At 43.3% G+C, this 59,774-nt stretch overlaps 1 protein-coding gene and 2 pseudogenes across 1 annotated transcript; 1 reads left to right on the plus strand and 2 right to left on the minus strand.

Annotated features, from left to right (window-relative positions):
* Window positions 1-19,895: 19,895 nt before the first annotated feature.
* On the minus strand, window positions 19,896-21,223 carry LOC123860085 (heterogeneous nuclear ribonucleoprotein A1-like; annotated as a pseudogene).
* Window positions 21,224-46,947: 25,724 nt separating this feature from the next.
* On the minus strand, window positions 46,948-48,497 carry LOC123842610 (mitochondrial import receptor subunit TOM40 homolog). Its single transcript, XM_045871876.3, is given in 2 exon segments — window positions 46,948-48,177; window positions 48,180-48,497. Coding segments are annotated over 2 exon segments (1,059 nt in total). The 5' UTR covers window positions 48,451-48,497; the 3' UTR covers window positions 46,948-47,389.
* A 6,169-nt stretch (window positions 48,498-54,666) lies between these two features.
* Window positions 54,667-58,185, plus strand: LOC123841506 (tax1-binding protein 1-like; annotated as a pseudogene).
* The last annotated feature ends 1,589 nt before the right edge of the window (window positions 58,186-59,774 follow it).

Genomic DNA, 59,774 nt, shown 5'->3' on the forward strand with positions numbered 1-59,774 from the left:
AGACCAGTGGGAGGCTATTAGTAATGTAGATGAAATCATGGTGGCAAATGGGATTAGAGAATTGGATGGAATCCAGAAATAGGATCAACATTGGCTGGAAAGCATGTCATGGGTACTAAATACATGTTGGATGTATTCATGGTGAGAGAAAAGAACACTCAAGAATGGCTCCTAGATTTCTGGCTTGAATGGATTGTTGGAACAATTTTACCAAAATGGAGAATATAAGTGGAGGAAATGGGGAGGGAAGAGATCATTTTAAGGAGACAACTAAATGCAGATGATGTCAACAAGTCGTTTTATATATGGACCTGTATAGCATTTAGGGGAGAGAGCTAGTATTAGGGATTTGGAAAGTTTTAGCATAAAGTGGGTATCGAAGCCTTGGAAACAGATTTTTTTTTCATCCATCCTAATGCAAAATTAATTGATTAATTAATTTAGATTTTAATCCCAATATAGTTAACACAGTGTTATATTAGTTTCAGGTGTACCATATAGTGATTCAGTAATTCCATACATCAGCCAGTGCTCATGATGAAAAGTACACTCCTTAATCCCCATCATCTATTTCACCCATCCCCCCACCCACCTTCTCTTTGGTAACCATCAGTTTGTTTTCTATAGTTAAGAATCTTTTTCTTGGTTTGTCTCTTTTTTCCTTTGCTTATTAAATTCCACATATGAGTGAAATTATATGGTATTTGTCTTTCTCTGACAGACTTATTTCACTTAGCGTTATACTCTCAAGCTCTATCCATGTCCTTGCAAATGACAAGATTTCATTTTTTTAAATGGCTGAATAATAGGCCATTGTATATACATATACCACTTCTTTATCCATTTATCTATTGATGGACACTTGGGTTACTTCCATAATTTGGCTATTGTAAATAATGCTGCTATAAACATAGGGGTGCATATATCCCTTTGAATTAGTGTTTTTGTATTCTTTGGGTAAATACCCAATGGTGTGATTCCTGAATTGTAGCATAGTTCTATTTTTAACTTTTTGAGGAACCTCTGTAGTGTTTTTCAGAGTGCCTGCACCAGTTTGCATTTCTACCAACAGTGCAAGAGGGTTCCTTTTTCTCCACACTCTCGCCAACACCTGTTTCTTGTGTTTTTGATTTTAGCCATTCTGACAGATGTTAGGTGATATCTCTATGTGGTTTTAATTAGCACTTCCCTGATAATGGCTGATATTGAACATCTTTTCATGTGTCTGTTGGCCATCTATGTAGAAATGTCTGGAGAACTGTCCATGTCTTGTGCCCATTTTTCAATTGGATTATTTGGATTTTTTGGTGTTGAGTTGTATGAAGTTCTTTCTATGGATACTAACTCTATTGAGTATGTTATTTACAAATATCTTCTCTATTCAGTAAATTTCCTTTTAGTTTTTTTGTTTCCTTCGCTGTGCAGAAGCTTTTTATTTTGATGTAGTCCCAATAGCTAATTTTTGCTTTTTCTTCCCTTGCCGCAGGAGACATATCTAGATAAATGTTGCTATAGCCACTGTGTGTCTCTAAAGCTAAGGTGAGTCTCTGGTACTGCCTATGCTCTCTTCTAGGATTTTTATGGTTTCAGGTCTCACAGTTAGGTCTTTCATCCATTTTGAGTCTATTTTTGTGTAAGGTGTGAAAAAGTAGTCCAGTTTTATTCTTTTACATGTTTCTGACCAGTTTTCCCAACACCAATTGTGGAAAAGACTGTCTTTTTCCCATTGGATATTCTTCCCTGCTTTGTCGAGATTGATTGACCATATAATTGGGTTTTCTATTTTGTTCTATTGAACTATATGTCTATTTTTGTGCCAGTACCATACTATTTTGATTATTACAGCTTTGTAATATAACTTGAAGTCTGGAATCGTGATGCCTCCAACTTCCCTTTTCAAAATTCCTTGGGTCTTTTGTGGTTCCACATAAACTTGAGGATTGTTTGTTCTAGTTCTGTGAGAAATGCTGTTGGTATTTTGACAGGGATTGCATTAAATCTGTAGATTGCTTTGGGTAGTATAGGCATTTAAACAATATTTGTTCTCCCAATTAATACTTGAGCACGGTATGTTTTTCCATTTATTTGTGTTGTCTTCAATTTCTTTCATCAGTGTTTTATAGTTTTCAGGATACAGGTTGTTTACCTCTTTAATAGGTTTATTCCAAGGTATCTTATTATTTTTGGTACAATTGTAAATGGGATTGTTTTCTTAATCTCTCTGCTGCTTCATTATTAGTGTATAGAAATGCAACAGATTTCTGCCCATTGATTTTGTATCCTGCAACTTTACTGAATTCATTTATCAGTTCTAGTATTTTTTTGGTGGAGTCTTTTGGTTTTTCTATATAGAGTATCATGTCATCTGCAAATAGTGATGGTTTTACTTCTTCCTTACTGATTTGGATTCCTTTTATTTCTTTTTGTTGTCTGATTGCTCTGGCTAGGACTTCCAGTACTATGTTGAATAAAAGTGGTGAAAGTGGACATCCTTATCTTGTCCCTGACCTTAGGGGAAAAACTCTCAGTTTTTCCCCCTTTGAGTATGATATTTGCTGTGGGTTTTTCATAGATGGCCTTTATTATGTTGAGGTATGTTCTCCCTCTAAACCTACTTTGTTGAAGGCATTTATCATGAATGGGTATTGTTTTTTGCTGAATGCTTCTTCTGTATCAAAATGATCATATGGTTTTTATCCTTTTTCTATTGATGTGATGTATTATGTTGATTAGTTTGCAAATATTAAACCACGCTTGCAACCTGGAAATAAATCCCACTTGATCATGGTAAATGATATTTTAAAATGTATTGTTGGATTCAGTTTGCTAGTATTTTGGTGAGGATTTTTACATCTATGTTCATCAGAGAAATTAGCCTGTAGTTTTCTTTGTGTATCTTTATCTGGTTTTGGTTATCAGGATGATACTGGCCTCATAAAATGAATTTGGAAGTTTTCATTCTGTTTTTTGGAACAGTTTGAGAATAGGTATTAACTCTTTTTTAAATGTTTGGTAGAATTCGCCTGTGAAGCCATCTGGTCCTGGACTTTTGTTTGTTGGGAGTGTTTTGATTACTAATCCAATCTTCCTTGCTAGTTATCAGTATGTTCAAATTTTCTATTTCTTCCTGCCTCAGTTTTGGTAGTTTATAAGTTTCTAGGAATTGATCCATTTCTTCTAGGTTGTCCAGTTTGTTGGCATATAGGTTTTCATAATATTCTCTTACACTTGTTTGTATTTCTGTGGTGTTGGTTGTTATTTCTCCTCTTTTATTTGTGATTTTGTTTATTTGAGCCCTCCCCCCTCCCCCCCTTTCAATGAGTCTGGCTAGAAGTTTATCAGTTTTGCTGATCTTTTCAAAGAACGAGCTCCTGGTTTCTTTGATCTGGTCTATTGTTTTTTTTAGTTTCTATATCATTTATTTCTGCTCTAATCTTTATTATTTCCTTCCTTCTGCTGGTTTTGGGTTTTGTTTGTTGTTCTTTTCCTAGCTCCTTTAGGTGTAAGGTTAGGTTGTTTGAGATTTTTCTTGCTTCTTGAAGTAGGCCTGTATGCTATATACTTCCCTCTTAGAACCGCTTTCACTGCATCCCAGAGGTTTGGGACCATTGTGTTTTCATTTTCATTTGTTTCCATGTACTTTTTTATTTCTGGTTGACCCATTCATTGTTCAGTAGCATGTTATTTAACCTCCATGTATTTGTGGTCTTTCCAGATTTTTTCTTGTGGTTGATCCTTAGTTTCATAGTGTTGTGGTCAGAAAAAAATGCATGGTATGACTTTGATCTTTTTCAATCTGTTGAGACTTGTTTTGTGGCCTAATACGTGATCTTTTCTGGAGAATGTTCCATGTGCGCTTGAACAGAATGTGTATTTTGCTGTTTTAGAATCAAATGCTCCGAATATCTTTTAAATCCATCTGGTCCAGTGCATCATTCAAAGCCACTGTTTCCTTGTTGGTTTTCTGTTTGGATGATCTGTCCATTGATGAAATTGGGGTGTTAAAATCCCCTACTATTATTGTATTACTATCAATTAGTTCTTTTATGTTTGTTATTAACTGTTTTATGTTGGGTGCTCCCATTTTGGGTGAATAAATATTTACAATTGTTATATTTTCTTGTTGGATTGTCACCTTTATTATTATACAGTGTCCTTCTTTGTCTCTTTTTACAGTCTTTGTTTTAAAATCTATTTTGTCTCATAGAAGTATTGCTACTCTGGCCTATCTTTTGCATGATAAATGTTTCTCCATCCCCTCAATCTACAGGTGTCTTTAGGTTTGAAATGAGTCTCTTGTAGGCAGCATACAGATAGGTCTTGTTTTTTTATCCACTTTGTCATCCTATGTGTTTTGATTGGAACATTTAGTCCATTTACATTCAAAGTAATTACTGATATATATTTATTGCTATTCTGTTACTTGTTTTTGTAGTTTTTCTCTGATCCTTTCTTCTCTTTCTTTCATGGTTTGCTGGTTTTCTTTAGTGATAAATGTTGATTCCTTTCTCTTTATTCTTTGTATATCTATTAGGAGTTTTTCGATTTGTGGTTACCATTAGGTTTGTATATAACATCTGCATATGGCAGTCTATATTAAGTTGATGGTCACTTAAGTTTGACACATTCTTTACTCCTCTCCCCCCAACATTTTAGGTATTTGTCATATTCTCACCCTTTTGTGAATCCTTGACTGATATTTTACAGAAATACGTATTTTTACTGCTTTTGTGTTTCCTTCTTCTCATACTCTCACTCATCTTTCCTTTCCACTCACAGAGTCCCCTTTCGTATTTCTTGTAGGGCTGGTTTAGTGGTCATCTGACTCCTTTAGTTTTTGTTTGTCTGAGAAACTCTTTCTCCTATTCTGAATGATAGCCTTGCTGGATGGAGTATTATTGGCTGTAGATTTTTCCCTTTCAGCACTTAGAATATATCATGCCACTTCCTTTCATGGGCACATCCTCCTCGGGTGGTCAAGAGACACAGTTTGCAGGGGTCTTCTGGGGGAGGGGCTCCACAGCACCAGGACTGAGGCGGGTCTGGCTTGGGGGGAAGGGGGGGGCGGAGGGTGCAGTGTAAGCAAGTTCGGTAGTGAGTGCCAGCACTGTGCTGGTTCCTGCAGGTGGCTCTGTTTATGATGAGGGGTGAGGGAGGGAAATTCCTTTATTCCTAGAGAAGTCCCTGCTCAGTCAGTAGAACATGCAACTCTTGATCTCAGGGTCATGAGTTCAAGCCCCATGCTGCGCATAGAGCCTACTTAAAAAAAAATAACAAAAAATAAACGAACTCTGAGATTAGTAATTAACTCTTCCTCCCATAAACCTCAGGTCCCTTTCAAACTGCTGCTTCTCCACAGGCTGTTTGCTGTGCTGTTTCTTTAAGGGCAGGGTCTCAGCTTCCTATTGCCCTCTGCATTCTCTCAGAGCCAAGCCCTACTGATTTTTAAAGTTCCAGGGTTTGAGTCCCACTTGTTGTAAGCACTCATGAAATTTGGCCCCTCTAATTTTCAAAGCCAAATGCTATGGGGATTTCTTTTCCCTTTGTAGATTTCCCAATATGCTAGTCTGTTTCTTACCTGCCTCAATGCCTGAGGTTCCCTCCCTCCAGTGATCAGACCCACAGGGTTTAGGTTACCACAAAGTCCTGGCCCTTCCTAACCTCTTCGATGTGGCTTCTTCTCTACATTTAGGTGTGGAGTTTGTTCAGCCAATCTTTGGGACCTTTTCTGTGTTGTTTGCTCTGGTGCAAGTGTTATCTAGTTGTATCCATGGGACAAGATGAATTTAAGGTCCTCCTACTCTGCCATCCTCTTTAGAAGTCCCCAGATGAGATTGTTTAAGGAGAATCTGCAAGGATGATAGACAACAGCTTATAGTTTGAATTGGACTACTGGTGTTTTAACATTATCATCATTATTCCCACACTGATTTTTAAGATGAAGAAATTGCACATAGAAATAGGCTTTTTGGAAATTCCAGTATATAGGACTACTTTCCGATACAACAACAATTGGGTTAGGCCAAAGGGAGACTGCCCTCTCTGTATGAAATTTGAGCTATCTAGTTCATAGTTTTCATCACTTTCTAATGTCTTAGATCTGAATCACATCATTCATTTTTACTTGCTTTGTTTCTAAACCATTTGAGTTTGGACTCTTGGTGCACAGCATCAGGATAGAAGAGAGCGTAGAACTTTATCCCTGAGAAGTATCAGTGTTTATGGGTTGAGTACAAGGGAAGAACCTGAAAGGACAGCATGGCTGCTGGAGAAAGGAGGAAAACCAGATGAGTATGACATCGAGGAGGTCAACGTTTTAAAAGAGAGGTTATGATCAGCAGTGCCATATGCTGCCAAGTGGACAAGCTAAATAAAGATTAGGAATGATTGGTCCATTAGATTTGGCATCATGGATGTCTTTGGTAGAAGACCTTAGCAAGAACAGTTTTTAGTTAAGTTCTGTGGAAGGTAGTGGTGGTGGTGAGAAGTCTATATCCAAGTAGGTTAAGGAATAATTAGGAAAATAAAATGAGATAATAATGATAGAACTTGCATTAAAAAATGAGGGAGGAGAGAAAGGAGTACCTATAGAGGGTGATATGGCAAGCCAGTTTTAAGTTTTGTATTTTGGGATGGGAGATACTTAAGCAATTTAAATGCTGTTGGGGAAGGATCCAGTAGAGAAAGATGATAAAAATACAGGAGGAAAAGGGGGGCTAATTGTATAAGAGAGGAAGAGACTAGAAAAAAATGAAGTTCAGAAGATATGTGAATGAATCAGCCTTAGATGGAAGGACATCTCTTCTATTATCACTGGAAGGATTAATAGATTAGATGCTCTTAGGAGTATAGATTTGCTACCAAAAGTTGATATTCCTACATAACTGAAAACCTCTATTTTCTCCATGAAATAGGTGGCCAGTTTATCCACTAAAAGCCAAAATTAGGAGAAGTTGTGTGTGTGTGTGTGTGTGTGTGTGTGTGTTGGGGAGGAGAAGTTTGAGATTGGAAGCTGTATTAGTTATTTAAGGCTGTGTAACAAATTGCCCCCAAATGTTGTGGCTTAAAACAATATTATTATTTCACGGTTTCTGTGAGTCAAGAGTGTGGATGTTACTTAGCTGGGTTTTCAGGGTGTCTCACAGGGTTCTAATCAAGAAGTCAGCTGGGGCTGCTATGATCTCAGGGGTTGGCTGGGGGAAGATCTGCTTCCAAGGTCACTTGGGGCAGATGGTTGTTGACAGAATTAGTTCCTCCTGGGCTATTAGACTGAAGACTTCAGTTTTCTTTGCAAGGCCTCCCTCCATGTGGGGCTCACCATAGGTTACTGACAGATTCCATCAGAGAGAGCAAGAGAAAGTGAGCAAGACAGAAGCCAAAGTCATTTTGTAACCTAATCTCAGAAGTGACATTCCACAACTGTTGCTGTCTCTTGTTTGTTAGAAGCAAGTCACCAGGTGTAGCCCACAGCCAGAAGAAAGTACATGCTGGGAGGAATGATCACTGGGAGCAATCTTAGAAGCTGCCTATCACAGAACAAAATGGAAAAGATTTGAAATGGATCTTGGACATAGTAACATCAGAGTAGCATCGACAGGATTAATAGAAGTTGGTGACCAGGGGCACCTGGGTGGCTCAGTCCACTGAGTGTCTGACTCTTGATTTGGGCTCAGGTCTGATCTCTGGGTCATAAGATCCAGCCCTGTGTTGGGCTCCGTGCTCAGTGGAGCTCTCTCTCCTTCTCCCTCTGCTCCTCCCCTGGCTCATGCACTCATGTGCTCTCCCTCCCTCCCTCTATCTCTCTTTCTCTCTCCCTCATAAATAAATCTTAAAAAAAAAAAAAAAAAAGTTGGTGACCAGAACTCAGCACTGCAATTTAGGATCTGTTTCTGATCTAACCATTATTGTTGTGGTTGCCATTGGTTTTTCTTGAAAGATTTGTACATAGGGCTTAAGAAAGAACCCTATTGGGGCGCCTGGGTGGCTCAGTTGTTAAGCGTCTGCCTTTGGCTCAGGTCCTGATCCCAGGGTCCTGGGATTGAGCCCCGCATCGGCTCCCTGTTCAGCATGGAGACTGCTTCTCCCTCTTCTGCTGCTGCTCCCCCTGCTTGTGCTCTCTCACTCTCTCCGTCAAATAAATAAATCTTAAAAAAAAAAAAAAAGAGGGGCGCCTGGGTGGCTCAGTTGGTTAAGCAACTGCCTTCGGCTCGGGTCATGATCCCGGAGTCCTGGGATCGAGTCCCACATCGGGCTCCTGGCTCAGCGGGGAGCCTGCTTCTCCCTCTGACCCTCTCCCTTCTCATGCTGTTTCTCTCTCCCTCCCTCTCTAATAAATAAATAAAATCTTTAAAAAAAAAAAAAAGAACCCTATTTGTGCATAGGGTTCACATACTACTGAAATGGTCTATTAATATGTCTCTCTCTCCCTGAGATTGGAATTTTCTTGAGGATTGATAATATGCCTTACCTGTGGTCTCTCAGAAATCAACAGGGCATGGCCACTTTCATTTTTAGAGGTTCCTGGTATGTTAAAAAAATCAAGAAATCCCAAAACAAGTTTCTAAAAATTTAAAATTTCTAAAATTTAAAATATTTAATAAATTTCTGCTTTTTCACAAATTAAAATAGAATGCAATAGTTATGCTTTTCAAAAGATAAATGACAGGACTTTTTGTAAAGAATATATTAAGGGACACCTGGGTGGCTCAGTTGGTTAAGTGTTTCTCTCTTGATTTTGGCTCAGGTCATGATCTCAGGGTTGTGAGATCGAGCCCCGCATTAGGCTCTGCATTGGGCATGGAGCCTGCTTAAGATTCTCTCTCTCCCTCTCCTTCTGCCCCTCTTCCCACCTCTCTCCCTCTCAAAGAAAAAAAAAAAGGGACGCCTGGGTGGCTCAGTTAGTTAAATGTCTGCCTTCGGCTCAGGTCGTGATCCCAGGGTCCTGGGATTGAGTCCGGCATCGGGCTCCCTGCTCAATGGGGGGAGCCTGCTTCTTCCTCTGCCTCTTACCCCTGCTTGTGCTCTCTCTCTGACAAATAAAAAAAATCTTTAAAAAAAAACCCCAAAAAATTAAAAATGAAAAGAAAAAAAGAAGATATTAATTTATAGTGCAAGAAGGGACAAAAATGTAAAGTTGTAGAATTACCATCTTCCCTTCCTGTCACTGCAGCTCTATGGGTGAGACCTCTCAGGTATAGGAAGCTTTGCTTCAGAAGGGCCTCCCGCCTCCTCTGGCACCAATTCTAGAGCCTAGGACAGTAGTTGGTTCAGAGCAGTCAACAAATGTATGTTGACATTTGTTTTTAAACTAAACTCTTTTGAGAATGATTCACTTGGCTTCTGAAAGTCAAGGTACCAGAATATGAGTTTTGTATTATGACTCTTAAAGTTCCATTCTACACATAATTTTGAGACTTTGCAGTGCTTTCACTAAACTGCCAGTGCATGACTCTCCCTCAGGCTTTCCTAGCATGATTAAAAATTCTCATATGGAAAAATCTAAGCTGAATTCAAGGAATGTGCATATAACGAGGAAGGGAGTGGGGAACAAATAAACGGGAAATCCATGCCTCAGCTTTTGACTCCGTGAACCCATTTTATTAGGGATAAACCCAAGGGATGACCCAATCAGAGAATTATAAAGCCATCTTAGGTGCATGCTAAAGCAGGTGAAAACTCTGGAACATCCTAGATCCATCTTAGCCATCTCAGGCTCCCCTAGACTGGGAAGACCCAGACCAAGTCTTTGGGATAGTGGGAATTCCCTGGAACTCAGCTTCTATCCTCTTCTTATTCCACACACTTGAGGTAGGTGATCTCACTCTTGGTCTTTCTTTTTTTTTTTTTTTCAAGGTTTATTATTGATAGCAAAGTAATAGTACAAAGCTCCAGAGGAGGGAGGGGACCCGAAAGGGTTGCCCTCTTGGTCTTTCTTAATACACAATCCACACCTGTATCTCCAGCTTAGGCATTGATATTCAGCTCCAGGCTGGTGTCTCTGTTGGGATGCTCCTAGGGTACCTCAAAACCACATCTGTACATTGGTTTTATTCCCTTCACTGAAATTATAATCTTGGTTATTGATACCTACATCTACCCATTAGTAGAACAACTCATAAACCTGAAGCACTTTTTCCCCCACTTTTCTCTCTCACACACACACACAAATCTAACTGATATATTACCAAGTCCTGTTGATTTTTTTTTAAAAAGATTTTCTTTTTAATCTCTACATCCAACGTGGGGCTCGAACCTACAACCCCAAGAGCAAGAGTCATATGCTGTACTGACTGAGCCAGCCAAGTGCCCCCCAAGTCCTGTTGATTTTAAAGTCTAATAACTTTCAGACAACTGACTAACAGTATTTCTGGAAAGATGTTTGGCCATTTTTATAAAGAAAGTTTGACAGTTCATATCCTTTCACAAGTTGTATAGTATTATGTAGGTCAGGGGTACAATGAAATCTCCAATTTTTAAATTACATAGATGTGTGAGTATAGGAATAACAAAAGTGAGCAAAAAGAAAATGCAACAAAATATCAACTCTGGCTGTCTTTTGATGGTGGAGTGAGAGAATATTTTTCTTTTCTTCCTTACAAGGTTCAGTATTTTCTAAATGTTTTACACTAAGCATGTGTTATCATTAAATGTGAGCTCCATGGAGACATACATTTTTTTGTTTACTTATGTATTTGAAGTTCCCAGAACAGTGTCTTAAGTATAGTAAGTGCTTAATAAATACTTGTTTGTTGAATGAATGAATCTTTATCATGTAAAAAATCATATGAAAAGGATTAAATTATTAAAATTCCATTTCTTCCTCTTCCTGGGTTTATCTTATTTTAATATATTATTCATCCTTTCCTTTAGATCACCTGTGGCTGAAATGGTCATCAGTGGCCATGCCTTCAGAAGTTGTTTCTGGCTCTTGATTTTTTTCCCCCCGACATTACAAAGATTTGCCCTCTACTCTTTCCTTTTACCTTCTCCAGCAGACACTGTTAGGCAGACTGGTCCAAAATGAATTTTCAGAGAAGTGACATCAGCATCATGGTGGAATAAGATTTTCCCACATTTTTGTCTGCCCCCTCAACGACGTTAATTTAACAGCCATCCACAGGCAAAAGTGCCTTGTGGGAGCTGTGGGATGCAGCACCATACGCTAAGGGACCCAGGAGAAGTCTTGCTCACCTTTGTGTCACGTAATAGGCATATATATTCCTGCGTCCTGACTGTGGACCCTGCAATGGTCCATGAGCCAGCCTCTCAGCTGTGGTCCTGGAGCCCCTGGAAAACACTGTCTTAGATAATCCCCAACAGACAAAAAGAGCCTTTGTGGAAGTCCAGGTTTCTGAAGAAGTTCTAGCACAACGTTGGAGGAAAACAAACAAATTTGGATGCACTAGAGAGAGCAAGAAAACAGCTTGACTTTACCTTCACCATCCCTCCCCTAGGAGAGCACAGCTTGGGGCCCAGATCTTGGCATGTGATTTCTCTGGAGTGGGAGTGGGGAGCGAGAGTGACGTAGTTAGCACTCCCCAGCTGTGCAGGATGCCAACAAGGAGGCTCTCTCCCTACTGGGGAGCAAGAACAAGCTTTGGCAGATGGCTAATGAGCATACACAGAAAGCCAGCTCGAATCTGCAAGCCAGAAACCATAAACTTGAGCTTTAGTGCCACCTTTTGGGAAAACAAAGGAGAAGCCGTCAGGGCTAGGCCAGGTTCACTGCAGGATCCAGAGAAAGCATACAAACTTAGGACTTCTGCCACAAGAGGGAGCAAGAAGCATGAAGCAGGTGTACCCTTAGAAGTTTGAGAGAGCTTCAGAATCTCTAGCAGAGCTAACAAGGCATTTCTCTCCCAAGAGCAGCTAGTAAAGACTGGAGAAAAGTGACTCATTTCAGATGAGAAGATAGCAATGCAAAACTGTAAAGAACATGAAAAATCAAGAAAACATGATACCACCAAAGGAGTACAATAATCTTTCAGTAACTAACCCCATAGAGAGATCTGTGATTTACCTGATTAAGAATTCAAAACAGCTATTTCAAGGAAGCTCAGTGAGCTACAAGAAAACACAGAAAGATAATTCAAGGAAATCAGAAAAACAATGTGTGACCAAATGAGAAGTGTAATAAAGAGAGAGAAAACATAAAACAGGACCAAACAGAAATTCTTGAGATAAAGAATGCAGTGAATAAAATGAAAAAGGCAACAGAGAGCACCAACAGCAGAATGAATCAAGCAGGAAAAAAGAAAGGAGAATTTCAGAGGAGGACAAAGGCAGAAGAATAAAAGTGTGAAGAAAGCTTTCTCTTGATAGAAGAGAAGCAATCTGCAAATTATTGGAGAACCAGAGGGGCCAGAAAGTTTATTTAAAGAAATAGTGGCTGAGAACTCCCAAATCTGGTGGAGGGATCTGTCAATCCAAGTTCAGGAAGCTCATAGGACCCCAAACAAATTCAACCTAAAAAGATGTTCTCCAAGATGCATTAGAATAAAGGTGTCAAAAATCAAAGAGAGAGAATCTTAAAAGCAGTAAGAGAAAAAGAAACCTCACTTACAAGAGAACCCACATAGACTATCAGCAGAACCATTATAGGTTAGGAGAGAGCGGGATGATATGTTCAAAGTTCTGAAAGAAAAAGCTGCCAATCAAGAATACTCCATCTGGTAAAGTTATCCTTCAGAAATGAGAGATAAAGGTATTCCCAGATAAGCAAAAGCTGAGAGAGAGCATCGCCACTTGACCTGCCTTGCCAGAAATGCTGAAAGGAGTTCTTCAAGCTCAAATGAAAGGGCACTAATGAGTAGCATGAAAACATATGAAAATACACACACACATACATGGTCAAATTCAGAATACTCTAATATGATGGTGTGCTAATCTCTTAACTCTAGTATAAAGGTTGAACATATTAAAAATAACAATAGCTACAATACAGGCATGCCTCAGAGATGTTGCAGGTTCAGGTCCAGACCAAGGCAATAAAGCAAATATTACAAGAAAGTGAGTCAAATGAATTTTTTGGTTTCCCAGTGCATATAAAGGTTATGTCTATACTGTAGTCTATTAAGTGTGCAATAGCATTGTATCTAAAAAAAATGTACATAGGGCGCCTGGGTGGCTCAGTTGGTTAGGCGACTGCCTTCGGCTCAGGTCATGATCCTGGAGTCCTGGAATCGAATCCCGCATCAGGCTCCCTGCTCAGCAGGGAGTCTGCTTCTCCCTCTGACCCTCCCCCCTCTCATGCTCTCTCTATCTCATTCTCTCTCTCACATTAAAAAAAAGAAAAAATCTTTAAAAAAACTAATGATGTACGGTGATTAACATAACATAATAAAAGAAAAGAAAATTAAAATAAAAAAATAAAAAATGTACATAACTTAAAAATATTGCTAAAAATGCTGACCATTATCTGAGCTTTTAGCAAGATCATAGATCACCATAAAAATATAATAATAATGAGAAAGCTTGAGATACTGTGAAGATCACCAAAATATGACACAGAGATGTGAAGTGGGCAAAGGCTGTTGGAAAAATGGCACCAATAGACTTGCTCAAGGTAGGGTTGCCACAAATCTTCAATTTGTAGAAAACACAGTATCTGTGAAGCACAATAAAGTGGAGTGCAACAAAATGAGGTATGGCTGTAATCTGTTAATGAATACACTGCATAAAAGGAGGTCAATTGTGACATCAAAAACATAAAATGGGGAGTAAATGGGTAGAGTTTCTGTATGTGAATAAAACTTGTTATCAGCATAAAATGTGGTCATAGGTAAAAGATATTTACAAAAGCCTCATGGTAACCAGAAAGCAAAAATCTATAGTAGATTCGCAAAAGATAAAGAGAAGGGAGTCAAAGCATACCACTACAGAAAATCATCAATTCACAGAGGAAGGCAGTAAGAGAGAAAGATGGGAACAAGGGAAGTATAAAAAAGCCAGAAAACAGTTAAGATTGCATTAGTAAGTCCTTACCTATCAATAATTACTCATGTAAATGAATTAAATTCTCCAATCAAAAGGTATAGAGAGGTTGGATAGATTAAAAAAACAAGGCCCAACTATATGCTACCTACCAGAGACTCACATCAGCTTTAAAGACACACATAAGCTCAAAGTGAAGGATGGAAAAAGATATTCTGTGCAAGTGGAAATCAAAAGAGAGAAGGACTAGCTATACTTACATCAGACAAAATAGATTTTAAGCTAAATGGTAACGAGACAAAGAGGGGCAGTATATAATCATAAAGGGATCAATTCATCATGAAGATATAACAATTATATATATCATATCAAACATCAAACACCTAAATATATTAATCAAATACTAACAGATCTGAAGATAGAAACAGACAACAATTCAGTGATAGTAGGGGACTTTAATACTCCACTTTCAACAATGGACAGATCATCCAGACAGAAAATGACTAAGGAAACATTAGACTTGAACTATATTTTAGACCAAATGAACCTTATAGAGATATATAGAACATTCTATCCAACACATTCTTCTCAAGCACATGTGGCATGTTTTTCAGGATAGATCATATGATACATCACAAAACAAGTCTTAGCAAATTTAAGAAGATTGAAATCATACTAAATATCTTTCCCAACCACAATGGTATGAAACTGGGCGCCTGGGTGGCTCAGTCGTTAAGCATCTGCCTTCGGCTCAGGTCATGATCCCGGGGTCCTGGGATTGAGTCCCACATCGGGCTCCCTGCTTTGCAGGAAGCCTGCTTCTCCCTCTCCCACTCCCCCTGCTTGTGTTCCTGCTCTCGCTCTCTCTCTCTGTCAAATAAATAAAATCTTTAAAAAAAAAAAACAAAAACAATGGTATGAAACTAGAAATCAATAACAGGATGAAAGCTGGAAAATTAACAAATATGTGGAAATTAAACATTACACAACTGAACAACCAATGGATCAAAGAAAAAACGGAAATTTAAAAAAAATTAAAATTCAAAGGGAAATTTAAAAAAATTCTTGAAACAAAGAAAAATGAAACACAGCATATCAAAACTTGTAGGGTGCAGCAAAAACAGTTTATAGTGAAAAATGCCTATGTTAAGGCGTTCACACCTTAAGGAACTAGAAGAAGAACAAACTAGGCTCACGCTAGGCAAAGGAAGGAAATAACAAAGAGCAGAAGGAATGAAATAGAGACCAGGAAAATAACAAACAGGATCAATGAAATTGAGAGCTGATTTTATTTTATTTTTATTTTATTTTATTATCATTATTATTGTTGATGTAGTGTTCCATGATTGTTTGAGTATAACACCCAGTGCTCCATGCAATACGTGCCCTCCTTAATACCTGTCACTGGGCTAAGCCATCCCTCCACCCCCCTTCCCTTTAAAACCCTCAGTTTGTTTCTCAGAGTCCACAGTCTCTAGTAGTTTGTCTCCCCCTCCGATTTCCCCTCTTCAGTTTTCCCTTCCTACTATCTTTTTTTTTTTTAACATATAATGTATTATTTGTTTCAGAGGTACAGGTCTGTGATTCATCAGTCTTGCGCAATTCACAAACCATAAGAGACTCTTAATCTCAGGAAACAAACAGGATTGCTAGAGTGGTGGGGGGTGGCGGGGGCTGGGTGATGGACAGTGGGGAGGGTGTATGCTGAGTGCTGTGAATTGTGTAAGACTGAGAGCTGATTTTATTTTTAAAAATATGAAACTACCAAAGACCCCAAATAACCAAAGCAATCCTGAGGAAAAAAAAAAAAAAAGTTAGAGGTATCACACTTCCTGGTTCCAAACTATACTACAAAGATAAAGTAACCAAAACATTATGGCACTGGCACAAAAATGGACCAGTGGAACAGAACTGAGAGCCCAGAAATAAACTCAAGCATATACAGCCAACTACTATTTGACAAAGCTGTCAAGAATTCTTAATGGGGAAAGGATAGTCTCTTTCATAAATGGTGTTGGGGAAACTAGATAACCACATTCAGAAGAATGGAATTGGATCTCCCTCTTAAGCCACTCACAAAAATTAACTCAAAGTGGATGAAAGACTAAACAAAAGACCTGAAACCTTAAAACTCCTGGAAAAGATAGGAAAAGATATAGGGGAAAAGCTCCTTAACATTGGTCTTGCCAGTGATTTTTTTGGATACGACACCAAAAGGACAAGTAACAAAAGCAAAAACTAACAAGTAGGACTATATAAAATATAGTTTCCTTCTGCATAGCAAAGGAAACAACAAAATGAAAGGTAACCTACAGAATATAAGAGAATATTCACAAATTATACGTCTTATACACACACTATGTCTTCTTTATCCACTCATCTGTTGATGGACACTTCGGTTGTTTCTATTTCCTTTGTTTATACACCCAGAAGTGAGATTGATAATATCCAAATACATAAAGAACTCATACAACACAGTAAAAAAAAAAATCCCTTTAAAAAATGGTCAGAGGAACCGAATAGATATTTTTCTAAAGAAGACATACAAATGGCCAATAGGTACATGAAAAGATACTCCACTACTAATCATCAGGGAAATGCAAACCAAAACCACAATGAGATATCACCTCACACCTGTTAGAATTGCTATCATCAAACAACAAGAGGTTAAGTGTTGGTGAGGATTTGGATGTGCACTCTTGGTGGGAATATAAATTGGTACAGCCACAACAGAAAACGGGATGGAGATTCCTCAAAAAATTAAACCTAGAACTATCATATTTTATCAATCTCACTTCTGAGTATATAACCAAAGGACATGAAATCAGGACCTCAAAGAGATATCTGCACTCCCATGTTCAATGCAGCATTATTCACAATAGCCAACATATAGAAATAACCGAAGTGTCCATCAACAGATGAGTGGATAAAGAAGATAGGGTGTGTGTATTATGTATGACTACTATTCAGTCATGAAAGAGAAGGAAATCCTGCCATTTGTAACAACACGGATGGAACTTGAGGGAATTATATTAGATGAAATAAGTCAGGGGGAGAAAGATAAATAGTGTATGCTCATACATGTAGAATCTAAAAAAGAAACAGAGTAGAATGATGTTTGCCAGGGCTGGGGGGCCTGGGAGAAATACAGAGATGTCAGTCAAAAGGCACAAACTTCCAGTTAGAAACAAAAAAGTTCTGGGGATCTAATGTACAGCATGGTGACTATAGTTAAAAATACTGTATTGTATACTGAAAGTTGCCAAGAGAGTAAATTTTAAAAGTTCTCACCACAAAAAAGAAATGGTAATTATATGAGGTAATGGGAGTGTTAACTAAAGCTATGGTAGTAATCATTTTGCAATAAATAAATCAAATCAGTACCTTGTACACCTAAAACTCACGCAATGTTATGTATCAATTACAGCTCAATAAAGCTGGAAAAAAACAAGAACAAAAGGAGTTTTCAAATTTCACTTTTTGGGGGAAGGCAGCATCGCCTCCTAGTGGCTGTATCTAGAATGGCAACGTTGATCAATCCTCCGGACGGTGTGCCGCATTAGGCCCCTTCAAGTTCCAGGATCGCCTATGAAACCGCAAGGTCCTGCGGAAGCCCGGCGTGCCGCTGCCCCCTAGTGGTGAGTGAGCAAGCACAGGCCTCACAGCTTTTCTCCCAGCCTGAGGGGGTCCAAAACTTCCAGCAGGAGGTTATCAAACGCTGAAATTGGCTGGGCTATTGAAACCAGCCACAGTCCATCGACCTCCCTTCAAGCCTCCGGAAATAATGGAGGAGGCAGGAAGAATCATCAGGCCCTGCACTGGGAGGGCGGGCTGAGATGTGGTCCCTCAGCTGAGGTGCAGGATTTGAGCACTTTCCTAGTCAATGCCATTCCCCCGCTTGTGGATGCACAATGAACACGACGGGAAGAGAGGACAGAGTGGATCTTTCCCCAGCGACCCAGGGCCAAATTGTCTTTTTTTTTTTTTTTTTAATTTATGCATTTGAGAGAGAGAGGGAGAGCACAAGCGGGGTGAGGGGCAGAGAGAGAAGCAGATTGCCAGCTGAGCAGGGAGCCCCAATCGGGGCTCAATCCCAGGACTCCGGGATCATGATCTGAGCCGAAAGCAGACGCTTAACTGACTAAGCCACCCAGGTGCCTCCCCCCTTTTTAAAATGAATTTAGGTGACCCTTGGTTTGCAGGGGGGACGGGTGTCTCTAGTGGACAAAAGGTGACATGTCCATCACAGTTTAATTCGTCTCTCAATTCTACAGGTGTTTTTGTTGTTTTAGTTTTGGGTGTTTTGTTTTCTGTTTTTTGCCTCCCAACCCAAGGTTTTGAAAGAGGATTTCCTCTACCCCATTTTGACCTCAGTCTGTACTTTCTAATTGATTAAGTTCTTCTTTCCAGCTTATCTCTTAACTCAGGCAAAAGACTCTGTGGGCAAAGCATCCTGTGATGGGAACAGGTTACCCCCTTCCCCAAGCAATAAGGACTGCCCTGAGCCAGCAGGACCCTAGGTGATTGACCCCAAGACAATGATCGGCCTGACCTTTACTGCCTGCCGACCTTTGTCTCACATTTTCTTTATATAAACCTAGAAATATTTTCAGCACTTTGGACAGTCTTTGTGATATTATCAATGTCCACAGTCTTCCCAGCGTTGGCCTCACTGAAATAACATTCCTTTCTTGTTTACCACTGCTGGTCTCTCTGCCTTGGATTTTGTCAGCGGAGAGTGGCCACACCTCGTCTGGGACCCCCAGAGCCAGGTACTCTTCCATCCCTGTGCCCTGGTCAGTTTCCTTCTCTCTCTTTCCTTTCTTTCACCTTATTTTTCTCCCTGGATTCACCTGCTCTGATAGCTCTAAGCCTCTGTGCCATCATCTTTTCCAAGTCTAGAACCAAGACTCATGCAGCCTTAAAGGATTGTGGCATAAATACAGGTGTATTTAAAATGAGCCCATATTCTCCCTTGTTCTCTTCATTCCTCTCTGCCTCTCACAGATACACCTGAGTCCGTTGTCATGGAAATGGATAGATTCAGTATTGTAAATGGAGAGGGATGACCAATAGACCAATGGAACACAATACTGAGCCTAAAAACAACGCTGCACGATATGGAAGCCACAGTGTCTCAGAGACTATAAACACCACTATTTGTGAGACATATCCTGATTCTCAGTATGCCCAGTCTTCATGGCATTCCCAGTCTCTCCCAGCCCAGTGGACTTCACACCCTATTGTTCTCCATGAATGGATGTTCTTTTCATAACACTTGGGCCCAGAACCTTGCCCAGTGGGCAGGTAGCCTGTAAGACAGCCCCCAGTGATCTAGTATTCACGTCTCTCTTGTAATCTGTTGAGTGTGGGCTGGACCTGATGACTTCCTTCCAAATAAAGCTGGGTGTACTCAAAAGCTGAGTCAGGCTTTCCTGAAGCTGAGAGCTGGAGGTTGTCCGATAACTAGGCTCCCCATAGCTGGGCATCAAGTCCTTTTATTCAACGGGGAACTGAACAGTTAGTACCAAACAAACCAAATATACCAAAAAACCAAGTGTTCATACTGATACTTAAAACTAACAAAACCTTTAATAATCAGCATTGGATGTTGCTAGGGCATACCTTTTCTCTGCAAACCGATAAAGGGCAAGAATTAAACATTTATTCAGTCATTGCCATATGAATTGCACTGTAGTCTAAGAAAATAATTACTGAAAGTACATATTTATAGTAGACATCCAATAATAAATGAAGATGAATGGTAGGATGAAGTAATCATCATTTTGCAACCCCCATGATATAATGAATCCAGGTAATAATCATTAACAAATGCTAATGCCATTAATTAACACATTAATGGGAGCATCTGTAAGAGGGATCAAACCTATATCACCTAAATCCAGTTACAATTCTTTTTTTTTTTTTTTTTTAAAGACACATTTATTCAGCGTCATGATCAGACTATTACATTTAGCAATCAACAGCATGGGTGCAAAAAAAAAAAAATCTACATTAAAACCCTTTGTTGGAATGCTTTACACTTTCCACAGAACAGAAACTAAAATAACCTGTTATACAATTAGTCACAAATACAGTCCTCGAGTTTTTTGCCCATACACATGAGTATTGTCTAAAACATGTCTTCTTTGTAGCAGCGAGGCCCTGCCACCACTGTGCTTGGCTGAGTTCACAAATCTGCTGTAACCTGTAGCTTCCCTGTCACTTCTCTGGCTCTCCTCTCCTGCTAAGCTTTGTTTCCTGGCAGTAATTAAAACCTTCTGCCACTGCCATAGCTACTGCTGCTGCTGGAACCACCACAGCCACCTTGGTTTCGTGGTTTGGCAAAGTATTGGCCTCCACCACCATAGGGGCCAGAGCTTCTGCCTCCAAAATTTCCTCCTTTCATGGGTCCAAAATTTGAGGATTGATTGTTGTAATTGCCAAAATCATTATAGCTTCCGCCACCTCCAAAGTTGCTTCCATCATTACCAAATCCGTTATAGCCATCCCCACTGCCACCATATCCACCACCACCTCGACTGCCACCAAAGCCACCTCGACCACTGAAGTTCCCTCCACGACCAAAGTTGTCATTCCCACCAAAACCACCTCCACGACCACCACCAAAGTTTCCAGAACCACTTCGACCTCTTTGGCTGGATGAGGCACTAGCCATCTCTTGCTTAGATAGGGCTTTCCTTACTTCACAGTTGTGGCCATTCACAGTATGGGATTTTTGAAGGACAATCTTGTCTACAGAGTCATGGTCATCAAATGTTACAAAAGCAAAACCTCTCTTTTTGCCACTGCCCCGGTCGGTCATGATCTCGATCACTTCAATCTTCCCATACTGTTCAAAATAATCTCTTAGATGATGTTCTTCAGTGTCTTCTTTAATGCCACCAACAAAAATCTTTTTCACAGTTAAGTGGGCACCAGGTCTTTGAGAATCTTCTCTTGAGACAGCCCTCTTTGGTTCCACAACTCTCCCATCCACCTTGTGTGGCCTTGCGTTCATGGCTGCATCCACCTCCTCCACAGTGGCATACGTGACAAAGCCAAAGCCTCTGGAGCGCTTGGTGTTTGGATCTCTCATTACCACACAGTCCGTAAGCGTTCCTCATTGCTCAAAATGGCTCCTCAAACTCTCATCGGTTGTTTCAAAGCTCAAACCTCCGATGAAGAGCTTCCGCAGCTGTTCAGGCTCTTTGGGAGACTCTGACTTAGACATGACGGCGGTGGGAGGGGAGACTTTAACGATGCTTACTCGGCGGCGTCCACGGGCAGAAAGGACTCCAGTTACAATTCTTAATCTCACTATATTATGTGCTTTTTAATTGACAGGGAGACACAGCATCACTTATGAAGTATTTTTGTCTATAAAATCCAAACTAAATCTAACAAACATCAAGATCTTATGTTCACAAAGCTATGAGTAATAAAACAAACAGCACACAGGAAGCGATCAGTCAAACCCAATGACTGCAAGAAAAAGGGCCTTGGTAAATTGCTACAAATAAAAAAACTATGAGGCAAATCAACCATATGTAATGTGTGGATCTTCTCTGAATCCTGGTTTAAAGAAATCAACTGGCGGCTCCTGGTGGCCTCACCCTTTTAACAACCCAGGCAGGGCTCTTCTATTTGCGTATCTTATTCCAATCTTCAACTCAGCTGTGAGAATCCAAAATTGCTCCCATGAACCTTTCAACTAGCTAGAGCTTTCAATCATCTGCCATCTTTACTATTGTTCAATTTTCCTATTTTGTTATTTCTCATTTATTACTTCTGCTGTAGTCTATTTTTCCCCCTGCAGTTAAGCAAACAATAAAAATCTGGCTTTGAAGGGAGGTATCATGTTTAGAATATTTCTTTCTGGTCATTAAATCATCTCTGGCAATGCTCACAATATTGGCTGTGTTCTGAATGGTCTCTTGACTGTGTCTTTCCTCTCTCCCTAGGATGTAAGGTCTGAAAGCTATAGGCAGTTTTTTTTTTAAAGATTTTATTTATCTATTTGACAGAGAGAGACACAGCGAGAGAGGGAACACAAGCAGGGGGAGTGGGAGAGGGAGAAGCAGGCTTCCCACAGAGCGGGGAGCCCGATGTGGGGCTCGATGTGGGGCTCGATGTGGGGCTCGATGTGGGGCTCGATCCCAGGACCCCGAGATCATGACCTGAGCCAAAGGCAGACGCTCAATGACTGAGCCACCCAGGCGCCCCTATAGGCAGTTTCTTCATCTTTGTGTTGTGTGGGCTGCCGGTACAGCACCTGGAACATGGGAAGATATCAAAATGTGCTTCCTAAGTATTGGGGATAACTAGATGAATATCTAGCTGAGGAAATTCATAAGGTATCCATGGATGCTTTTGTCAATAGGTTGTTTGACATAGACGAAGACAGATGTATTACTATGCAAGACACCATAGATAATGATATACTAAGGGGGAAAAAATTCATTTAGAGAAAGGAAACTCCCACAAAGGGCAGTATTTAACATTTGTTCTCATTAAGATTATAATTCTACCCATGAGAATATTGAGAATGATAAATCACAATAATAATGCAGCAAATTAAATTCATGAATGCTACCTTGTAATGAGAGGTGATTTGCTCCCCATTTCAGAGATGACAAAGGGAGACCCAGAGAGGTGAGATTATCTGCTGAGGGTCACTCATCTAGAAAGGGGTGGAACTTCCCCTTCACCCAAGCAGTCCCTTTCTGGAGCTTCTGGGGGGGTAACACTGGTCCAAATACAGTCTGAAGTCTTTTGGGTTGAGCAATTATCAGGAGAATGCAACACTGGGAAAGTCAAAGTCCATTTTAAGAATTGGGTCACCACCCTTGTAACCTCTTTCACATCACAAATGATCTTTTGTCACTCCTCCCATTCATTGTTCTGCTTGGAGACCTGGGTTTCTGTTTCCGGTCCAACACTGCAACCCAGTGTCCCCAGTTTTCTTCTCTGAGGTGCGTTAGTACCTTTTATTTTCAATTCAATCTACCATAAAAGAGAATTTGACCTTGGATAATTTCACCCAAGATGATTGGTTTTTATTTGAGTATCATCAGGTCTTCTGATCGGGTGTGAGCGGGACGCGGCGCGATCTTGCAGCCCTTTTCCCGGCTATCAGCAGGGGGCCTGGGATTCCGCAGCCGGGGCTCCAGGGCCCCAGGTGCCCCCAGCCCCGGCTCCGCAGCCTCTGAGTCCTGGCCTCTCCCCTTCTCTCCCGCCCTGGGCGGTCTCTCTTGGGACCGCCAAGACGTCAACTGGGAAATGCTTTCCAGTCGCTGCGGGCTTCTGCGCTGGCGCGACTCGAGCATCCGAGAAACCGACACCTGTAGAGCGCGGAAGACCTGCCGCCGGGCGGAGAGCCCGCTGCCGGGACCGGCCGGCCGGCCCCCACCAGGGAACCCACGGGGAACCAGAGGCGCCCCCAGGCCGGCCGGACGCCACTGAGGAGCCGCGCCGCCCGCCCCGCAGCCTCCGGGGGGCGCGGTCGCCTCCCTCCAGGGCCCACGAGAGGAGCCCGAGGCCACTGACGGCGGGGACTCTTCGGACGGTCGCCCCGTTCCTGCCCCCGGGAGCCACCACCGCACGTCCCAAGGCACTGGATCCGAAGCGCTGTGGCCCAGACGACCCTGGCCACCGAGGAGCCCTGAGATTCGCCGAGGCCCTTCTGGGCACACCAGCCTCCGCAAACAAAAGATGTTACAGTAACACCTCTGCGTTTGCACGATATCCACGCAAGCAGTTTTGTCTTCAGAGTCCTTAGATAATTTTCATTCCGCTACTCGGGCCAAGAACAATGCCAAAGTCCTTTATGTCTCCCCTGTGTCCCTGGTTTGTCTGCTGGGGAAGGACGGGGTGCAGGGGTGCAGGGGACGCTGCGGGTTCCCATGCGGGACCCTCGGTCGCCTGGCCTCCCGGGGCGCGGGGAAGGCGGTGGGGTCTGCGGTGCATTGGGGCGCGGTGGGGGCCGCCAGGGGTCCAGCGTGGCCCTTCGTCTAAGCTGCCGACTATCGCGGAGCCTTCCGGAACGGCAGCCAGGCAGCAGGCCGCCGCCTAGCCCGGGAAGCGCCCCGCCGCGTGGCCCCCGCCCTTCTTGGCTGCGAGTCCATCTCAGGGGCCGCCCGGGCCTCCGCCTCCTTCCCCCACCCCCTCTCCAAATTCACCCAGAAGTTCAGGGTTCCTGACCAAATCCCAGCCAGTGTCCCTCACCCCCCCGACTCTCTTAAAACCTTTTTGCCCAGCGCCAGGCTCCGCCGAGCTGTCCCGCCGCACGTTCTCTAAAGCGCAAAGCGGAGGCGGGCGTGACCTGCACACGCGACCTGGGAAACCAGCCACCCCGCGGAGAGGGTGATCCTGGGTCCCGGAGTGGGCGTGCTCGCTTGCAATCCCGAGGTGCCTTAACTCCCAATACCAAAGGGACTGGAATTAGAGTATCTACTCCAACCTGGACGTGAGAGGGAGCTCTCCCTTGAAAACAATGCCTAACAAGATGGTAATAGTATCAGGCTCAGCATGTGCGACCACTTTGGAATTCCCGAACTAGATGAATCCCAACACAATGTTAGAATGTTTCTGAGAAGCTATTGAGAACCTGTCAATTTTCTAGTTATAATATATATGCATATAAATATGTAACACAGAAATGGAATAATATATATACCCTTATGTAGCTATCTTTTTCATTCCATTTCTTGTAGCTACAAAATGAACTTTTATTTTTTTTTAAATTTTATTTGACAGAGAGAGAGAGCACAAGCAGGGGGAGTCGCAGGCAGAGGAAGAGGGAGAAGTAGGCTCCCCATCAAGCAGGGAGCCCCATGCTAGGCTGGATCCCAGGGTCCTGGAATCATGATCTGAGCTGAAGGCAGATGCTGAACCGACTGAGCCATTCAGGTGCCCCCAAAATGAACTTTCTTAATCTCATTTACCCACTAGATACATTTCTTTTGGGGTTTAAAATGATTTATTTCAAATTTCCTATTGTTACATTCTTCCCAGTTCTTAGTTTTGACTATAAGCATGCTGAACTTGTGGGCATACCGTGTGTGTATGTATGTGGGGGGGGGGGAGAAATATGTGTGCTCGTTTGTGTGCTGTGTGTAACAGGCTGCCATTTAAGTTTTGTTTTTGGAGGATATGTGCTTTGTAAACTTCATTACCTCTTTATCTCACTGTACTACTCTACCAAATACAGCCCCACTTGCAGTATATGAAATATGTATTACCTTACAATGTAAAGATCATTGGTACTATAGATGTACAATATCTTTTCAATTTGGTAGGTGAAAGATACATGCTGTGGTTTCAATTTCTGTTTTTTTATTTTTTATTTTTAGGAGTTTGAACCGTGTTTAATAAACTTAAAAAAAAAATTTATGTGACATGAATGGTATTTTGCTTCCAACAAAACCGGGTAGCTAAATTTTACTAGTTTGAGATTAAGTTTAAATTCCCCGGCTAGGGTGCCTGGGTGGCTCAGATGGTTAAGTGACTGCCTTCAGCTCAGGTCATGATCCCAGGGTCCTGGGATCAAGTCCCACGTCGGGCTTCCTGCTCAGTGCAGAGCCTGCTTCTCCCTCTCCCTCTGCCATTCCCTCTGCTTGTGCTCTTCTGTCTATCTCTCTGTCAAATAAATAAATAAAATCTTTTTAAAAAAATAAAAAAATAAATTCCCTGGCTGATGTTGGCTGGGAGCTGCCCTGAGTTCCTTGCCAAGTGGGCTTCTGCAGGGGTCAGCTAGCCAGAAGGCATCCTGCTTCAGCAAAGCAAGCATGAGAGGAGTCTGAGAGAGGGAGTATGAGTAGGCTGAGGCAGGAATCAGGTTAAGCATGAAGTCTTTCTCTTAGATAATTTGCTTGGTCTAGCTAAGGAGCTATACTTTGGTCTTTCGTTTCAGGGTCCTCTCAACCCTCCACCCTCACTACCAGTACCAGTGTCAGCCCCTAAACACATCAGACTCTGGATGCCCCAGTCTCTGGACTACTTCGTGCCCATGGGGATTGGAGAGGCTCCTTGTTCCTATCCCAGGACCCCTGTGTTAAGAAAATTAACACATACAGAAGATATCAAATTATTTATTAAAATGGTTTATTTAATTGATGGGAGGATGTGTAAGAAGGGAAAGATGTAAAATTTCAAGATGGAATATTGAGAGAAATTTTTCTTCTTTTAAATTTATGGTCTCATCTAAAAATCATGATTAATATAAAACAAACATTCTTAAAATATCCTAAAAACAGAAAGAAAAACTTTAATATTTACACATTATTAAGGAAATCTGGATTCATTCTTCTGATTGTTAAAAGAAAAAGATTGTAATAAGCAAATATAATGTTGAATGTGGTATCACTGTTGTATTTCTTTTAAAGATTTATTTATTATTTTAGAGGGGGGAGAGGCAGTGGGAGAGGGAGAGAGAGAATCTCAAGTAGACTCCCAGCTGAGTGGGGAGTTCTGGAACCCAACTCATGGAGCTCAATCTCCCAACCCTGAGATCATGACCTGAGCTGAAATCAAGAGTCAAATGCTTGGGGTGCCTGGGTGGCTCAGTCGTTAAGTGTTAAGCGTCTGCCTTGGCTCAGGTCATGATCCTGGGGTCCTGGGATTGAGCCCCATATCAGGTCCCATATCAGGCCCCATATCAAGCCCCATATCAAGGCCCACATTGAGCCCCGCATCGGGCTCCTCCCTCTCCCACTCCCCCTGCTTGTGTTCCCTCTCTCGCTGTGTCTCTCTCTGTCAAATAAATAAATAAAATCTTAAAAAAAAGTCAAATGCTTAACGACTGAGCTACTCAGGTGCCCCTGTTGTATTTCTTTTTATGCTTTTTAGGAATAGAAATGAAATATGCTCAAATAGTTTAAGCATGAAATAATTTATTAGGGGATAAATTTTTTTAATTTCATGGAATAATGAGGACACAGATTTTTGCCTGAACATCAGGAATGGCTTTCAGAACCACACAGCAAAGTGGCTCCCAAAGAGAAATCAGAAAACACTGAATCATAGCTACCACCACTGCTGATCTGTTCAGAATCACCAAGTCCCTGGCAGATGTTAGAATATTGGGTCATTCCAAATATTTGTGGGGAATGTGTGCATTGAGCAATCCTCATGCGTTACCGTTGGAGGGTAAATGTTGAATGTATCCTGAAGAACAATATGGCATTACTCAACAAATTTAGGTTTTTGTACTTTTTTATATGGCATAATTCTATTCATGGGTATATATAATCTTAGAGAAATTCTCTTACAAGGAGACTATCATATGTGGTGAAGGTGGGTAATTACATTCTGAACGTCCACTGTGGGCAGCAGATAGGTAAAATGTGGCAGGGTTCATCAGATGTTAATATGTCAGCCTTGGAGGGGAGCCTGGGTGGCTCAGTAGTTAAATGTCTGCCTTCGGCTCTGTCATCCAGCGTCCTGGGATGGAGTCCCACATGGGGCTCCCTGCTCAGCAGGAAGCCTGCTTCTCCCTCGCCCACTCCCCCTGCTCGTGTTCCTGCTCTCCCCCTGCTCGTGTTCCTGCTCTCCCCTTGCTTGTGTTCCTGCTCTCGCTATCTCTGTCTCTGTCAAATAAATAAATAAATAAATAAATAAAATCTTTAAAAAAAAATATGTCAGCATTGGAAACAACAGATGAAACGTACATGTAGCATGGGCACCGGACTGGCTCAGTTGAAAGAGCACGGGACTCTTGATCTTGGGGTTGTGAATTCAAGCCCCACCTTAGCTGTAGAGATTACTTAAAAAAAAAAAATTTTTTTTTAATGTTTTAAAAAAGAAATGTGCAGGGGGCGCCTGGGTGGCTCAGTCGGGTGGGCGTCTTCCTTTGGCTCACGTCATGATCCCAGAGTCCTGGGATGGAGCCCCATGTCGGGCTCCCTGCTCAGTGGGAAGCCTGCTTCTCCCTCTCCCACCCCCCCTGCTTGTGTTCCCTCTCTCCATGTGTCTCTCTGTCAAATAAATAATCTTTTTAAAAAAAATGTACATGTAACAATCTTAGAAACTTGCAAATAATACTAAATTAGATATATAACTTAATAACCTTACATGAACTGAAGATATATACACTTAAGAGAATGTCATTTATTACAAGACTGATACAAAAACACACATAAAAATAGTTTCTAATGGGAAGAATTACAATAGAAGTAGGGAGAGCAGAGAAAGGGCAATCACTAATGACAGAATGGACATAATCACATAAAACAGGATAGGGGTTCTGCAAAAAAATCACTCAAAAATGTGGCATTAACTCAATGCATTTACCCAATAGGTATGAAAAGCACAGCACATTTGAAGTCTCCCTTTGATTCAAATAATCTAATGTAGACAAAAATAGAAAAAATAAAATTTTAAGTAAGACACTGGACTTTCCTTTTCCCACCTCTATCTAATTACTTCTTTACCCATTTACCTACCTGATATGCATGCATGAGGACCTATACTCTCCATTCAGCTCCAGCTAAGCCGTTTTTGTCCTCTTGTAAGAATCTAACCCTCCGGGTCTCATCTCTAAAACCAGGCAATCCTCTCGGATGCCCTAAAAGTGTGGTTTGTCTACGTGTGCCTGACAAGTAGAGGGGCTTTCTCCTTTAAAAAAAATTTTTTTTTTATTTTAAAGATTTTATTTATTTATTTGAGGGGGGAGAAAGCACGAGTGGGAAGAGGGGCAGAGGGAGAGGAACAAGCAGACTCCCCGCTGAGGGGGCCTCAATCTGGGATCCCGACCTGAGCTGAAGGCAGACGCTTAACCGACTGAGCCACCCAGGCGCCCCTAAGGGTTTTCTTCAGCGAATGGAAACAGCCAGGAACTGGACCTCTCTTTCCAAAGACCACCCTTTTTCTCCCTGCCCCTCCCTTAATCCAATCACGGAAACCCTGCAAACTTTCAACAGCGCCCGCCAGAATGATGAGATTTTCTCCTTAATCCTATCAGGCTCTGAGGCAATTTGCAGGGCAAATACTCCAAGGATTTGGATGGTCTTTTCCTACCTCCTAGACCGCCAGAGCAGTATAAAAGGCCCCGCTCAGCGCCGGCCTCCATCGCTTGCCTCTTCTCCTAGACTGGCGGCGCGCCCCGCCCGCTCGGAGACCCAAGCTATGGATCCGCGCCTGCCGACGCTGGAAGAGCTGTCTTGCTGGCGGGCACGTCCGGAGCCCCACGTGCCGCCGGGCCTGAGCCGAGAACTGGCCTGGGCCTGGGCGCTGGATAACTTCCCGGCGCTGAGCCGCCGCTCCTGCCAACACCCCCACTTCTGCGGGGACGGGCACTACTGTGCGTGCGGGTTGCTGCGCCACGCTTGCCCCGGGCCCGGAGCCGGTCCCCGAGTTGAGGGGGGCCGGAAACGCTGCCGAGACCCCCGCGTCCAGGCTGAAACCGCGGTGGAGCTGCAGTCACCGCAACAAGAGGTAGATGCGACCGGCAGCGCTGCCCACTGGGGCCTGAACCAGCCGGGGGATGCCCGCGCCAGCGGAGGGGGACAGACCCACGGCCACATCGCCTCCAGGAGCCCAGGCTGCCCTCGGAAGCTGCAGAAAACCGGGGCGTAAAGCAGGGTGGAAGCCGGACAGGAGAGGAATCCCAGCCCACAGCGCCCCTTCAACCGATGCCCTGGAAGGAGCCTGCGACACCCTTTGGGGGCCCTCATTCTGTCTGAATGGACTTCTCCGACTTCTGCCGCCCCCTTCCCACCCCAAACCCCCCCCCCCCCCCCCGCTGGTCCCGAGCCGAGTTCAGCCTTGAGGTCTTTATGGCGGAGAACCTTCCTTATTTGTTCTTTCTTTCCTTAATTACCTACAGGTTTTTTGATTAGAAAACATTCTTCATGTAATCAATGTCTTTAAAAACTTTTCTTCTAGATCTACTGAGAATTGACACAATTCTTATCTTATTCTAATCGCACATGCCGATTAAAGCCTTTTTTCCTTATTCTCAGCCTGTGGATTTGATTTTGGGTGGGTGGTGTCACCACCGGAAGAGTATTGGTGGGTTTGGGGCTGAAAGGCTTGCTGTGACCCAGGTCAGAGCTCATTAAAATCAAAGAAATGCAAATTAAAACAATGACTATGGGGGGGGGGAGATCGGTGGGAGGGGAGGATGGGTGAAATAGTCAAGAGTATTAAGAGCACACTTACAGTGATGAGCACTGAGTAATACACAGAGTTGTTGGATCACTATATTATACACCTGAAGCTAATATAACACTATATTAACTATACTGGAATTTAAATAATAAAACAATAGGATATAACTTTGAGTACCACAGTGGCACACATTAAAGTTTTTCATTTTATCCAATGTTTGTAAACATATAGAAAGTAGTAACCCTCAGATACCCATTTTGGGAATGAATTTGAAAAGCTCTTTGGAAAGGCAATCTGGCAATATTATAGAAAACATTTCAATGTGAGTATTCTTTTGGCCCAGAAATTCTTTTTCTTACAAGCAAGAAATTCTAGTTCAAAAACAAGCATGCTTTTCAGTAAAAAAAGATTGGGAAAAAGAATCATGGTATATCTGTACAATCCCAAACTATGCAGCCCTTAGAAATAAAATGGAAGGCATGATTTTGAAAAGCTATCCTAGAGGCTGAATGTGCTATACGGGACTCTGAACACTGGGAAGGCGGTGACCATAGCAATGGGGCTAAGAGGGTGTAGTTCCAACCAACGTGGGGAAGGAAGCACTGAGACTCAGCCACCCAGGTAGGCTTAGAGAAGAACTAAATCCGGGGACTCTTACCTAGGTGGACACCCTATTGTAGTTCCTTCCACAACCACCTACACTGGTGTTTTCTGGCATTTGTGAGTCATTCAGCCACCTGACCTGCAGTATTAGGATCCAGGAGGCTAATGTTGGACCAGACAGGAACCCAAGGGTCAGCTCCGAGACAGGCCAATCTGGGAGCTTTCTAACTTCTCATTGCACAAAGTCTCTGAGTCCCCATCATTTTGCTCCCCCATTGAGTAGCTCCCATTCCCATTCCCGGAGGGTGTGAAAATTGCTTCAGAAAGCCCAACTTGGTGAGAGGAAGCACATAAATATACTCTTCCCAAAGACATTGAACAAAACTGAGTTGAGTATGGTTTTGGTCAAGTCTGCGGATTGGGTCATGCTAGCGTGAGACAGTCATAGCTAGGTTACCAGCATTTTCTGAGAAGCAAAATAGAAAAAAAAAATTCTTCTAGGAAAGTTATTTTTCTCTTTTTCAGTGACATCTACCCTTTTTCTATTCAGAGAAACAGTAAGCATGCCAGCAAATAAATACATAAGACTATTTTAGTATAATTGCTATCAAGAATTTTTATAAGTTCATTGAAAAGAAGGTAACTGGGAGGGTGCTATTTTACCTTAAAGAGTGAAAACAGAATTATTAGAGATATGGAAGTGTCCTTTCAACCTAAAACAGGACAATGTGATGAAAACACTATGCAGAATCTAGGGGAGCAGTTATTAAGAGACAATATCAAATTCACGGATTCTGAGTCCAGAACATGATTAATACAGGTGCACCTGGGTGGCTCGGTAGGTGAAGTGTCTGCCTTTGGCTCGGGTCATGATCTGGGGATTGAACCCCTCCTTGGGCTCCCTGCTCAGCTTCTTCTCCCTCTGCTGTCTGCTCTGCCTGCTTGTGCTCACCCTCTCTCTCTTTCTGTCAAATAAATGGATAGAATCTTAAAAAAAAAACAACAAAAAAAAGAAACAAAAAACCACCAAGATTAATACAGTCATGGACAGAAGGAAGGCAAATGATGGCTTTCTGTGACCCAAGGAAGATATATCTGGACCACAACAATCCTAGAGTCCTCCATCCAAGAGGACCTGCTAGCATGCAGTCATACTTGATAGATAATTTAAATGAAAGATTGGATTTTTTTAGTTCCTTTTTATTGAAAGATTTAATTACTGATAATAACACTGCTCAAATATATGATATTGACCTAATAAATGATGACATTGACCAGATATGTAACCAAGGGATTGATAAGGGAGATCTAACTGATAGTGTTTGAAGGTGTGTTCACATTGTTTTTCTTCATTTTCTCAGATTATATGACCCCCCCACATCAGCTGAGCCTTTTAGTTTCTAGGTATTGTGACCCTGTATTTCCCAGGTAGAATACAAAATAAAAAGAGTATAAGAGAAAAATGTTATAAGTGGTTATTCAAGAAGACTTTCCAGACACTAGAGACCAGTAGAATTTTGATTGCAAAGTAACATTGTAATTTTAGACTGCATAAATTCAAGATCCCCTAAGAAATCATCTTCTGTCTTAGTCAGCAGTTTCTGTCTAGAGGAGTTAAAAGGAATTGGTGCCATGTTTTGTGCAGTTTGGAGGAAGGGGCATGTGGGCTTGAGGGTGCTCAGTAGGTCTCTGCCTGGGTAGTAGGGCTTCCCACTGGGAACCCCCACTCTTGGGAGTTATAGGCACCCAGGCACATTCCTCTCTCTACAATACAATCATCCACTCACTGTTCACGCCTGGACAGATATATCCCTGCTATCTGGCACAGCAAAGCTGAAGCCAGCTTTTGGGGGTCACTGCTGAAGTAGCCCCAATAATCACTTGCCAGTTGAGGTTGCTCCTGCTCTCAGTATCCATTACCTAGATACCTAGGGTCCATTTACAGAGATGCTTTACATTTCTGTTTGCAAGAGTTCCCATTCCGTTTTCTAAATAATACTCTACATTGTCCTGTCCCAGTGCTTTAATAAAACCACATTTTTTACACCAAAAAAAATTATATGTATTTTTTACCTCTTGATTCTCTAGATTTGATGTTGCAATAAAGTGTGCAGGCTCATTTCTCTGCATTTGTCACTGGATGAGGACTCCTTTGAAGCCATATTATTTTCCTGATATAAGAAATGTCCATCATTCTAATCTTCCTTTCCTGAAAAGAAGCTAAATTAAATAGATTGCATAGGTACTCATTAGCTTTGTGACTTTGGATGTGTCTTTCCAGGCATTAAGAATGGGTGGACATTTGCATTGTAGAGAGTGGGCAGTGCCTGGGTGACTATAACACACAGAGGTGTGGGGTTTCCCAGTGAGGAGCCACATTACTCAGCCAAACATTTGCTGAGCAGACCCTCACACTGAAATGTTAAATTCTGCAACCCTACATTTTCTTACCTATAAAATGCACTTAAAATCTATTTTATTTAAATTTTTTAGAGAGGGGAAGAGGAGCAGAGGGAGAAGAAGAGAGAGAATCTCAAGCAGGCTCCATGCTCAGCACAGAGCCTGGCACAGCTCGATCCCATCACTTGGAGACCAAGACCCCAACAGAAATCAAGAGTTGGTTGCTTAACTGACTGAACCACCAAGGCTCCCCAAAATGCACTTAATAATAGCACCTAATTAAGTAGGATAATAAAAATAAAACTCTTAATATAATTCCTATCATATAGTAAGTTCTTAGTGAATATTAGCTATTACAATTTAAAGGTAAAGTGAATGAAATTAGAATCCTTTTATTTCTTTCTTAATTATTTCTAAACATTTTCACTATTGAAATAATATATTTTTAAATGAACAGGACAGTAAGGCGTCAAGTGAAAATAGGACTCCTTCTCCCAACCTCTCAACTGATAGGTAGCCACTATTGATATATTTTGGAGTGTATTTACAGTTTTATACAAATGCAAACACATCAATACAAATGAAATGTACAAAAATCATTCCCCTCCAAAAAATCATTTTACACACATAGAGCAATAACTTAACTTGTCAGTTATTACTATTTTGGACACCTTTCTCTCTTTATTCAAAGGTCCTGTCTTCTATTTAAAGCAGCATGGCAATCCAATTTATGGACTATGCTCCAGCATAAGTTGCTAGAACAAAAATTATTGTGTGAAAAAAGTCAACTTTGCCAAAAGTAGTAATATTCTCATAGTTTTGATGCTTAATAGTGGTCTATAGTGCACTATTGTGGGAGTCCCCATCCAACCCCTCCCCCATTTTGACAACTGCTCCCTTCTTCCCCATCCACATGTCTGCAGGAGTAGATAAGTTAATGCTTAACCCTTACGTTAACTGGGTACTGGGTATTGGCCTAGGTTTCGGCATCTTACTGAAGCTGAGCCCCTAAGTCCCTACCCTGGGTTTTGCAACCGGGACTTAGAATTTGATCATACCATGGACTCCAAGTGTCAGTTTCCTTCCCAGTTTATTGTTACCTTTGTCAAGTCTATGTGCAAAGGGGTTTTCTCATCTCTTCCTGTATTGTCCACACAGCCATTACATCACATTCCTCACTGTGGTCCACCCCAATATTCTCAGCTCCTCCGTAAACAAACTTCACATCATTGCTGCTCACCCTCTGTGTGGCAGGACATAGTCACCCTAATAGCAGACTGCTGTCTGTGCCCTGGTACCAACAAAAGTCACTCTCTTTCAGGATGCATTTCCCTACTACCCCTGCTTTATTCCCACCGAGTGTGAGCATCATTATATGAGGTTGAAGTCAAACAGCTGTATCAGTTTTTACAAAAGGATTGCAGGAAATCACAATATAAAATGGGAGAAAATGAAACTAAATATTAAAAAAAAGTTATCATTGCTGAGAGTACCCTATGATCCTCCAGAGAAAATGAACCTCTTTAAAAGTAGTCTACTGATAGGGCACAAAAAGGGTTCAAATTGGAATCAGAACATTTACTGACTCTGTGCAATGACTAGTGCTAAGCAGATATCCTGCCATCTCCACATCATAACCTCCCCCTCCTTAAGGAAGGTGGGCCCACTGCTGTCACCAACTTGTGCACTCTGTGTAAGAGACACTACTGTCTGTGGCTTTCCCCCTTAAGGAGCCTGCATTTTATCAGACTGCTTTCTCAAAAGCAAAAAGATTAGCAATAAGAAGACAATCAATAGGCAAGGCCTCCTCCTCTTTCTAAGACTAGAACCCCAAACCCTTGAAAAAGGAAGTTTTCCTTCCTAGCATGAAGTCAACCACTATAGGGAGTAAGAGTTGGCTGTATCCTCATGGTTTCTTGCCTGTGACTCTGTTCTCCCCCTAAAATGTGAGCTCTCCAAAAGCAGGAGCCAGTTCTTCAATTCTGCATGTGCAGGACCAATCACAGCATCTTGCTCATGGCAGGTGATCAAAACATGCTTGTTAAGCTCTTTGAATTAAACTGACTTTGTTACATTGAAGATAAAGGTCTGAGGTCTGATCAAGGAAATGTAGGCATGGATGCACTGACAAATTTACCAACAGAAGGGCTGAAACTTTTGAGGAAGGATGTAATAGGATGCATTTTCACTAGAGATATTATACAAGGAGGAAAAAGCAATCCACCAAGAGTAAATACAAGCAAAAGACATTTTATATTTTTTTCATTGATGTTATATTTATATCAATGGCCATCTCACCAATAATGACAATGAAAATAATAATTGTAACAGAATAACTTAAAAAAAAGATCAACTTATTTTCTGCCAGGGATATCTAATTACTTAGACTTTGTTATCAATTTAATCATAAAAACTACCGTATAAAATATTAAGTTTTATCTCCAATACACAGATGAAAATATGTGGACAAGAGAGGCTAGGAATTAGCTGAGTGTCACATACATAGAAATGATGGAGGGGTGCCTGGGTGGCTCTGTTGGTTAAGGATCTGCCTTGGGTTCAGGTCTGGATTTCCCAGTCCTGGAATCCAATCCTGGTTCGGCTCCCGGCTGATCCGGGACTCTGCTTCTCCCTCTCCCTCTGACCCTCCCTTTAGATCATGCTCTCTCCCTCTCTCTCAAATAAATAAATAAAATCTCAAAAGAAAAAAAAAATGATGGACTGAACTTGAACAGAAACAGTGTGCATCTGGATCCCTAGACCTTGACCCCTCCCCATCATACATGTTGGCTGAAATTCTGAAGCTCTTTTAACTTAGAAACCGATAAATACAAGACCAGGATGTGAGTCTGACGTCTACCACTAACTAGCAGCGTGATTTCATACAGAGATGGCCATTTCTCACTCTGTTCATCTGGGTAAAATCTGCTGGTATGTTTCAAGCAGAAGGAAATCAATGGATGTAAAGTTACCTGAAAGTGTCAGGCACATAGGATTTTTTAAATAAAAGAGTAACCTTCCAAAGAGCTTGTCTTGACCAAGCCCCTCTACCTAAAGTTTCTTTTAAACCAATCTTTAGGGGCGCTTGCGCAGCTCAGTAGCTTAAGCCTTCCGCTCAGGTCATGATCCCAGGGTCCTGAAATCGAGTCCCCTGTCAGGATCGCTGCTCCGTGGGGAGTCGCTTCTCCCTCCCCCCCCCCCCCCCCGCTCGTGCTCGCTCTCTAATAAATAAAGAAAATCTTAAGAAAAAAAACCCTTTAATCTTATCAATCAACAAAGTACAACTTCGGATAACTCCACGTCAGATTATTGGATTTTCCCTTAATTTCATCAGGGTCCGTCTTCTGAAGCAATTCACACCTTAGGAAACGTCACCACCCAGCTTAATATCCTCTCCGCCAGCCGGGGCCTTAGAGCCCAGGCGAATATAAATACGCAGGGAAAGAGAGTCCCTGGAGACGCTCCCTCCGCTCAGCCGCTGAAGCGATGCAGCAGAACTCTCCGCGCCGTGTGCGCGCGGCCTGGGATCCGGCCGAGCGGGGGCAGGGAGCAAGCCCGCTGCCCGCCTTGAGCTCTGAGGACTCTGGGCCCGGGCCGCTCCTTTTCTATCCTGAGCTCGGCCAACTCGCTTGCGACGACGAGGTCTTCAACCAGGAGCTGCTTTGTAGGCCCTGCGGGCTTCTGAGCCGATGCTGCCGGAGACACCGAGCCAGAAGCAGATCACCTCGAGGCAGGGAGCAGAGCCCCCAGCCCTCATCTCAAAGCCCCACGACCCGCGAGCAGCCGGAGGAGCCCGGCGGCAGGGCCCGGTGCCGGCCGCCCCCGCAGCCCTTTCCGCCGGCGTCGCCTGCGGCCTCTTCAGAGCGTTGTCTTCCTCCTGCCAGAGGAGCCACCCCTCGGCTTTCGGAGGCTGCGGGGATTGGGTCCCGCACGCTGTGGCCTGGGTCCCCGGGGCCGCCGCCGCCGCCGCCCGCCTGGAGCGCCCGCCCTCCCCCCTCCCCCCCAGACTTCCTGTGCGCGCCTTCACGGCATTATTCTCTTGGAACAACGATGCTGCAGTGATCCGTTATAATTGATCAGTGTGAATTTGCCCTCCATAGACGTTGGGAGGTTTTCTTTTTGCTTTAATAAAATTATACGAAAATGCTCAAGTCCTTATTTCTGACTTACGTTCCTGGTTGGCTCTTGGGGAAGGACGAGGCGCCGGAGCGGGAGAGGTCTGTGCCGGTCCCCGCGCGGGGACCCTGGGTCGCCTGGTTTGCTGTGCACCGGGAGGGCGGTGGGGTCTCCCGCGCACACGGAGGCCGAGCCGGGTGGGAGGTTGTCAGACTTGCTCTCGCTCGCTGGACTTCCAGGAGATCCAGCACGCCGGCAGCCAGCGGCCCCAAGAACTCCAAATAGGAATGTAGTAGGAATCGCCATCTCTGCAACCTTCAAATCCTTGACGGTGGTACTAATCTTGGCAATCCCCCCAGGACTTCAGTTGTGCTTTTAATTTACTATTTTCCTAGGTGATGCAGTCCTAGTGGCTTCTTTGTGGCTTCTACTTCTACTGTAATAACACCTCTCCATGGGGCAGGGAACCAATGTGGGGGTTCTGCCTGCTGCTCACTATGTACTATTCTCAATTCTGAACTGGGGAAATAAGCACTGGCTGGGTTTGGGGACCCCCTGGGCCCACTGTGAGACAGACCTGAGATCAAACTCCCTGGATCATCTGACTTCCATAACTTCCATAGTGACATTTCGGGTCCCCCAGAATTAGTGGCACTTCAGAGCCAGTGTCCAGTAGTCCACAGAAGCTTTTCCTGAATGCACAGTTACCCAGGTAAAAGGCCAAAGATCCCTTTGGGGAAGGTTAGAAGGAAAATTAACAGTATACATTTTTAGTAGTGTGCTGGGGACCTTCCTTCCGCAAGGGGGCCTGGCCTCCCATTCATTCAAGGGGTTCTGGGCCTGCAAACTGGCTCAACAGATTTAAGTGCCATGACTCTCTGTTTTTATGATTCAGGTTAGACTTGTTCACTTACGCTAGAACTTTTCTGCTTATACAGATCAAGTAAGAATTTAATAGGCTTTCTATCTCTTTACCTCTAGGAACACCATAATCATCTAGCCATAGCCATAGGGGTACAAGAATCAGACTATTCTGATTGCTCTTTTGACCCTGCTGTTCCTTGAGGTTTAACACCCTCACCTTGCCTTTGGTAGTTGAGTACCATCACTTGTCACCCCAGGATCCAATTACTCCCATTGCATTTAGGTTTCCTAATTAAGTGACTGCAGCACCCACAGTAAGGTCTGGCCTACAGACAAGAGGTCTGGCCTACAGACAAGAGTGATTACAGAGCTCTTTGAGGGTACTGGAGCTCCCTTTATTTTTTTTTAAAGATTTTATTTATTTATTTGACAGAGAGAGAGGGAACACAAGCAGGGGGATGGGAGAGGGAGAAGCAGGCCTCCCACCTGCCGAGCAGAGAGCCTGATACGGGGCTCGATCCCAGGACCCTGGGACCATGACCTGAGCCGAAGGCAGACACCTAACGACTGAGCCATCCAGGCGCCCCTGGAGCTCCTTTTAAAATGTTGTATCTCACAGTATTGGTGAAAGAAACGCCTTCTGAACCCTCCCAGTATGGGTGAGTATGGGCCTGCTGGGACTTGAATTTAGTTATAGGTCTAGAGGCAAAGAGGGGTGGCAGGTATGGATCTGAGGAGACTCATCATTTTCTCTCATGCAAACTGCCTCAGGGGAAGCCATTATATTTTCCTCAGGCAATACAGTTTCTTCCCCTTAGATAGAGATAGAGTGACCAATACCACTGAGGGTAGGAGTATACTTCAACTAGCAAAGAAGATTCATCAAAATTTAAAGGCTCAATGTCCCCAGTTTCATGAGGGTCTTCCTATATATTCTATCCCAGTTTACAGGATTCCACTGGTTCCCAATCAATGTCCTACTTTAACAGTGAACTCCCTGCCTTGCAACTTGGGTTACAATTAAGGTAGTCACAGTACGAGATATCTACCAAGTTAATCGCCGGTAAATCTTGAGGGGAAACAACAACAACAACAACAACAACAACAACCAACCTTGCTCTTCTCTAGAAACTCTTGGGTGATCTTTTTCTTTTCAAACCAAGGAAAACTCTTCCTCAATAATTTCCATATGTAGAAATGAATTTCAAAATAAGTGAAACATATCTTTTGGGAAGGTGTTTTCATATTGGTGTACTGAAGAACCTGATAACCTTGAATTGTAACTGAAAGGTGAAGAAATCTTTGTTGTGAAATCATAAGAAATATATGTATTGTTCTCTGTTCCAGGTTCCTGATACAGAGCTACTAAAACCGTTGCACTTTTCTGAATGGGGGAGGGTGATAGGAGGGTGACAAAGCTCCTGAACCCCTTGGAACTTCCTAGGTGATAGGAGCATCTTTCATTCTAAGAAGGCAGCGATTGGTGTGTTCCTGGATGGGGGTCTGGTTACCAGAAATCTGAAGCCATGATTAGGAGCTTGGAATTTAGAGCCCCACCCCACATCCTCCAGGGAAGGGATAGGGTCTGGGGACTGATTTAGCAATCAATCATCCTATGTGATGAAGCCTCCATGAAAATCCATAAACCCAGGTTTCAGTGAGCTTCTGGGTTGATGAACCCATCCACATGCCCTGAGGTTGACAACCCAAAGCAGCTCTCTGCCCCCTCCCCATATATTGCCTTATGCATCCTTTGCATTTGTTTGGTCCTGTGTTGTATTCCTTGTAATAAACCAGTATTCATAAGTAAAATGCTTTACTGAGTTATGAGAGCTGTTCTTGCAAATTATTGAACTCAAGGTTGGATGGTGAAACCCTCAATTTATAGCTGGTCACTCAGTATGGAAGACCAGGACTTGAGATTGGCATCTAAAGTGGGGGCAGTTTAGCGGGACTGAGCCCTTAATTTGTGAGATCTGACGCCTACTCCAAGTATACAGTGTTTAAAACTGAATTGAATTGTATGACAGTGTCCTGAGAATTTGAGAATTGCTTGGTGTGGAAAACCCACACATCTGGTGTCAGAACAGTTTTGAGTAAAGTAAAACAAGTAGACTAGTTTTTCTTTTATTTGTACAGCTCGCTTGAATGAAAGAAGCTATTGTTTTTACTGTTCTAATGTTAGGATGACCTGAGGAGGAATAATTTTCATCATTGGGAGATTTGCTTATTTACACAAAAATACAGTCTCCTAGAAGGCAGCACAAAACCCTATAGCTGGGCAGTTGTTGAATCCTTTGCCTCATCTCTCAGCACAACAACCGTGGAGGCTGTTGTCGGCGAAGGAAAGTCTCATTTGGAACAGGTTTAGAATTCACCACCTCTTGAGATTGAGCCCCAACTCCCCGCTAGAGGAATCAACAGCAGAACAAGCGGGCCTGGGACGCCTGGGTAACTAGGTCGGTTAAGCGTCTGCCTTTGGCTCAGGTTGTGTTCCCCGGATTCTGGGATCTGGTCCCGCATCAGGGCTCCTTGCTCAGCAGGAAGCCTGCTTCTCCTTCTGCCTGCTCTGCCTCCACTACCCCTGCGTATGCTCTCTCCCTCTCTCTGACAGATAAATAAATAAATAAATAAATAAATAAATAAATAAATAAATAAATAAATAAATAAATAAATAAATAAATAAATAAATAAAATCTTAACCAAAAACAAAAACAAAGCGGGCCTGACTTTTCCACTAGGCAAAATGCCTAGGGCCCCACAATACTTTCACGGGCCCACAAAATTGTTTTAATTTCTTTTATTTTTTAAAATTTTTAAAAGATTTTATTTATTTATTTGAGAGTGAGAGAGAGAGAGAGCGCAAGCACAGAGGGAGAGGGAGAGAGAATCAGACTCCCCGCTGAGCAGGGAGCCCGATGCTGGTCTCCATCCCAGGACCCTGGGATCACGGCCTGAGCCGAAAGCACACGCTTAACCGACCGAACCACCCAGTGGCCCCTGTTTTAATTTCTTTTAAAACCAGAAGAAAGAAATTAAATTCTAGGTCAAAGAAAATGTATATTTAATATTAATATATTTTCTTAAAAACCAATGCACACATAAAATACATGTTTTTTGTTTTATGGATCAAGAGGCCAACGAAGGCAAAAGTGTGCCTAGGGTCCACGAAGATCATAATATAGTCACGGGACGGGCGGGGACGCTGTTCCAACAACCCAGGTTGGGAACGGCTGCGACTTCAGACTCGGGGCACACGTTGTGGGCCAGAAGCTTTGGTCGGAGTCGGAGGGCGGTGCGCAAGACGGGACAGCAGGGCCTGGAACTGCGCCTGCGCCAGCGCCAGCGCCTGCGCCTGCGCCAGCGCCAGCGCCTGCGCCTGCGCGGAGGGCTTCCATGCTGTGCCAGCCGGGTGCTCCTCGGCTTTGCTTCCCTGAATTCTTCTCATCAAGTTTTATTTAACTCTCCAGTTTTAAATCACCTTCATTTGTTCCCTAACAGTGTCCCAAAGTCATCTATAAAACTAAATGCTAAAAATTTCATTGGTTTTGAGGGCATTATTTCGTAATGACATTCTACCCTATACCAAAGCTTTCTCTTAGGTTTTACAGACGTGGTTGATGGCGAGTTTGGCCGCTGAGGCGGAAGGAGGGTCCCTCCGAGCGAGTGGGTGGGCGTGAGGGCCGCCGAGCTGGCAGTTACCGCGGAAGTGGGGGCGGGGGCGGCCCCTTTCCGGACCTTGGCGACCGGGAGCCGCCAGGTCAGCGGGGCGGGAAGGAGGGCTGAGGGCGGGCTGCGGGCGCGGGCAGCGCGGGGACTGGAGAGGCCTCGGCAGCCGTCTCGCCGCGTTAGGACCTCAGTTGTGGGCGCGGACCCAGACACCGGGCGAATCTCGGCATCCTCCCAACCGACGTGAAGGCGTTGGAGGAACCTGCGGGGCTCGAGTCTAGGCCCCTGGTCCACGCGGGCTCGGAGGATGACCCCGGAGAAGGAACCTGTGAGGACCGGGCGGAGTAGTCGCCAAGAGGCCAATTGCGGAGCAGCAGATTTGGGGGGAAAAGGAAAAAGTCTCCCTTCCTCCAGGCTGTGCAGTTTTCCTTCGTCGCAGTGGACAGCTGCAGAATTTCTGGAATGGGGCGGCGGGGGGCATGATTCTCCTGGGAACCTTGAGCGTGAAATTGTATTTGGGTAACCGTTTACACTCAGGCTCACAAAACGTTAGGTCTATTAGAAAGAGAGAAGGAGGTGGAGAGGGAGGGAGAGAGGAAGGAAGAAAAGGAAAGGAAAAAAAGAATGGGAGGGGTTTCTGGAGGACTAAACTATGAGTGCTTGGAGAGCTAGGAGGCTTGGCTTGGCATTAAGCAACCCCCCCCCCCCCACACACCCCGTCCGTTGTTAGGACTGGTTTCCTGCCCACTTTGAGGAGTGTGGCGGGCTCTTTTCTGCTTTCTCTCGCGAGCCACCCCAAGCGTTTTCCAGTGCTCTGCTCTTCTCCCTTCCTTTCTCCTGTTAACTTCTGCTCACCCGACCCTGGCCGGGCGGTGTTAAATCACTGCAGCCCGGTAGGGATCCTCGTGTGGAGAAGGGAAGTAGAAAAATTGCTTCCCTTTTCGTGGTACTCATTTGGAGCCAAAAGTGGGAGAGCTTTTCCACAACAGCTCCTGAATGTGCCCGCGCCGGTGCGCGGCTCGGAGTGTGACAGTGGGGGTAGTGGGGAGCTAAGACGGAACGCCCTGCACTCGGAGGATGACCCCGGAGGAACCTGTGAGGACCGGGCGGAATAGTCACCAACTTATAAAGCTTTACAAGTTGCAGAGGAGGCTCACCCCGTCCTCAATAATTTTCCCGTCTTTCTTTCTATAGCATATTTTCCCGGAGCCATTGTGATGGATCGAATAAAATAATAAAGCATGGTTCATCTGAATGCTTATAGGAAAATAAGTATTGTACTAATATATGAGTTAATAGAGACACATTAAAATTTTTATTTGTGTAAAAATATGGGTATATATTAGTATATATATAGAAAATATATATTTTCAGGGCACCTGGGTGGCTCAGTCGGTTAAGCTTCTGACGCTTGGTTTGGCTTAGGTTACCATCTCAGGGTGGAGAGATCCAGTCCCACGCTGGGCTTCGTTGCTCAGTGTGGAGTTTGCATGAGATTCTGCCTCTCCCTTTGCCTCTCCCCTGCTCTCTCTCTCTTCTCTCTCTCAAATAAATAAAATCTTAAAAAAGAAAATACGTATTTTCAGATGAAATAGAGAAATCAAACTGTAAGGGTAATCTTGAATATTATCTTTCAGTTTATAAGAAATTTCTATGAAATTTTGCACAAAATTTGCATTAATTTTGTAACTAAAATGTCATTATTGATCTTAGGTTTCAATCTTTTTAAAAAAATTTTTTTCTTTTATTTTTTAAAGATTTTATTTATTTATTATTAATTAATTAATTTATTTATTTGAGAGAGAGCAGGGGGTGGGGGATGGACAAAGAGACTCTCCTCTGAACTGGGAGTGGACTGGGGGCTGGATCCCAGGACTCTGAGATGGTGACCTGAGCCAGTCAGATGCTTAATTGAGCTACCAAGGTGCCCCAAGCTTAAAATGTCTTTTAGTTTCTCCCCTATGTACATGAAATCTGGAATTTCTATCTGCACCCATATAAATAAATTTTTTATGTTTCATGTTCTGACCTTCTTGATATAGTACTGTTAGAATTCATTTCCATACACATTCCAAAGGTTTCTGCCAATATAAATTATCTACCCATTGCAATTGTTTTGATATATGAGCAATAAATCCAAATTTAGATTTTACAGTTGTCCTTTTGGGGCATTCTAGTATCTGCATCTAGTTATGGGTTTGGAATGAGTTATGATGGTTATGACTTGAGGCTAATTGACATTCTTCTAGAAGCTAACTTTCTCAGGTGAGATCTCAGTGTCTTTAATCAAGAAAGGGCTAGCCTTGGGGCGCCTGGGTGGCTCAGTCGTTAAGCACCTGCCTTCGGCTCAGGTCATGATCCCCAGGTCCTGGGATTGAGCCCTGCATTGGGCTCCCTGCTCGGAGGGAAGCCTACTTCTCCCTCTCCCACTCCCCCTGCTTGTGTTCCCTCTCTCACTGTATCTCTATCAGTCAAATAAATAAATAAATAAAATCTTTAAAAAAAAAAAAAGAAAAGAAAGAAAGGGCTAGTCTCCTCAAACAGAGGAGGAAGTTCAGAAAGATGTGGAGATTCAAAGTTCTTATATTTACAAAGAGCCACCGAAATTAACCCATTTGAATCCAGAGAGTTCCATTACTTGCTAATCAATCCCACTGCTTGCACATGAGAGGTGTGGTGAAGATGTGAATTCATCTTATATTTTAATTCTGCCTCTAAAAGGATCAAAATTGGGGTCTGATTTTTGGCTCTCTCATCACTGTACCTATAAGAAATAAGGCTTCTCCGGGGAAATCGGAGGGGTAGACAAACCATGAGAGACGATGGACTCTGAAAAACAAACAGGGTTCTAGAGGGGAGGGGGGTGGGAGGATGGGTTAGCCTGGTGGTGGGTATTGAGGAGGGCACATTCTGCATGGAGCACTGGGTGTTGTGCACAAACAATGAATCATGGAACACTTCATCTAAAACTAATGATGTAATGTATGGGGATTAACATAAGAATAAAAATTAAAAAAAAAAAGAAATAAGGCTTCTTTCAGGGCCATTACTGAAGTTTCTGGTTCAAAAAATTTAAAACCATGAATCTTTTTTTGTTTTTGTAAATCCTGCAATTCAGTGGAAGTAGGCATCACACCCTACAGTTATTGTATCCCTCAATCCCATCAAAATGGTCTGTAGAGACGACCAATTAGACGTCCAGTATTTTGACTTCAGTAGATTCTTCACTACAGAAATAAAAAGTTATAACCTGTCAACCGTGTTTCAGTAGAAATGAAGCAGTCATCATGTTTTAGTTTAGCAAATTCACAAATCAGCACTTATCATCTAGGGTTATGCTTATTTCTAGATCTGAGAACTAATTCTAAATTCTCATTTTTAAATTGTTTTCTGAAACCACTCCTGGTCACAGTTACTCTGCCTGTCAAGAAAGAGAAAGCAGCCAATGCTGTGTGAGCCTAACTGTGTTCCTATTACATTGCAAAGCCCTAAGTGGCATGACTTTTTCCTGCCTCGGATCCAAGCAAGGGTGCCTTCCACTTACAAAGACTAACTGCAGCTCTGTTGGCAAGGAAAATTTGGAAATGTAGTTTTCAGATGTCTAGGCCTTACCGTTCAAGGAAGAAGACAGAAGATTAATTGTGGCTGAGTACAGAAGTAGCCAAGCCAGCCACACGGTAAAATAAAAATCTGGTGAGTCTTAAAACATCACACTTAACAAATGCAATGCATTATCCTGTACTAAATACAGGATTACAGAATTTTAAACATCTTAAAAGTTGGGACATGACAATTTTCACTCCTGTCCATGAAAAATGGTGACTATAGGTACAATGTCAGTTCAAGGAAATATCTAATGTGTAAATCTGAGGATCCTTGTGAGTCTGAGGCCTTGGCCAAATGGTCCCTCTGCTGACATCCCCCCTCTCTTGACCCCAAGCCCACCCATCTGATTAGCTTTTAACTTAGTCCTTTGAGTGGGCTCTTGGAACCAGGAGCCTGTTTCATGGGACATTTTGGTTAATCTTTGTTGAGTTTTAAAAAATGTATTTTTTCAAAAGTGGTTATCAGAGGATAGCATATAACTTGTAATTAGAGGAAAGCTTTCTGATATTCAGATATCAGGGACTCCTAACTAAAACTCTGCTCTGTTAATTAAACAAACAAACAAACAAACAAACAAACTTGACTCTGCATTCTAGTTCCTACCTCTGACCCTGCATGGTTATTCCCCGCCCCCCAAGTGTTTTCTTAGTATGATTCCTTTGCAAACATGTATGATATTAAGCTGGGTTCAGGGGGAATTCACTCTGGAAACAGAACACCTCTCAGATTTACTCTGAATGAGACTCAAGTCCTCCATAGGCTCACTCTAAACTAGAAAATGCTAGAAATATTTCAGCCATTCCAGGTGCTCCAATCTAGGAACATTCAAGTCAAATCTTCAGAACAATTTGTGGCCGAGTATATGCATCCCTTTCTTGCTATACTCCCACCTCTGATGGGTACACCACTCCCTTGTCTTGAAATACAAGGTAGTACCAAAGATACACACATCTATATCTCCTGCTCAGACTCTGATGCTACAGGCCTGGATTCCTCATTTACTGAACAGCAATTTTGGATGTCTTCAGACAACTCTAAATAAGCCTGCTCTTCCTTGGGCATTTCTTGTCTTGGCCAGTACTTAGTCTTAAGTATTAACCAGAAAAATACTTAGCTTAGTACAATTCAGAAACCTCGGAGAAATTTTATCTTTTTATCCTTTCTTCCTCCCTTCCTCCTTCTTTTTTTGATTTTATCTATTTATTTATTTGACAGAGAGAGAAACAGCGAGAGAGGGAACACAAGCAGGGGGAGTTGGGAGAGGGAGAAGCAGGCCCTCTGCTGAGCAGGGAGCCCGATGTGGGGCTGGAGCCCAGGACTCTGGGATCATGACCTGAGCAGAAGGCAGATGCTTAACGACTGAGCCACCCAGGTGCCCCTTCCTCCCTTCCTCCTTAACAATAATCCTAACTTCAGAGGAGTGATTACTTAGTGCCATATTACTTGTCACCTTCCTGATAAGCTCTCCCCTTTCCCAGGAGAAGTTGTAACTTTCTTTTCACTTTCCTGAGCAGATGTTCCAGGTTAGTCCATCCAGAAAGGTTCCCTTTGTGTTTCCTACATTTTTTTTTCCACTTTTGTTCACGTATATATATATATTTTTTTTTCTGTAAAATGTCCTGGTTCTTCCATAACTTATAAACATGATTTATACTGAGGGATGGGTGGGAAAGTGGGCGGGGGCAGACTGACTGGGGATGGGGAAGCTCCTCTTCTTCCTGCCCCCTCAGGGCCGGGCCCAGGGCCCTTTGGGGGGACTCGGATACCCCAACACCTCCCTGAGGTTGTCTGGCCGCCTCTGCCCCTGGTGCTCAGAATCTGGCGTGCCCCTCGATTCTGGAATCCCTCCCGGGACTCCAGGCCCACTAGGCACCCTGCCCCTAGTGCTCTGAATCCTGAAGCGCCCGTGGTTCCAGAATCCCCCCCCTCAGCTGCTCGGGTGATGGGTCCCCTCCTTTCCACTGCTCCCCTGACCCCCAAGGAGGGAGGGAAGGGAGGGGGAGGAGGGCTCAGGTCTCCCCTCCGTGGCAGGGGGAGGGGGAAGGGGGATCTGGAGGAGGAAGGGTGGAAGGCGGGGGCCAGGAGGGGCTCAGCCAATGGTGAGGCCAAAGCCGCACTGGAACTTGTTCTTTTGGTGATTCAGGAAGGCCCCAAGGGCCAATGTCAGGGGCAGAGGTGGGAGCTTCTTCTCCAGTGTGGCGCCCACGATCCAGTTGCTGTCCACGGAGCCTTTGAAGAGGAGGTTGGCCTTGGGCAGGTCCAGCTGGTACCCGAAGGAGACGCTGGTGTCCTGCATCCTCGTGCTGGCCTCGAACTCCACACCCACCTGCAGCTGGTCGCTGGCTTTGTGATAGTAGGTGGCATGCATGCCCGCCTGGCCCAACGTTACTGTCGCCAACCAGTTGTTCAATGTGTACTTCCCAGCTAGAGACATGACAGTGCCTTCCTCCCCAGGCCGCCGGTGGTAGACAAGCTCCCCATCCAGGGCCAGACACGGCGTGATGCTCTGGAGGTAGTGGGCCACGAGGATTCCTGAACCCACCAGGACGTCTGGGTTCCCCAGGGTGACGGCTGCTGTGAAGTCAGAACCCCGGTACTCCCCGTCCACCTGCCAGTTCACGAACTTGGACTGCTGGGTCTGGATGGCCATCTTGGACCGGAGGCCAGGGCCCAGCTGGTGAATGACCTGAGCATTGAGGCTGCCACTGTTGTCCATGTCACCCACCAGCACGGGGAATGCCTCTGTGGGACTCAGGGGCTTTGTTCCCACGTACGTGACCCCGAAGTGGTAGTTGGACTCCCCAATTGTGCTGAGGGCTACTGTGTGGCTTACCTGGAAATGGTTACTCAACCCTTTGTTGACTGTGAGCTTGACACTTCCATCTGAATGGGAAATAGCTCCTTGCATTTCGGGTGGCACTCCTCGAACGTGCCGGGGTTGGGCAGGCAGCCGCAGGCCCCATCGTCCGCAGCACTGGGGGTCCGTTCCGAACCTCGACCCGCGCCAGCCCCAGCGCCCAAACCGCCCCCGAGCGGCGGCAGCGTGAAGCCAGGAGGAGAGGGCGGCGGCGGCGGCAGTCCCACGAGGGCGGGCGCGGGAGGTGGCAGCGGCCCTGCCGGCGGCGACCTAGCGGCCAAGACGTTCCCCATGGTCGCTGGCGGCAGCGCCCGCACCCGGCCTGGGCTCCGCTCCCACCCCGCGCCTGTGTTTCCTACATTTTAGGGACAGCAGAATCTTCTCACAGGGCCTCCTGGGATTCCAGTTAATACCAGAACATTCATGGATTTGGATTATACTGTGAAATCTGAACTCTGCTTTCACAAGACCAGGTTCATACTGTCCCCAAGTAACACTGCTGTTCTCCCACAGGGAGACATGCAGTTTTCAGCCAAGAGTTTATTAGGAGTTAAAATTGGATGCACTCGGGGCACCTGGGTGGCTCAGTCGGTTAAGCGTCTGCCTTCGGCTCAGGTCATGTTCCAGGGTCCTGGGATTGAGCCCCGTGGCGGGCTCCCTGCTCAGCTGGGGAGCCTGCATCTCCCTCTTCCTCTGCCTGCCTCTCCCTCTGCCTCCTGCTCTCCCCCACCCTTGACAAATAAATAAAATCTTTAAAATTGAATGCACTCTCAGCATAAGTCACTCAATATAATCCTACATTACTAGAAGCAATTGTATCAGAAATAAACCAAGAAGAGGGCGCCTGGGTGGCTCAGTTGGTTAAGCGACTGCCTTCGGCTCAGGTCATGATCCTGGAGTCCCTGGATCGAGTCCCACATCGGGCTCCCTGCTCAGCAGGGAGCCTGCTTCTCCCTCTGACCCTCCCCCCTCTCATGTGCTCTCTCTCTCTCATTCTCTCTGTCTCAAATAAATAAATAAAATCTTAAAAAAAAAAAAAAAGAAAGAAAGAAACCAAGAAGAAGAAAGTATCTGGAGGTACATTGAAGATGGTAACCACAGAGCCCTTCTGTACCCTGCAGGACTAGAAGATCCTGGGGTTGTAAGCTATCAGTCTTTTATGGAGCATGTCTGAAAGGAAACCCCTCTGAGTTGAAGAATGGATGCAAAACTAAGACTAGATGGGAAGAGGGTAGAGTGAAAGTTCAATCCAGAAAACCAGGGGCAAATAGTCCATTTTCGGGGATCAATCTAGTGACATGGTGGAGTCCTCTCTTGCCACAAAAGGCAACAGTGAGCATTCTTCACTTTCTAACTTAAACCAGTCAAAATCAAATAAGGAAAGACCCTGCTGAAGGAGCCAACTTTTTAAACCAGGTGGCTTGCTCCATGATTTTATATAATGGAATTTCAACTTTTCCAGAAGTATTAACCCAGGTACAGCTGGTGGTGTTGGCCACAGCACAGACACCACCTTGCTCAGCCAAAAGAGAATCAAGAGTTACCCTATTATTATTATTTTTTAAGATTTTATTTGCGAGAGAGACAATGAGAGACAGAGAGCATGAGAGGGAGGAGGGTCAGAGGGAGAAGCAGACTCCCTGCTGAGCAGGGAGCCCGATGTGGGACTCGATCCCGGGACTCCAGGATCATGACCTGAGCCGAAGGCAGTCGCTTAACCAACTGAGCCACCCAGGCGCCCAAGAGTTACCCTATTATTAAGAACTACCTTGGACAGAGAGTCTAAGGATCTTCGTTGGGCAGCTATCGTCTTAGCAACGGAGTCTGCAATATCTTCAAGAGTTAAAGAGAGGCTCCTGATCATATTCTCATTTACACTTACTCCTAACTAGGCGAGTACGGCCCTGCCAAAGGAAGCAAATCTTGAGTCATGAATGCCTCCTGGTAGGTCCTTTCTACCAGGGGATTCAACCAATGAAATGTCTTAGTTTGTCTGTGGAAAGTTACAGGCACAGTTAGGTAACCTACAAGGCCTTGCCTAGCTGTGCACCAGCCATCTAGGCATCATAAGCCCAAGAAGAAGGACAAAGACAAACCCTGTAGAGGACAGACCATTCCCATTAGGGTGGTACTATTAATGGGTTCATTTACAGGGATTACTGCATTTTACTTGTTCAAGCGAGGGGTCAGTCAGATTTTAAGTGCAAGTGGAAAGAATCCCCAAGCCTGAAAGAGTCATTCTAAATGTCTTGCAGACACAGGTGTTGCCAGTAAGTTCTCTTGATGAGTGGGGGCAGATCTGATCTAGATAATCATGGGAATGTGGGGGTGCAAATGTACTAAGATTTATATAGGTATTTCTATCTAGTTGGGTATTCCATGAAAGGGAAAACAACCTCCAAAGGCCGAAGGAAGACTCCAAAGACTGAAGAAAAAAGGCTAATAAGTCCAGCTTGACAAGAAATGGTTTATTAAAGGGACTTTACAGGCAGAAGTGTGTTTTGGGCAGCTACAAGATGAATAGATCCCCACAATCCCACCTCCCATAAGACCTTTTTTAGCCCTAGTGGCTGGGGAGTATGTCCTGGGGGACCACCCGGAAGGAAATGTTCGAGGGTCACACTCATATCTCCAGAACAGGTTAAGAACATTATACCCAAAGAGTGCACTTAACACTGTGGTTAAACAAAATTTAAATGCGCAGTTAAACAAAAATTAAAAATGAAGAGGGTGTGGTGCTCAAGAAGTCTTCAGGTCACAGGACAATCATCATGGCAGATTTGTCCAAGATGTTGTTAGTCTGGCTCACACACTCCACCCCTCAAATCCAGCTCTTACAATCTCACGCGCCATCTCTTCCGCAATATTCCCTGAGCCATCATGGAGGGATTCATCATGGAGGGGTAGGCTTTTTGCCAGACAGTGTTCCAGTTGATGGCATAAACCACAGCAGCAGTATAGACAGCAACAGTAAAAGAGACCTCTGAAAAAGGGAGCAAAAACCACATATCCAGCATGAATCCCACTGTAAACCATCCCTGTAGGTCTGCGCCCATTGCAGAAACGGGTTTCCTTTACCAGAATAAGAGAGGAGCAGCCAGAGGCTAAACACAAAAGAGTAAGTGCTTAGTGGGTACTTGTCCGGGAAAATGCTCTCCCCCAATTAAGATAATGCTAAGTGGCTGGGGTGCCTGGGTGGCTCAGTCGGTTAAGCATCTGCCTTCAGCTTGGGTCATGATCTCAGGGTCCTGGGATCAAGTCGCACATCGGGCTCTCTGCTCAGCAGGGATCTGCTTCTCCCTCTCTCTCTCTCCCTCTGTCTCTTTAATATAAATAAATAAAAATCTAAAAAAAAAAAAGATAATGCTAGTGGCTTCACTCCTGTCATGAGGACAGAGGCAGTCTGAGGTGCATGAGCAGGAGGGACACACTGAACATGTTGCCCAGGGGCCACAGAGTCAGCCTGTACATGTAAAATTAAAGGTGGCACAAACAACCACGTTAGGTAACCAGCTGTATAGTGCCTTGTGGTAGAGGTGCCTGCCTGGAACGTAAATGTTGACTGTTTTGGCCCCAACTCCAGCAGGATCAACGGGGACCACTTTAGCTGTCCAGGACACTTCTCACACTCTGGCAAGAAATAGCCTATCCAACTTGGGGGAAGTTGCCATTCCAACCCCCATTCAAGTGTCTCCTCCCCTGTGGAGAATGGGCTGAGGAGCACAGAACCATGGTGGCTTCTGGCCTGCTTTGAGCTCAGGAACCAGGGCCTCAGGCCTCGTTTTCCAGACGGTAATAGTCACAGGCGTGCTGGTTTTGGTACCTAACTGTGTGTATGGGGTGTGGCCACAGGCTGTCAAATGTAACAAGCGTATGGCCTCTGGCAAGATGTCCAACTATCTGTAAGAGGGCTCTGAATTGAGCTTTAAGAATGTCATTCTTCTTTCAGTGAGTCCAGCAGCTTGTGGATTATAAGGTAAATGATACTCCCAATGTATGTCCTGCTCATGAGCCCAGTCCTGCACAGGATGTCTAGTGAAATGTATTTCTTATCACTACTGTCCTTCAAAGTTATCCATACACAATACTAAGTTGTTCTAGGCCATTGATGTTGGCATTTTGATTAGCCCTTTTACAGGGGAAGGCTTGTGTAAACCCCAGGGCCTGTATCAACACAAGTTAGGATGTACTTCTTTTCTTGACTCGTGGGTCGAGGACCGATATAATCAACTTGCCAGTCTAAAACTGGTTGGATCCCAAGGTGAATGCATGGTGTGTGGAAACTTCCTAGGTCTCAGGTGGTAGGAGACCAGGCAGTTGCTGAAGGCTGCTAGGACGTCAGTACAGCAAAGGGACATGCCAGCTCCCTTCACTATGTTCCAACCCACCCGAGCACTGCGACGTCCCCTGTGCTTATGAATCCATGCAACCAATTCTGAACTTTGTATGGGGTAAGGGCCCTGTTTGCTAAGGTGTCTTCCTCAATAGTGTCAGGGGGTGAGGCCTATGCTCTGAGGCATGGAAAACAGTAAATGAGGCAGTGGGGTCCTGCATCCTTTCCCATATATTTTCCCATAATTCTGCTCCCTATAATGGTTTCTATAAAACTTTCTAGTTGTCCCTAGCCCACTGGGCCACCCAGGTTGTCAAACCCTTATAGACAGCCCAACTGTCTTTGCAGAGGGTAAGGAGCCAAGGTTCATATGTACTTATACCATCCAGGCAGCCCTCAATTCAACCTATTGGCTGCTTTTATTATGCCTAGACTCAAACCACATAGTATCAGTCTGGGGTTTGATTGCTATGGCAGTCCAATGACTAGGATTTTCTCTACTAGAGCCATCTATATACCAAGCATCTTTAGGAATAGGGCATGTGCCCTCCTTTATTTATTTATGAGGGGGTCTCTATAGGAGGCTGGGGAGAGACATTAAAGGTTTCATATCCTACCAGCTCAAAGATAGCATGTAATTCAGCTCCCAATGGACCAGTGGAAAGAACACTCATTGGTGTAAGTAGGCATTATAGGGGCTTGTGCTATGGCAGATGCCAATCTTGCAAACATCCTGTCTATCCACCTCTTTATAGGGAAACCATTCCAGACATTTACCAGAAGAATGGTCATTATGGGCTCCACTTATTAAAGGGCCTTATAGACTCAACACTTGTTCAGTAGGAGAATATCAGATCTCTGCTCCCTGACAGCATTGTGACCAAAAGCCCAATGGAGTTAACTTCCCATGCTGTTCCTGCCATAATGCCTGATTCATCTAATCTCATGTAACAGCCACATCTACGGTCCAGGGATACAAGGTAAAGGACCATTCCATGACCTGAAGCCTGTGTTTGAGCAACTAATATCTTAGCTTGGTCAAAGGTAGCTTGATGTTCTTCTACCCAATGCCAATTCACTCCCTTTTTTTTACCAGATGATATAGAGAGTGCAGGCATGCTAAATGTAGTCCGAAAGGTTGGGGAGTATGTGCTAGGGGACCACCCAGGAGGAAATGTTTGAGAATCACAGTCATATCTCCAGAACAGATCAAGGATGTTATGTCCCAAGACTGTACTTAAGTGTGTGATTAAACAGAAAGAAAAACTGGGGAGGGTGCTATGCTCAAGAAGCCTTCAGATCATGGAATGGTCATCATAGTGGATTTGTCCAAGATAGTGTTAGTCTAGTTCACACATTGAGTAAGTACAGTTATTACTGGAGAAAGGTAAAAACAAGGCATTGGGATGTTCTGGCCATAAAAGCTGAACTTAGTAAGAGACTTCTAAGGGTGATTGATTGTATTTTGCAGTGACATTAGGAAAAGAAGAGAAATTGGTCACAGGGAGGATGACAGGATGGATCTCTAGCATCATGGATAGATCAGAATCTTTGATGACAAATCCAACAATCTGAGAGGTTACTCCCCTTAGCAGTGGCCTGGGAGATATGAATGAGGGTGGTCTTTCCAGGCCAATGCCGAAGAAGGGAAAAGAAAAGAGGGAGAAAGTATTTCATGTTTAAAGTATGAAGTCTTGATCCCCTGTCTTGGGCAGAAGCAGTTTACCTCAATGTCAGCTACTTCTCTTCCTTGTCAATTTGTTTCAGAGGTCTCCAGTGTCTATACAGGACCAGATATCAGAAGGAGCCTTCTTCAGTTGTGAGATGTGTATCTAAGGCTCAATGCCTTCTAATTTTGTAGCAGTGTCCCTGGTCAGGAGCACTTGGTAAGGTCCCTTCCAATGAGGCTCAAGGGCTGTTTTTCTCTAATGACATTTCCAGAATACCCAATCACCAGCCTCCATACTGTGACCAGCAAGATCCTTTGAACTGGAATCTGGGGAGGCTTCTTTAACCTGTTGATGATAGGCTTTAGCATAAGACAGTAAAGACTTACAGTAGCCAGTCATATTAGCATGAGATAATAAAGGATCAGCAGAAAGTTGTATATCAATAGACATTGGTCTGTTGGTAACTATCTAATGTGGAATGAGTTTATGTTTCCCAAAAGGTTACCATGAGCAGTCAGCAAAATCAAAAGCATACCTTAGGTCAGGGAAGTCCAGTTGTTTGGCAAGTTTAGAGGTTTTAAATTTGAGGATCCCATTAGTTCTCTCAACCTTGCCTGAAGATGGAGGATGATATGGACAATGATAATCCCAAGAAGTTTGCAAGGTTTTCATTAAGGTTCATATGATTTGCCTGGTGAAGGTGGGTTCTTCAATCACTAGAGACCGGGAAATGTATATCAAGTGAGAAACATTTTCTAACAGTTTCTTTGCTACCATGAGGACATCAGCTTTGTAGCAGGGGAAACCTTCAACCCATCTGGAAAACCACATACAAATAACAAGAACATATTCATAACCCATAATAAGTGGCAGTTGAATGAAGTCCAGCTGCAGATGTTCAGAAGGTCCAGAAGGAGGTCTGAAGCCTCTGGTAACAAAACCAGTTTTATAGGATTATGTATATTCCAGGATTATTACTAGTAGATTATTTTTGCAATGTTATGGAAGTTTTTCCACCGATGTCTATTCATAATTTGAGTCACCTTAAATGCACTAGGGAGTGAAGGAATGCAAAAACCAAAAAATGGGGTTTGCCAGGCAGCGGGGAAGAACTAAGCAGGTGTCTTGGGTTTCCCATGGCCCTGATTGTTCATTTAATTTACAACCACTGTTCACCCATCTTAATTTCTCTGATTCAGGAGCAGAGTATTGCCATGTTACAAAGACATCAAGATGGCAAAAGCCTGGCAATGAGGGGCCATTTCTTGCAGAAGGAGAATGGACTTCATTCACATGTACCACAATCTTAAAATACAATATAAAGAAGGCTTAGTATTACTTATTTGACAATAGGTCCCATGAAATGTACATATCAAATAAGCCTAATTTAACAAATACTTCACATTTAGTTACATTTCAAATAAGCCTAATTTAACAAGTACTTTGAAATAGTGCATGTCAAAAAGACTTCATTTACAATTTGACTTTGGGTAGTTTGTAAAAAATATTTTAAAAAAAGGTTTTAAAGCACTTGTCTAAATAGAACCACAGATTATTATGAAACTTAATACTCAAAAGGTAAAGAAACTTGGGAAGTGTAGCCAGTCGGTGGAGGGAGGCAGTGGTGGTGGGAGAGGTTTGGCGGTTGATGGGGGTATAGGCTCAGAAGCCTCTCTCATGCTCCCTCTGCCCGGAGCCCCTTGAAGGATTCACAGTGACATCTCTTCAAGAAGTCCCCTTGTAGACTTCCAACTTTGCCCATGTCATCTTTCAAAATGTGGCCAAGAGTTATCTTCCTAATGCACACCTGGAATGTCATTACACCTTAACTCCATATATCCATCCACATCCAAAAGATTGGGTTGGTATATTCAAGGTTGGATGGAGTACTGCTTGCGATTATTACACAATTTTATGGTCTCCTATGCCTGAACATTACATAGAAGAATCAACAGTTAATTGTGTGTTAGCATTTCAAGGATATTGCCTTCCAAATGATGATGGAGAATTTTATCAGTTCTGTTATGTTACCCATAAGGGTGAAATTCATGGAACAAGTAAACTTTTCCAGTTTCAAGCTTCTCCAGTTGAAGAGTTACTTACTGTGGAAGATGAAGGAAATTCTGACATGTTGGTTGTAACCAAAAAGCTGGCCTTCGTGAGTTGAAAATTGAAGAAACCATGAAAGAAAAAGAACTATTAAAGTTAATTGCTGTTCCGGAAGGAGAAACAACACAACTTTGAGAATAAGTTGGAAGACTGGAAAGAGAGCTTAACCATCAAAAAGATGTGACCAACTGCAAGCAGAGCAAAAGGGTCTTGTTGAAGTATCACAAAATTAAAAACGGAAAATGAAGAAATTAAGAAGAGATACAATGAAGCTACATCCAAAGCTCTCCGGCTTGAGGAAGATATTGTGTCAGTGACACATAAAGCAATTGAAAAAGAAACTGAATTAGACAGTTTAAAGGACAAACTCTGGAAGGCACAATATGAAAGAGAACAACTGGAATATCAGTTGAAGATGGAAAAGGATGAGAAGGAACTTTATAAGGTACATTTGAAGAATACTGAAATAGAAAATACCAAGCTTGTGTCAGGGGTCCAGACTTTAAAGAATTTAGATGGGAACAAAGATAGCATGATTACTCAGGGGCACCTGCTGGTTCAGTCTGGGAAGTAAGGGGGGAGCGTATGCCCCTTGATCTTGGGGTTGTGAGTTCAAGTCGCATACTGACTGTAGAGATTCCTTAAATAAATAAACTTAAAAAAAAAAAAAGAAAGCATGATTACTCATTTCAAAGAAGAGACTGGCAGGCTGTAGTTCTGTTTGGCTGAAAAGGAAAATCTGCAAATGGCTTTCTTGTTTACAACCTCAAGTAAGGAAGATACGGTTTTTTTTTTTTTTTTTTTTTTTTTTAAGGAGCAACTTCACAAGCAGAGGAACATGTTCAGGCAACTTGGCAAGAAGTTTTCTTCTGGCCAAAGAACTATTAGTGATGCTGTAAATGTGCAAGATAAAACAATGGCAGATCTGCATACTGCACACTTGGAAAAAAGCTGATGCAGTGGCAGAACTTAAACTAAATGCTGTGGAGGAAAAAAGGCCAGGAAAAGACTGATAGACTGGAACGTGAACTGAGAAGTTGAAGACTTGAAACTTTGTCTTCAGATGGCAACAGATCATTACAAAGAAAAAAAATCAAGGAATGCCAGAGGCTCCAAAATCAAATAAACTTTCAGACCAATCAGCCAATAGCAACAGTGTCTTCACAAAGAAAACTGGGAATCAGCAAAAAAGGCAATGGTGCCTCCATAAACACAGATATAGATATAAAGCCACCCCCGTCTGCAGCCGAGACAGATTCTGACGGTGTAACAAAGGGGCAAGTCTGTGAAGTGACCAAAGAAACTGCTGACAAAACAGAAAAATATAATAAAGGTAAACGACTCTTGCGGGATGAGAAAACAAAATTCAATAAATATGTCGATGAACTGCAAACATGGAGCTGAAACGGAAAGAGCAAGTGAAGACTGCTGGAAATGTAACACTAGCACTAGCTGAAGTAGAGGACAATTACAAACTTCAACTGACAGAGAAAGACAAAGATAAATGGTCTAACTTCACATCTGGAAAACTTCTCCAGGGAGAAGGAACTTAAAAGGAGTCTAGAAAATCAAGCAGAAAGGACAATGGAAGGTCAGAATTCCGAGTCCTCAGAAGATCTCACGGTATCTCAACACCTGCTCCGAGCAAAATGGTCATGTTGCTGCAGTGCTGAATACACAGCCAGTTCTGCAGTCTGGTGATCCTTAACGCAACACAGGAAACCAGGGATGGAGCAGATGGTGCTGTTTACCCAGGTGAAATCCAAAGGCTGCCTGTGAGAGTACCTTCTTGGGGACTGGAAGATGTTGTCTGCAGCCAGCCTGCTGGAAACGTTAGTGGGCTTGATGGTTTAGAAGACCCTGAGGACAGTAAAGAAGATGAGAATGTGGGGCGCCTCGGTGGCTCAGTTGGTTAAGCATCTGCCTTCAGCTCAGGTCATGATCCCAGGGTCCTCGGATGGAGCCCCGTTGGGCTCTGAAAGGCATGTGCAGACCCATTTTGATCAGAATGCTTTAAATTTTGACTAGTTACCTTTTATTATGAGTTGGTAATACAGTTTAGCAATTAAAAAAAATCACCTCAAATAGACCACTATGGAGACCACAAGGTATCACTTCTATGCACCCTCTACCACACTTTTCTGAACAAGAGCTACTTTTTTGAGTTTTGTGATCCTCGGGTCAGGGTCAATCATCGGCTTATCACTAAATAGAATTGTATTCTCCGTTTAATCTTACAAGTTTAAGAAAAGAAGTTTTTCTGTGTTTGTATCCTTATTTATTCCCCAGTTTGCAAAACTATGTGAATAAAGGAAATGGATTATTTCAATGTTACCACATTGAAAATCTATGTATGTAGAGTGTGCTATTTAGCAGAATATTTACAAGTTTCTGTTGACCTTCTTGATTGAATATACCTACGAAATAAAAATAGTTTATCATAAAAAAGTAAAGAAACTTTACATAATCTGTTATCAAAAACATACCAAAAATCCAAGAAAACTGTTCTTTTAACAGAGAAAAAAGCAAATTCTAATTTTGCACCTGGTTACTTTTGATATTAAAATTCATTTTTAAGTAAATTAATTTTAATCTTAGCCAGTTTGACCATACATTAAAATTCCTTTTCAAACATTCCTTTTCTATAATCTTTTTACAACTTGTTTTTTTTAAAGATTTTATTTATTTGACAGAGAGAGACACAGTGAGAGAGGGAACACAAGCAGGGGGAGTGGGAGAGGGAGAAGCAGGCTTCCCACTGAGCAGGGAGCCCGATGTGGGACTCGATCCCAGGACCCTGGGATCATGACCTGAGCCGAAGGCAGCTGCTTCACGACTGAGCTACCCAGGCGCCCCTACAACTTTCTTTTCTACATTCCAATTTTGTCCTGTTTTTCTTCTTTAAACAATCAGCCTCACTTTAAAACAAAATTACTTTCTTTTCCTTTAAGAAAAAACACCCCCATTCTTCATACCTTGTCTTACTGAAAACACCTCCTATGTTTCTGGCATGTGAAGATGCTTCCCTTATTATTTCCAGTAGCTTTAATTATATATATTATTTAGAATTTTTAACTCTTAGAAGCCTTAATTTCTAGGGAAAACTAAGAAGTATTGTGAACTGAGTGTTATACCAGCACTTTTAAAATTTGCAAATTTATAAATACATTTCATAATTTCTTTTTTTAACTTCTTTTTTTTTTTTTAGAGAGGTGGGGAGGGGCAGAGGGAGAAGGAGAGAATCTTTTTTTTTTTACTGTTATTATTATTATTTTTTAAATTTTATTATGTTATGTTAGTCACCATACAATACATCATTGGTTTTTGATGTGGTGATCCACGATCCATTGTTTTCGTATAATACCCAGTGCTCCATGCAGTACGTGCCCTCCTTAATACCCATCACCGGGCTAACCAATCCCCCCTCCCCCTCCCCCTCTAAAACCCTGTTTGTTTCTCAGAGTCCATAGTCTCTCATGGTTCATCTCTCCCTCCAATTCCCCCC

This window comes from Mirounga angustirostris, unplaced genomic scaffold (assembly GCF_029215605.1).
Source record: "Mirounga angustirostris isolate CCGP_5_RB_7025 unplaced genomic scaffold, mMirAng1.0.hap1 SCAF_7, whole genome shotgun sequence".
In the NCBI taxonomy this organism is placed as follows: domain Eukaryota; kingdom Metazoa; phylum Chordata; class Mammalia; order Carnivora; family Phocidae; genus Mirounga; species Mirounga angustirostris.